General features: G+C 47.8%; 1 protein-coding gene across 1 annotated transcript; it reads right to left on the bottom strand.

Annotated features, from left to right (window-relative positions):
- Positions 1 to 52,229: 52,229 nt before the first annotated feature.
- LOC147112081 (uncharacterized) lies at positions 52,230 to 55,095 on the bottom strand. Its single transcript, XM_085998311.1, has one exon. It carries the CDS (start codon positions 54,006 to 54,008, stop codon positions 52,230 to 52,232), a length of 1,779 nt encoding a protein of 592 aa, XP_085854437.1. The 5' UTR covers positions 54,009 to 55,095.
- Between the last annotated feature and the right edge of the window lie 16,994 nt (positions 55,096 to 72,089).

Below are 72,089 nucleotides of genomic sequence, written 5' to 3'. Positions count from 1 at the left end.
GATGGATTTTCATGGTGACACAGTGGCGGATCCATTGTGACCACCAGAGTTTCTATGTTAAACTGGGTAGCAGGTCAACTCAATCTAATTTTGATGAGGAACTTTGAACACTTCGATGAGGCACACGCCGCCTCGGGCCTCGGCTCCACACCGGCTGCAGTATAACTCCAATTGGGTGTAGCACAGTTGTCCTTATAAACCTAACTTTTGAATCATTTTAATATTAGCAGAGAGCTGACTGTCCCGCTGGCTTCTTGCTAACATTAAAATGTAACCAGCATTTACGCGCTGGTGACTGTGGTGCAAGCATGTGTGAACAGGGCGAAGTTTTCCTAGTCGGAGAGCAATGCATTGCTGGTGATATAACTTGGGTCTGCAGACTCCACGTTCCTCTTAGCAGGGATCCAATCTCAAACTGATGCCCGTGGTATAATGGCTCCCTTGTACATTACAGCAAGTAATCGATACCCTGGAGTGACCTCAAGGCTGTGATCTCGTCTCTGAGTTCAGATGACATTTTTAAGCAGTGGCAATGAAGAATGCCCCTCCCCCGTGAAATTACTGTTGTAAAATCACTTCCAGTATCTATCATTCTCCACATATAACCAATGGTTTTTCAACCACTGTACCCAATTTGCATAGTCTAGGTGGATACAAGCACCACAATCGGTGCATCTCCGGCACCCACTTGCCCCATGCTGCTGGAAAATATGGTGCCCACCTGCCACTTGGAGGGGGTGAAGGTTGCCTTGCCATCTCCCCTTCAACACCCTAGTCTGGACCATTCTCCACGCACCCCCCCCCGCCCCCCTTCCACCCTCCCTCCCCAGCAGGTGGGGCTCACTTATGCCCGCTTGGAGGCCGGTATACCTCATCTTATGCAAAGTACCAGACTCCAGTCCTTTGCCGGATCCCGACCAAGCTCCAGAAGTGGGAATTCCCTGCATAGGGAGTTCCCGCCCCCGGGCCTTCCCCAGGGGAAGTGAGGTCAGCCTTTTAAGGGGTGAATGGAGCTTCTGCACCTTGCAAGGCTAATCAGGATCTCCCAGACTCGATCCGGATCCACCACAACCAGTTCCGTGCTGTTTTCCAATGGTTTCCACCAGATTCCCGCTGGAACTACGGTGGGAGTCTCAAGGTCCAAAGTCCGAGGAAATTCATAGCCAAAGTCTTTAAATATCCTTTTCATTAAAGTCAGAGTGTGTATCTGAATAGAGTGTTGGAAATGGTATGTTCTCTATCTATCAGTACAGATGTGGGCATCGCTGGCAAGACTGGCATTTATTGCCCATCCCTAGTTGTCCTCGAGAAGGTGGCGGTGGGCCTTACACATTGATTGAGAAATAAAGTATCTCATCCATCTGTTTTACGTGGTTTCATTGGGCTGTGATAATCACGTGACCATTCAAGTGAGCTTTGATTGGTTGCAGGATCTTTTTTTCTGATTGGTTGTTGTTAAGTATGTCATTGGATCCAAGACTCAGTGGGGTAGCTTTTCAACCCGGATGTAAAACTGGCGTTGGAGATCGGCTGCCCGTGACAGAAACCGCCTGGTTTTCTTTTCCATTGGCTGGCAAGTTGACTACCTGCCCCCAGTATCTGAAATAAAAACAGAAAATGCTGGAAATACTCAGCAGGTCAGGCAGCATCTGTGGAGAGAGAGAGAGAAACAGAGTGAACGTTTCAGGTCGATGACCCTTTGTCAGAACTGGAAAAAGCTGGAGATGGAACAGGTTTTTAAGCAAGTGCAGGGGCAGGGAGAGGGGGGGAGGGGAGGAAAGAACCAAAGGGAAGGTCTGTGATAGGATGGAAGGCAGGAGAGATTAAACGACAAAAGGGGTGATGGTGCGAGGCAAAAGGGGGCGGCACTGGGACAAGTAAAGAAACAAAAGATGGGTTTAAAGGAGGGGCAAATAGGAATGGAAGGATCAACAATGCAAATGAGTTCTTCCTTCTGAAATGTCATCCTGACCAACTTAACCAATCACATCACTGAATAATGTGGACCGCCCATTTAAACGCGGGAACCCAACTTACTGCTACAAATTTTCAGATTAAAAAAAAAGGAAATCTTAAATAAAAGCAATAAATTTGGCAAAAGGGGTGATGGTGTGAGGCAAAAGGGGGGGGGGGGAATGGGACAAGTTAAGAAACAAAAGATGGCTTTAGATGAAGTGCAAATGGCAATGGCAGAATGAAAGACAGCTGCCAGGTGAGAGAGAGAAAAAAATAAATGGAAAAAAAGATAGGGGCAGAGGTTATGGTCTGAAATTGTTGAATTCGATGTTGAGTCCAGAAGGTTGTAAAGTGTCTAATCGAAAGACGAGGTGCTGCTCCTCGAGCTTACGTTGCCCCCAATATCTGTTGGCGGCATCTTGCACCACTCTGCCCCCAGGTCGGCCCAACGTGCTTTACCATCGCTGAATCCCCCACTATCAACATCCTGGGGGTTACCATTGATCAGAAACTGAACTGGACCAGCCATATAAATACTGTAACTACAAGAGCAGCCCAGAGGCTGGGAATTCTGCGGCGAGTGTCTCACCTCCTGACTTCCCAAAGCCTTTCCACCATCTACAAGGCACAAGTCAGGAGTGTGATGGAATACTCTGCACTTGCCTGGATGAGTGCAGCTCCAACAACACTCAAGAAGCTCGACATCATTCAGGATAAAGCAGCCCACTTGATTGGCACCCCATGCACCACCTTCAACATTCACTCCCTCCACCACCGGCGCACTGTGGCTGCAGTGTGTACCATCTACAAGATGCACTGCAGCAACTCGCCAAAGCTCCTTCAACAGCACCTTCCAAACCCGCGACCTCTACCACTTAGAAGGACAAGGGCAGCAGACGCATGGGAACATCACCACCTACAAGTTCCCCTCCAAGCCACACACCATCCTGACTTGGACCTGTATCGCCGTTCCTTCACTGTCGCTGGGCCAAAATCCTGGAACTCCCTTCCTAACAGCATTGTGGGTGTACCTACACCATATGGACTGCAGCGGTTCAAGAAGGCGGCTCACCACCATCTTCTCAAGGGCAATTAGGGATGGGCACTAAATGCAGGCCTAGCCAGCCAGCGACGCCCACATCCCAGCGTCAAGGGAGATCAACTGGCATGTGGGGAAAACCCCCCAAATCCTTTGTTTGACGGTTCACAGCAGCAGGTGATGTACACAAATCACGCTCACAGCAAGTAAGTGACCATTTTGATAATGGGAAGAAAATCCTTGGGCAACCGGGCTGGCATTAGGTGTAGTTGTGTCTGCTGAACTCTGCCAACTACCCTTTACACGCCAGCTGAACTCTTTGTCGACATCTCGCCAATTTCCTCCTACTTTTTGTGACATCCACTGAGGGGATTATAACAATAGGAATCTCCTCATAACAGCTTATATGATTGAATCATGAATGTCATTCCCGAAATTGATACATAAAGGTTATGTTTCTCTCTTGTCACTCACCGTGTCTCCCTGACAGCATGCACCTTTTGCTTTAAACTTTAAACTGATGTGAAAGGACTGCTTCTGAGAGGGAGATACATACAGGATCACATACCATACTGAACCTTGCACTGTGGGTTTTGTTCTTTTCCCCGGACCTTTGATCTAATTGTATTTTGTGTTTGATGATGCGTGAAGCTGTCAGATTAAGAAGCGTTGAGAAAGAGGAGAGGGAGAAAAAAAAACCTGCTCCAGTCGACTGGAGTGACAGCCTCGTCGGATGGATTAGAGAGAAAACAAGGGTTATCTCACCTTAACCTGAAATATCTGCAGCCTTTACCCGCCCCCGCCCCCCCCCCCCAACCACTTCACATGACACTCAAATCAACATGTAATTACTCTGTCGAGGTTATTGGAGATCTGGCGCAAACACTGACATTGATAGCAGTGAAGTGCGAGATATGGTTGTATTAGCACGCGCGTAACGCTGTGAACTGTAGAAGGCTTTCACAACCTTACATGGAACAGCCATGGCACTGTTTCAAATGCTTTCAGAGAACAGGATTTAGTGGCGAGGGACTTGTCTGCCATGTTTTCTTTCATTTGACAAATGCACGCACAATTAGAACTGAATTTATTTTCCTAGAATCATAGAAATTTACAGCACAGAAGGAGGCCATTTTGCCCATCGTGTCTGTGCCGGCTGAAAAAGAGCTAATAATCATAATCATAATCAACTTTATTGTCATTGTTAGTGCACAAGTGCAGTACAACGAAATGTAGGCTTGCGGCTCCTGAGAGTGTACATTTAGATTAAGACATTTAAACATTCAACATTCATTTGGCTTGTAATACATTAACATAAACATAATAAAGTGCATTGGCAGATGTGCAGGCTTTAGAGTTTATTTGTGGAGTTCAGTAGGATGACAGCCCTGGGAAAGAAGCTGTTCCTAAATCTGGTCGTACGGGTGCGAATGCATCTGTAGCGTCTCCCAGATGGCAGGAGGGCGAACAGACTGTGGCTGGGGTGGGTAGGGTCTTTGATGATGGTCAGTGACCTCCGTAAACAGCGTTTCTGGTATATGTGCTCTATGGTCGGTAGCTGGGTGCCGGTAATGCGTTGGGCAGTTTTGACTACCCGCTGCAGGGCTTTCCGGTCATAGGAGCTACAGCTGCCATACCATGCTGTGATACAGTTCGTCAGGATGCTCTCTATTGTGCAGCGGTAAAAGTTAGAGAGGATCAGGGGTGACAGATTACATCCCTTCAGCCTCCTTAGGAGATATAGGCGCTGCTGGGCCTTCTTCGCCAAAGAGGAGGTATTGAGGGACCAGGAGAGGTCTTCCGTGATGTGGACTCCGAGGAACTTAAAGCTGTCCACCCTTTCCACCACAGCCCCATTAATGTGGATGGGGGTGTGACTTCCGCCTTTAGACTTCCTGAAGTCCACAATGATTTCCTTGGTTTTCTTGATGTTAAGGGCCAGGTTGTTATCGGCGCACCACTTCACGAGATGCTGGACCTCCTCCCTGTAGGCTGACTCATCGTTGTTGGTGATCTGGCCTACCACCGTGGTATCATCCGCAAACTTGATGATGGTGTTGGAACCATGAACAGCCACACAGTCGTGGGTGAAGAGGGAGTAGAGGAGGGGGCTCAGCACACATCCTTGTGGGGCCCCCGTGTTCAGGGTCGGGGGGGGGGAGGTGTGGTTACCTAATTTGACAGACTGGGGTCTGTTTGTTAGGAAGTCCAGGGTCCAGTTCCACGTTCCAGCTCTTGGTCCATAGCCCTGTAGGTTGCAGCACTTCAAGTGCATATCCAAGTACTTTTTAAATGCGATGAGGGTTTCTGCCTCTACCACCCTTTCAGGCAGTGAGTTCCAGACCCCCACCACAGCCTAGGTGAAAACATTTCTCCTCAATCCCCCTCTAATCCTTCTACCAATTTAGATCTATGCCCCCTGGTTATTGACCTAAAAAATAAAGCCATGGGATCTTTTACACCCACCTGAGAAGGCAGACAGGGTTTCAGTTTAACATCTCATCCAAAAGACATCACCTCCAACAGTGCAGCACTTCCTCAGTAATGTACTGGAGTGTCAGCCTAGATTATGGGCTCAAGTCTCTGGAGTGGGACTTGAACCCACAACCTTCTGACTTACTGAGCCACAGCCGACACCTGTGGCAAAATATTGGTGATTGCCGTGTTTTTATTTCCACAAATTCTTTTATTTGAAAAACATAATTATTTCTACTCTAATAATTACGAGGGGTTTTGATAGAGTAAACAGGGAGAAACTGTTTCCACTGGCAGGAGGGTCGGTAACCAGAGGACACAGATTTAAGATAATTGGCAAAAAATCTAGGGGGGAGATGAGGAGAATTTTTTTTACACAGAGAGTTGTTATGATCTGGAATACACTGCCTGAGAGGGCGGTGGTAGCCCTTCACTAGAATGGTTCCAGTGATGAGGGATTACTTTTATGTGGAAAGACTGGAGAAGCTGGGTTTGTTCTCCTTGGAGCAGAGAAGGTTAAGAGGGGATTTGATAGAGGTGTTTAAAATCATGAAGGGTTTAGATTGAGTAAATAAAGAGAAACAGTTTCCAATGGCTGAAGGGTCGATAACCAGAGGGCACAGATTTAAGGTGATTGGCAAAAGAACCAGAGGCAACTTGAGGAAAAACATTTTTACGCAGCAAGTGGTTAGGATTTGGAATGCACAGCCTGTTAAGCTGGTGGATATAGATTTAATAGGAGCCTTCGAAAGGGAATTGGATAAATACTTGAAGGAGAAAGAGTGGCACGAACTGCATTGCTCTTCGAAAGAGCTTGCTCAGACGTGATGGGCTGAATGGCCTCCTTCTGTGCTGTACTATTGTATGATCTATAATAGTAACTTTCAAATGGGAATTGGATATATACTTGAAAAGGAAACATTTGCAGGGCTATGGGGAAAGAGTGGGGGAGTGGGACTAGTTGGCTAGCTGTACCAAAGAGCCGGCACAGGCACGATGGGCCGAATGGCCTCCTTCTGTACTGTATGATTCTCTGATTCTAATTTTATCGCCTTTTCTGTTGAAGGCACTAACTGCTGTGCTGGATTACAGGCCCATGGATGACACAAGTCCTCTGGTACCTAGTCCAAGGCGGGCATCCATGGGCACACCACAGGTGAGTCGCTCCTGATGTCCACCTGCACACACGTTCCAGCAGGCAGTAATGGGTGGCAGAAGTGTGAACCTTCAGTGATTTTTTTTCCCCATCCCACTCCTTAGCCCAGGCTGCTATGGCCAATTTTAGCACCCCAACCTCTGCCCCAGCTGAATTCAGTTAGATCAGCTTAGACTTGGAATCTATCCAGTGGGGTATGGTGACGTAGTGGTTATGTTACTGGACTAGTAATCCAGAGGCCTGGACTAATGATCCATGAGTTCCCACCACAGCAGCTGGGGAACTTAAAATTCAATTTATCAAATAAATCTGGAATAAAAAGCTAGTGTCAGTAATGATGACCATGAAACTATTGGATTGTCGTTAAAAGCCCATCTGGTTCACTAATGCCCTTTAGGGAAGGAAATCTGCCGTCCTCACCCAGTCTGGCTTTTATGTGACTCCAGACCCACAGCAATGTGGTTGACTCTTAACTGCCCTCTGAAATGGCCTACCACACCCTTCAGTTGTATTAAAGAAGGTGGCTCACCACCACCTTCTCAAGGGCAATAAATGCCGGCCTTGCCAGCAACGCCCACATCGCGTGAATGAATACAAAATAAATAAATAACCGAGGGCTCACTGGTCTGTATGAATCAGTGCCACTTCCTGCACCCACAAAGCCTTTGCAGAAGGCTGTGGTTAGGATTTTGTCACATTTACTCTTTCTGACCAATTAACACTTTAAAATTTGAATTTACCATGTGCTAAAACATTACTGCTCAGCATCAGGTTTTTTTTTTAACACACCGACATGCTTTACTTAAAACTATTTATTAAGAAGAAAAGTAATTCCATAACTCCACATTCTACAGTGCTGAATAATTGGCAGATATATGCTGCCTACGGCCTCAGGTCACAGAGTGCTACTTACTCATGCTTTACAGATTCACATCGTCAAAACAAACTTAACAAATCTATTTTTCTTTTCTCAATGCTTTTGTCACTTCTGAAGGTGTTGACACCTCCTGGGGTGCAGTTTCACGGACAATAGGCATCCTGTCGGTACCTGGTCCAATGGGCCATTCTTCAATTACGGGCCTTGACAGTAGGATGCTCAGTCTAAACCCCAATGCTGTCTTCACTCGTCATCCCCACAAATGTACTTTCAGACTGGGCCACCGGTTTTCAAATCCCTCCATGTCTCGCCCCTCCCTATCTCTGTAATCTCCTCCAGCCCCACAATCCCCCGAGATATCTGCGCTCCTCTATTTCTGACCTCTTAGGCTTCCTCGATGTAAATCGCTCCACCACTGGTGGCCGTGCATTCAGCCGCCTAGGCCCTAGGCTCTGGAATTCCCTCCCCAAACCTCTCCGCCTCTCTACCTCTCTCTCCTCCTTTAAGATGATCTTTAAAACCTATCTCTTTGACCAAGCTTTTGGTCGTCTGCCCTCATATCTGCTCATGTGGCTCAGTGTCAAATGTTGTTTTATAACACACCTGTGAAGCGCCTTGGGATGTTTTACTACATTAAAGGCACTATATAAATACAAGTTGTTGTTGTTGGTTTAGCGATCAGGGAGAATTTTTTTTATTTGTTCCTAGGATGTGGGCGTCACTGGCAAGGCCAGCATTTATTGCCCATCCCTAATTGCCCTTGAGAAGGTGGTGGTTTGTCGCCTTCTTGAACCGCTGCAGTCCGTGTGGTGAAGGTACTCCCACAGTACTGTTAGGGAGGGATTTCCAGGATTTTGATCCAGCAACGATGAAGGAACGGCGATATATTTCCAAGTCAGGATGGTGTGTGACTTGGAGGGGAACTTGCAGGTGCTGGTGTTCCCATGCGCCTGCTGCCCTTGCCCTTCTAGCTGGTAGAGGTTGTGGGTTTGAGAGATGCTGCCGAAGAAGCCTTGGCGAGTTGCTGCAGTGCATCTTGTAGATGGTACACACTGCAGCCACGGTGCGCCGGTGGTGGAGGGAGTGAATGTTTAAGGTGGTGGATGGGGTGCCAATCAAGCGGGCTGCTTTGTCCTGGATGGTGTCGGCTTCTTGAGTGTTGTTGGAGCTGCACTCATCCAGGCAAGTGGAGAGTATTCCATCACACTCCTTACTTGTGCCTTGTAGATGGTGGAAAGGCTTTGGGGAGTCAGGAGGTGAGACACTCGCCACAGAATACCCAGCTTCTGACCTGCTCTTGTTGCCATAGTATTTATGTGGCTGGTCCAGTTAAGTTTCTGGTCAATGGTGACCTCCAGGATGTTGCTGGTGGGGAATTCGGCGATGGTAATGCTGTTAAATGTCAAGGGGCAGTGGTTAGACTCTCGCTTGTTGGAGATAGTCATTGCCTGGCACTTGTGGTCCCCCGGCTGAAATTTTTCTTTTCTCCTCCCATGCCAGGGAGTACAGAGGCCAGTTATAGACCTCCTACTACCAATCCAACCAAGACAGGGAATTCAGTACAGACCAAAGATTGAGGCTGGGACATTCTGATCTTTTGGTTGAGCCCCAAATTAAGAGACACCAATTTTTATTAGGAAACAGAACCATACAATATTAACTTTTGAAAATGAACAGGGTGTGGAATGAACATTCTATTTAACGGAGTTCATTTTCTCTCTTCTGCCAACGAAGACTAGTGTCTTTATTGACCCTCAGCTATTGTTAATAGCAAAAAGAGCGAAAGAGGAAACTGAGTGGGGCACAATGGTACCTGATGAGGAAAATGGAAGTGTCACACTGGTGTCCTTCTGAGGTTGAGGTGAAGACATATTGTTAGTCAGCTCCTCTGATGGCTCACTTCATGAAGGCAGCATGTAGCCAAGGAGGTCCTAGGTTAGATTCCTGATCTGTGTTGAGTTAGCTGAGAATCAGCCAGGCCAGCATTTGAGCCAATAGAACTGGCCTCAAACATCTCTGGATTAGAGTTGGGGGAAATGAACCAGGGTTCCCACCCACAGTTGAAATCCAGTGACCTTCTGTTGGAAAATGTGTGCGAGTATGGACATCAGGTGAGGGCAGAATCTGGCTTGGTTGTGATGCTCCCCCTGGTAGAGTGGCCTGGTGACACTCATTTTCTCAGCTCGCACATGAAGAATGGCCGCTTGGGCGAGTTACCAGAAGGTAATCGGCATACGCAGTGAGTGGTAATGACATGGAACTCGCTGCCGACGAGGGTGGTGGAAGCGGAGACACTCAATGATTTCAAAAGGAAATTGGATAGACACTTGAGGGAAATAAACTTGCAGGGCTACGGGGATAGAGCGGGGGAATGGGACTGACTGGATTGCTCTAGAGAGAGCTGGCATGGACTCGATGGGCCGAATGGCCTCCTTCTGTGCCCTAATGACTCTATGACCTGGACCCTTACCCAGCAGAAGTCATGGCCTTATGGAGAGAAGGAAAGGGGAAAATTTGCTAAAAAGCCTATAAGGCACCTACTTATGGGACAAGTAGAGACAGTTTTATTCTGTATCTGACCCACGTTACACACATTCCTGGGATGTTGCTGTCACTTGGATACTCATAGAATCATGGGGTAGATTTCCTGAAGCTGTCGGGAAGGAGGCGGGACTGCAACTTTTGGGTTTTAGTCCCGCCTACATCGACGCCCGGCCAATCTGCGCGATTTTCCCTTGATTGACCTTGTTGAGCCTGCCCAGCATGCTCAGCAGGCCAATTAAGGGCCACCCGGCAACAGGTGACGTCACAGACTGAAATTTCATCTGTCAAGAGTTCTTGACAGATGAAATATCAGTGTTTCACAGCTGTTTGAAGCTGTCAAACACTGACAGTCTGACTTCTAACCTGAGTCCTTCTACACAGACTCAGTTAGAACTGTCACCGGCAATGAAAGCTGAAGGCTGTCACTTTTGACAGATCGCAGCCATTTTGCTTTCAGTGCTGGCTGAGTGATGGACTCCCGAAACCTAGAGGAAGAAAGACCGTTAAGATAAGTACAGGTAATTTAAACTTCTTTAGACACACCAAACACATTTACCTTTGCACTCATGCACCCATCACTCACCTGAACACCGACATCGCGACCCCTCCAAGTCCTTCAACCCGACGGCCCGCCTGCTCTAACCTGGCGTGGTTTGGAGCCGTCGGGAATCCCACACGACACCCCACAAAATAGGGATTAGGCTAAAAACTGCCTGTTAACTAACTGTTAACAGGCAGTTAATTGGCACTAATCCCTTCCCGCCTCAGGTCGGCGTGTCCCAGTACAGGGCGGGTACCCGCCTCCCCTGAAACTTACGTGGAGGCGGGTTTTGGGCGGGATGGTGTCGGGACCCCCGAATTCGGGATTTCCCCCCCCCCACATGCCTGAAACCCCGCCTGACGGCTCCAGGAAAATCTACCCCATAGAATCTCACAGCAGAGAAGGAGGCCATTCGGCCCATCGTGCCTGTGCCGGGTCTTTGAAAGAGCCGTCGTGCTCAGTCCCACGCCCCCGCTTGTTGTCCATAAATTGTAAGTTCCTCATCCTCAAGCACCTGTCCAACTCCCTTTTAAAATTATTCCTGGAATCCACTTCCACCTTCTTCTTCTTCTTAGGCAGTCCCTCAGAACCGAGGATGACTTGCTTCCACATCAAAAATGAGTTCTCAGGTGACTGATGAGTCCAATGCGGGACCTACAGTCTCTGTCACAGGTGGGGCAGACGGTGGTTGAAGGGGCGGGTGGGTGGGCTGCTTGGGTTGACGTGCGCTCCTTGCGCTGCCTGCGCTTGGCTTCCGCCTGCTCCCGGCGAAGAGACTCGAGGTGTTCGACGCCTTCCCGGATGCTTCTCCTCCACTTTGTGCGGTCTTGGGCCAGGGATTCCCAGGTGTCGGTGGGGATGTTACACTTTTTCAAGGAGGTTTTGAGGGTGTCCTTGAAGCGTTTCCTCTGCCCACCTGGGGCTCTCTTGCCGTGCCGGAGCTCCGAGTAGAGCGTTTGTTTTGGGAGCTTCCGCTTCCACCACCTTTTCAGGCAGAGCGTTCCAGATCCCGACAACTCTCCGAGTGTAAACTCGGTGGAAATAACTAATTTCTTAACATTGGCAACCCTAAAAAAAATCACTAAAGCAGTCAAATCAATAAAGAAAACCAGTCAATTAATATAAGCATTGCGTCTCAAGATCAGTCAAGATGAGCATGGTAAGTCAGTGCTGACTCACTGAATACACTAAGCTCTCATTGACCAGACCTGAACTCCTAGATATCAAACCACAGAATCCAACTAGGATGTTGTACAGGATGGAATGGAATAAATAATGTAGATTAGAGCATTTATTTGAGCTTCCACAGTGATCGATGGGGGAATCCAGCAAACACATTGCTGTATTCGTTCAGTGCCTAAGCTGTAGTGTGTAGCAAGTCTATCATATTTAAAAAATAATGTTATGAGCAGACAATAAGCTGCTCCTTAAATAATAGTTTTCTGATTATTAGATACACAAAATAGGATTCATACTTTGCCTGCAGCAACGAGCCCCAAGGAATGCTCTTTGATCACAAAATAAGAAACATCTGAATAATCTATTGAATAAGGTGTAGACTCCCACCTTTTATGCGGTCCTTCTTGTCAGTCTGCTGTGTATGACATCCTAACAAGCAGTTTTATTCTGAATTGAGAAAAGGCCCAACTAATGAATTCCATTTACAGGATATCACTCTTGATATTTTACCCCAAGGATTGCATACTTCTTATGGGCTCTGTTGAGATGAAATGAAATTTGACCCATTTAGGGAGGGGAGAGATTTCCTCTGAGTACTGCGTGTAACACAGTCAAACACCGGTTAGAAAGTGCAGGGTAGATTGCCATCTTCACCGCCTGAATGTTGAGCCTGGGCAAAGCGAAGAGAGGAAACATCTGGCTCATATTGCCGTAAATGGTCTCCAATGGTCCCTGCCCAATTGTCCTTTCTGCTCTCCACCCAGGCAATGCTTAATGCCCAGACAGTAAAGGTGAAAATCAACCCCCATGTGTTCACACTTTTCCCACACATAGCGCACAGAGGAATTCTTCGCCCCTTGGCTGCTAAGAGACAACTTAGGATAGCCTTTGTTGCAGCAAGAGCATTAGGATCACATGGAGTGACTCCTGGGAGCAATGGGAAGTTGCCTGAAGGAACCTTTTGAACCTCGTTGGGTTTGATGTGAGCTTTCCCGACCGCGTTTGCTAAGGTTACAGTGGGTTGATGTGCAGATCAATGAGCAGTTTGTCCCACTGGATGTGTCTGGAAGTTCAGGCATCAATGTGAGCACACACTGCATCTGGGCAGAGTGGAATTTACTCGTTAAAACTTCAATACCTGGGGACTGACATTAACAGTCATAAAATATAATTCTATTCTTCGATTTTAGCAAAGAGTATTTACCAATGCTACCCGGCACCGTGGCAAATTTGAAGGGCCGTGTCGGCCAGGTCTAGGGATGGACTGGTGCCTCCAGATAGAAGTATTATCTTAAGAACATAAGAACATAAGAAATAGGAGTAGGAGTAGGAGTAGGCCATTTGGCCCTTCAAGCTTGCTCCACCATTCAATACGATCATGGCTGATCTTCTACTTCAACCCCACTTTCCTGCCCTATCCCCATATCCCTTGATTCCCTTAATATTCAAAAATCTATCGATTTCTGTCTTGAATAACGACTGAGCCTCCACAGCCCTCTGGGGTAGAGAATTCCAAAGATTCACCACCCTCCGAGTGAAGAAATTGCTCCACATCTCAGTCCTAAATGGCCGACCCCTTATTCTGAGGCTGTGACCCCCTGGTTCTAGACTCCCCAGCCAGGGGAAACATCCTCCCTGCATCTACTCTGTCAAGCCCTGTAAGAATCTTCTGCGCAGACAGTGCAAAAAGAGGGTGTTTAAAATTGTCTTCTCTGATGCAGCGCTGGTACATTTCTGGAAATTGCTTTGACGAGAAATCTCTATCTCTCAATAAGGCAGAAAACAAAATCGGGGCAATTTGCCCTGTGCACAAAGTGGCAATTCCTGTCAGCCCAACAATTCCTCCAACATATGCTGGGCTCCGGGGAAAGAGCAGGGGAGTGGGACTAATTGGAGAGCTCTTTCAAAGAGCTGGCACAGGCATGATGGGCCGAATGGCCTCCTTCTGTGCTGTATCAGTCTATGATTCTATGCGAACGGAAGAAAAGGCATCACTGAGTGGTGTATAACACAGGAGCCACTTGATTACTTTCCTATAACAGCGTGGGCATTAATTCATAACCGTGCTGTCCACTGGATTGTTTTATCCAAGATACATTCACGTAACACCATATCCATTACACACTTTATTTTAATGTAATTTACTGCTAGGTATAAAATAGAAGCTGTGTGACTGAGGGACTGAAGTATGCTTTTATTACCTTAAGTGAGACAGACCTCATAATTCACAAATGACAAAGTTACAAGAGAATAATGATCTGCCTTGTGAACGGAATGGGTATAAAAACCATGTTTCATCTCCCCCCTCCGTCTTTTTCTTTATTTATGCTGGTTGATTGTGTTTTATGTCAGCTTAGCTCAGTTGGTAACACTCCTGCCTTTTGAGTTAGAAAGTGTTTGACCCCCCCCCCCACCGCCCCCCCATCAAGGCTTAGGCTCCAACGCAGTAACGAGGGAGTGCTGCATTCCCAGATGTGCTGTTGTCCAAGTCAGATGTTTGGGAGGGCACTCAAGAATCCATGGCGCTATTCGGAGAAGAGAAGGGAGTTTTCCTGGAATCTTGGCCGAAATTCTTCTCTCAACCATCATGACCGAAAACAGATCAACTGCTTATTCACCTAATGGATGCCTGCGCAAAATGGCTGCCAATTTGCCCACATAACAACAGTTGCTGCATTTCAAAATATTTCGGTGTAGGTGCTTTGAGACACTTCTGAGAGTGATGGTAAAATGTTGTGTAAGTGCCAGTGTGTTTATTCTTGCTCATGAAGGTGAGAAGCAACAACAACTTGTATTTATAAAGCACCTTTAACGTAATAAAACATCCCAAGGTGCTTCACAGGAGTGTTATAAGACAAAAAATTTGACACCGAGCCACAAACGGAAAAATTAGGGCAGGTGAAAGGGGTAGGTTTTAAGGAGGGTCTTAAAGGAGGAAAGAAAGGTGGAGAGGTTTAGGCAGGGAGTTCCAAAGCTTAGGGTCCTAGGCAACAAAAGACACGGCCACCAATGGTTGAGCGATTATAATCGGGGATGCTCAAGTGAGCAGCATTAGAGGAGCGCAGATATCTCAGGGGGTTGTGGGGCTGGAGGAGCTTACAGGAGAAGGGGCGAGGCCATGGAGGGATTTGAAAACAAGAATGAGAATTTTGAAATCGAGGCGCTGCTTAACCGGGAGCCAATGTAGGTCAGCGAGCACAGGGGGTGATGGGTGAATGGGACTTGGTGCGAGCTAGGACACGGGCAGCCGAGTTTTGAATCACCTCAAGTTTACGTAGGGTGGAATGTGGGAGGCCAGCCAGGAGTGCGTTGGAATAGTCAAGTCTAGAGGTAACAAAGGCATGGATGAAGGTTTCAGCAGCGGATGAGCTGAGGCAAGGACGGAGATGGGCGATGTTACAGAGGTGTAAGTAGGCGATCTTAATTATGCTGCGGATATGTGGTCGGAAGCTCATTTCAGGGTCAAATATGACACCAAGGTTGCGAACAGAAATGGCAGTGTTTTTGTTTTTGACAGTGCCAGCATCAAGCGATGCGAGGTGAGGTAGGGGACAGGTTAAAGCTGAGTATAAAGCTCCGTCTTCACTGGCTACCTTAATCCTAACCCCAGCTCTCATCATCCTATTGTGGCCTTTCCCATTTCCCACACGTCTATACATATGGGGCTTTTATGAGCGAGACTGACAATTAATGCTGAACGGCCAGGAGTTTCGTGCCATGGCCTGTCGCCCATGAGGAACTGAGTTGAGATTGGCCCCAAAATGCCCCAAATTCATTTCACCTTTGACCTTTGCAACTGGCAGAAAAGAGACACTTTCAATCCCGTAAGTCTGGGCTTTATTCGAACCCAACTTGCGGAGGTCAGTGAATAATGTTTACTGTGCCCTTCAATCCTTCTCCGGGGCACAGTCTGTATATAACACCTGCACTTATCGGATTAAAAATATATTTTCTTCTTTTTTTTCCAGATTCTAGTCTGGCTGTCGGTCATGTGCAGGGCTGAACAAGAAGTGTTGTGATGCAACCTCAGCAATGTGGATGCCTGTGGTATGGTGCGAGTGGCTGTTTCAGTTTAAGAAAGAACTTGCATTTATATAGCGCCTTTCACAAGCCCAGGATGTCCCAAAGCGTTGTACAGCAAATGAAGTACTTTAGAAATGTAGTCACTGTTGAAATGTGGGAAATACGGCAGGCAATTTGCGCACAGCAAGCTCCCACAAACAGCAACGCGATAATGACCAGATAATCTGTTTTTTACTGATGTTTGTTGAGGGAGAAATATTGGCCAGGACACCGGGGATAGCTCCCCCTCTCCTCTTCGAAATAATGCCATGGGATCTTTTCCATCCACCTGAGAGAGCAGACAGGGCCTCGGTTTAACGTCTCATCCGAAAGACGGCACCTCCGACAGTGCAGCACTCCCTCAGTACTGCACTGGGAGTGTCAGCCTAGATTTTTGCGCCCAGGTCTCTGGAGTGGGACTTGAACCTTCAGACTCAAAGACGAGAGTGCTACCCACTGAGCCACAGCACAAATGAGCACATCTCTTGGCAGCAGAGCGTAGGGGATGAAGACGACAGAAAAAGGGACACAAAAGAGTAGTGAGATTCATAAGAGCAGCACGACTTGATTTTACATTCGGAACAATTTAGCAATCCGCATAAGTGCCACTGGGACTATTGCACCACGGCCAGAGGCGGTGCCAATGAAATTATGAGGTGGCCTCATCCGACGTTATGAAGCCATAGGAACATAGGAGCAGGCCATTCAGCCCCTCAAGCCTGCTCCGCCATTCAATGCGATCATGGCTGATCATCCAAATTCAGTACCCTGTCCCTGCTTTCTCCCCATATCCCTTGATTCCTTTAGCCTTAAGAAATATATCCAGCTCCTTCTTGAATATATTTAGTGAATTGGCCTCTACTGCCTTCTGTGGTAAAGAATTCCACAGGTTCATCACTCTCTGGGTGAAGAAATTCCTCCTCATCTCTGTCCTAAATGGCTTACCCCTTATCGTTAGACTGTGACCCCTAGTTCTGGACTCCCCGACCATCGGGAACATCCTTCCTGCATCTAGTCTGTCTAGTCCTGTTAGAATTTTATAAGTTTCAATGAGATCCCCTCTCATTCCTCTAAACTCCAGCGGGTATAAGCCCAATCGACCCAATCTCTCCTCATACGTCATTCCTGCCATCCCAGGTATCAGCCTGGTGAATCTTTGCTGCACTCCTTCCATGGCAAGAATATCCTTCCTCAGATAAGGCGACCAAAACTGCACACAATACTCAAGATCTGGTCTCACCAAGGCCCTGTACAACTGCAGCAAGACATCCTTGCTCCTGTACTGAAACCCTCTCGCTACGAAGGCCAACATACCATTTGCCTTCTTAACTGCCTGCTGCACCTGCATGCTTACCTTCAGCGACTGGTGCACAAGGACGCCCAGGTCTCATTGCACTTCCCCTTCTCCCAATCTATTGCCATTCAGATAATAATCTGTCTTCTTGTTTTTGACACCAAAGTGGATAACCTCGCATTTATCCACGTTATATTGCATCTGCCATGCTTCTGCCCATTCACCCAACCTGTCCAAATCATACTGGAGTTTCTCGGCATCCTCCTCACAGCACACACGCCCACCCAGCTTTGTGTCGTCTGTAAACTTGGAGATATTACATCTAGTTCCCTCGTCCAGATTGTAGTGTATGTGCATTTAAGAGCCCCATATGTGCTGTAATGCCGGTAATGGCCACTTGGGCTATATAAGCCTGTATATTGTGTTATATCCGTTAGAACCCCCCCCAGACTTTGCTTAGTAAACACCTATGAACCAACTCCTGTCTTCAGTGTCTTTATCAACACACGGACACGACAGTGGCGACGAAGTGGAAACGGACTTACCTGCAATTCGGCAGCACCTCAAGGACATCGATTCCTCGGGTGTCCAGAAGACTCAAGGAAGTGAGAGAAGCTGTGTTTCACCAGCTGGCCAAGCTGGTGGCAGGTACTGCGCTAATCCTTCCTGGGTGTCAGGCTGGGGCTCCAGCGGCTGGCTCTACAGCTGAGACAGGCAGCGAAATCGGAGGCAAGCAATAACGGACTGGGAGGGAGCACTCGGGAGACGGCCGGCGTGGCAAGCAGGTCAGCGTTCAGACCTGAAGAGAAACTCCGGCGGGAACGAGTCTCCAACAGTAAATAAAAAATAAAAAAAGAACGGAAACCGCGGTGACAGCGTTGTCATCGGCAGCAGCGGCGGGAAAGCGCGGGAAGCGCCATATCTTTGCTGCAGAAAAGAAAAAAAAAGCGCAGGAAGCGCCATATCTTTTCTGAAATGCCTAAGTCTGGCAATATTGATGCTTTTGATAGCGAAATAGAGGATTGGACCACATATGTGGAAAGAGTAGAGGTATATTGCACTGCAAATGGAATAGAAGATGAGAAAAAAGCTTCAGTACTTCTGGATCTAATGGGCGCAAAGACATACAAGCTGTTACGAAACTTAATCACTCCAGCCGAACCAATGGACAAGAATTTTTAGGAGATTGTTGATACCCTACACTGCCAATTCGAGGCAGATTCGTCTGCGGTCCCCTAAGTGTAGAAACACAAAAAAGGCTATTTTCTGAGAAAGATTTAACACTGGACAAGGCTTTCAGTGCAATAGGAGCTGCAGAAATACAGCAAAGGCCACAGGACTTCAGCACCCATGAAATGACACGGGGTTTCGAGGGATGTTATCGCTGCGGCAGATCCACCCATGACCAGAGGGACTGCTGGTTCAAGGACAAAGCATGCAGGCAATGTGGAAAGATGGCCCGACCAGTTCGGGGGAGGAGCAGCAGCGGAGGAGGTGAGGAGCCCGGTTTAAAAACCGGCGCCAAAGGCAGAGGCCCGACCAGTTCGGGGGAGGAGCAGCAGCGGAGGAGGTGAGGAGCCCGGTTTAAAAACCGGCGCCAAAGGCAGAGGCCCGACCAGTTCGGGGGAGGAGCAGCAGCGGAGGAGGTGAGGAGCCCGGTTTAAAAACCGGCGCCAAAGGCAGAGGCCCGACCAGTTCGGGGGAGGAGCAGCAGCCCAGGAGCGGAGCGGAGCGGAGAGGCAGCAGTCGGCGAGACTCGGGGCCATTTAAAAAACAGCTGAGGCGGAAGTCCAGCTCTTGAGCTTTTTTTCAGAAGCGGACCTGGTGGGAAGCACCCAGGTGAAAGGTATTTAAGGAGGGTGGTGGCTTAAACCCGAGTTCCTACAGAGTAGGAACCCCCACCGCCCCCCTCCTCTAACCTAGTAGTCTTTTAGCAGCTGTCTAAAAACAGAGGTCACAAATTTTTTGGTCTCAGTTTCTTTTCAGCAGGGCAGGAACCGGGAGGAGCGGGAAGTCGGCGTAGGACCAAGGGGACAAGACCGGGAAGTCAGTGAAAGACCAGGGAGGTAAGACTAACTGGTAAGTACTTTCCTCAAACCTTCCTAGAAAGTAAAACCAAAACTAGTGGGATTTGGTTAGTTTAAAAAGGAATAAGAGGAGTACAGTATACATTGGTCTAAGTAAGCTTCGGGAAAACAAAAGTCGATAAATAAACTAAAACTAGAAAATTAAAAAGTAATATAAGGGTTAAGTCATGGCAGTAGAGCTCGGACCTGTGTCATGCTCCTCCTGTAACATGTGGGAAATCAGGGACGCTTCCTGTGTCCCTGACGACTATGTGTGCGGGAAGTGTGTCCAGCTGCAGCTCATGTGGGACCGCATGACGGCCCTTGAGCTGCAGATGGACTCACTTTGGAGCATCCACGATTCTGAGAGGGGTGTGGATAGCACATTTAGTGAGTTGGTCACACCGCAGGTTAAGGCCAGCGTAGACAGTACATGGGTGACCAAAAGGCAGAGCAAGGGCAGGAAGGTAGTGCAGAAATCCCCTGGGGTTGTCTCCCTTAGCAACAGGTTCACCGTCTTAGGTACTGTTGTCGGGGGGGGTGACGCATCGGGGGAAGGCACCAGCAGCCAGGCTCATGGCACCATGACTGGCTCTGTTGCAAAGAAGGGAGGGAAAAAGAGTGGCAGGGCTATAGTAATAGGGGATTCGATTGTAAGGGGAATAGATAGGGGTTTCTGTGGTCGCGACCGAGACTCCAGGATGGTATGTTGCCTCCCTGGTGCAAGGGTCAAGGATGTCTCGGCGCGGGTGCAGAACATTCTGGAGGGGGAGGGGGAACAGCCAGTTGTCGTGATACATGTTGGTACCAACGACGTAGCTAAAAAAAGGGAAGAGGTCCTACAAGTAGAATTTAGGGAGTTAGGAGCCAAGCTAAAAAGTAGGACCTCGAAGGTAGTAATCTCTGGATTACTACCAGTGCCACGTGCTAGTAAGAGTACAGAGAACAGGATAGTTAGGCTAAATACGTGGCTTGAGCAGTGGTGTAAGAGGGAGGGTTTTAAATTTTTGAGGCATTGGAACCAGTTTTGTGGTAGGTGTGACCTATACAAAAGGGACGGTCTACACCTGTGCAGAGATGGAACTGATGTTCTCGGGGTAATTTTTGATAAAGCAGTTCGGGAGCATTTAAACTAGTATGGCAGGGGGCTAGAAACCTATGTAGTGAAATAGAGGAAAGTGAAAGGCAGACAGAAATAAATGGTAAAAGGGTGAGGAACAAAAAACAAAGGGCCAAACTAATTCATAAAAAATGTGAGCATAAAAAAAGCCTGAGGGTTTTATACCTTAATGCGAGAAGCATCAGGAACAAGGTAGATGAATTAGCTGTGGAAATAGAGGTTAATAATTATGATCTAATTGGGATTACGGAAACATGGTTGCAGGGTGAGCAGGGCTGGGAGCTTAACATACAGGGGTATTCAGTATTTAGGAAGGATCGACAAAAAAGAAAGGGAGGAGGGGTAGCATTGCTAGTAAAAGAGGGGATAAATGCAATTGAAAAGAAGGATATTAACTCAGTTAATACAGAATCTATATGGGTGGAGCTAAGAAATAGCGAGGGGCGAAAAACATTAATAGGAGTGGTATATAGGCCTCCAAATAGTAAAATAGAGGTTAGGGAGGGCATCACGAGGGAAATTAGAGAAGCGTGCAATAAGAGCACAGCTGTCATCATAGGTGACTTTAACTTACATATAGATTGGACTAGCCTAATCAGTAAAAATAATGAGGAGGAGGAATTCCTTGAGTGTTTAAGGGATGGTTATCTGGATCAATATGTCGAGGAACCAACTCGGGAACAGGCTATATTGGACTGGGTACTGTGCAATGAGAAGGGACTAATCAGTAATCTTGTTGTACGGGGACCCTTGGGTCAGAGCGATCATAACATGATCGATTTCTCACTCGAAATGGAGAGCGAAGAAATTGACTCAGAGACTAAGGTCCTGAATTTAAACAAGGGGAATTATGATGCCATGAGATGGGAACTGAGTAGGTCTGATTGGACAACGTTCCTGGGAGGACTGGAGGTAGATAAACAATGGCAAACATTTAAAGATAGAATGACAAAATTGCAAAAATTGTTTATACCAATCTGGCATAAAAGGAAATCTAAAAAGGTGACTCAACCGTGGATAACAGGGGAAATTAGAGACAGCATAAAATCCAAAGATAGGGCGTATAAAATAGCCAAAAAAAGCGCCAGAGCGGAAGATTGGGAACAGTTTAAGATAGAGCAAAGGAGGGCAAAGGGCATGATCAAGAGGGGCAAAATAGCTTACGAAAACAAGCTGGCGGAAAATATAAAAACTAACTCCAAAAGCTTTTATAAATATATCAAAAGGAAAAGACTGGTGAAAACCAAAGTTGGTCCATTGCAGTCAGATACGGGGGAATATATAATGGGAAATAAGGAAATGGCAGATCAACTAAATGCATACTTTGGGTCAGTCTTTACGAAGGAAGACACAAAAAACCTCCCTGGGATATCGGGAAAAATAGGGACATTGGCAAAGGAGGAACTGACGCAAATCAATATCTCTAAGGATATGGTGTTAAGGAAGCTAAAGGGATTGAAGGTGGACAAATCCCCAGGGCCTGATAACATGCATCCTAGGGTACTGAAGGAGGTGGCCCTAGAGATAGCGGATGCACTAAGGATGATTTTTCAGAATTCATTAGACTCGGGAACAGTGCCGATGGATTGGAGGGTAGCTAACGTTACCCCACTATTCAAAAAGGGGGGTAGGGAAAAAGCAGGTAATTACAGACCTGTAAGCCTTACATCAGTTGTGGGCAAAATGCTGGAGTCCATCATTAAGGATGAAATAGCGGAGCACTTAGCAAATGGGGACAGGATAGGACAGAGTCAACATGGATTTACAAAGGGTAAATCGTGCTTGACTAATCTATTGGAATTTTTTGAGGGAGTAACTGGTAGAATAGATGGGGGAGAGCCAGTAGATGTGGTGTACCTGGACTTCCAAAAGGCCTTCGATAAGGTCCCACATAAAAGATTAGCATGGAAAATTGAGGCTCATGGGATAAAGGGGAAAGTTTTGGCGTGGATAGGGAACTGGCTGTCAGATAGAAAACAGAGAGTTGGAATAAACGGCTCATTTTCTGAATGGCAGGCAGTAACAAGTGGGGTACCACAGGGATCTGTCCTGGGCCCCCAGCTGTTCACAATTTACATTAATGACCTGGATCAGGGAGTCGGATGCAGCATTTCCAAATTTGCAGACGACACTAAACTAGGAGGGGGGGTGGGCTCAGAGGAAGAGACCAGGAAGCTCCAGAGCGATTTGGACAGACTGGGCGATTGGGCGGATAAATGGCAGATGCACTATAATGTGGACAAGTGCGAAGTTATCCACCTTGGGTGCAGGAACGGGAGGGCAAATTATTATTTAAATGGCAATAGATTGGGAGAGGGGGAAGTACAGAGAGACCTGGGTGTTCTTGTACACCAGTCACTGAAGGCGAGCATGCAGGTGCAACAGGCGGTCAAGAAGGCAAACGGTATGCTGGCCTTCATAGCAAAAGGGTTAGAATACAGGAACAGGGATACCTTGCTGCAGCTGTACAGGGCACTGGTGAGACCACACCTCGAGTACTGTGTACAGTTTTGGTCGCCTCATCTGAGGAAGGATGTTCTTGCCATGGAGGGGGTGCAGCGGCGATTCACCAGGCTGATACCAGGAATGGCGGGAATGACCTATGAGGAGAGACTATGTAGTTTAGGGATGTACACACTGGAGTTTAGAAGATTGAGAGGGGACCTCATAGAAGTGTATAAAATTCTGACAGGTCTAGACAGACTGGATGCAGAAGGAATGTTTCCCTTGGCGGGTGAGAACAGAACTAGAGGACATAATTTAAGGATAAGGGCTAAACCATTTAGGACAGAGATGAGGGGGAATTTCTTCACTCAGAGAGTGGTGAACCTGTGGAACTCATTGCCACAGAGGGCAGTGTACGCCAGCTCATTAAATATATTTAAGAGGGAATTAGATATATTTCTACGGGCAAAAGGGGTTAAGGGTTACGGAGAGAAGGCGGGGACGGGATACTGAATTAAAGGATCAGCCATGATCTCATCGAATGGCGGAGCAGGCACGAAGGGCCGAATGGCCTACTCCTGCTCCTATCTTCTATGTATCTATGTATCTATGTATTACACGGGTGTGCCGATCTGGAAACAAAAAGTTCACTAACAGGAAAAGAATCAAAAAGGAAAAGCACAGAAAGGTACAAATGATGACGGACAGTAGCTCCGAAGACCAGAAGAGCGATAGCGACTCCGGGAACAAGAGACTAAGCTCTCTCAAATTACATAATGTAATTGCCAAAGAAGATTACCAGACCATTTGGGTTACCCGCACAATAGCAGGGTCCCCAGTTAAAATGGAGCTAGATACAGGATCAGCTCTGACCGTCATAAATCGACGGGATTGCGAGCGGCTATTTCCGCATATACCTTTAAAAGGCACATCCATTATCTTGAAAACGTATACGGGGCAGAAAGTATACCCCAAAGGAAAAATAAGGGTGCCTGTTGTATACAACGGCAAGGAAATACAGAAGTTGTATTTATACGTTCTACAAGATGGTGGTCCACCGCTGTTGGGACGTGAATGGATCAGAAAAATACGTTTAGACTGGCACTCCATTCAGGCACTGACGGTGACCAGTAAGGAAAAAAATGATGATGATGTCATACCTGAACGATTAAAAGACATCTTGGCCAACGCCAAGGAAGTGTTTCAAGAGAAACTAGGAACCTTGAAAGGCATCACCGCCTCAATAAAAGTGGAAGATGCAGCAATTCCCAAGTTTTTTAAGGCAAGACCGGTGCCATACGCAATTCGTCCAGCAGTCGAGGCAGAGCTGGAGAATTTGGAAAAGGCAGGCGTATTATCTAAAATAGATTGGAGCGAGTGGGCAACACCCATCGTCACAGTCATGAAGAAAGCATTGAAGAATGATAAATCTGAAGAACAGAGAAAAATTCGCATCTGTGGAGACTTCAAGGTGACTGTAAACCCGGTCCTTCACACGGTACAGTATCCTCTTCCGAGGATAGAAGATATTTTCGCCTCACTATCCGGAGGGAAACGTTTCACCAAAATTGACTTGGCACAGGCATCTACAGATGGAGGTTGAAGAGGCCTCTAAAAAATATCTCACGATAAATACACACAAAGGTCTGTACCAGTACAATCGACTGGTTTTCGGAGTAGCATCCGCTCCAGCTATCTGGCAAAGAGCTATGGAGCTAGTCCTCCAAGGGATTCCGGGGACTCAATGCTACCTAGACGACATCCTTGTAACAGGAGAAAACGACAACGAGCACCTTGCTAATTTAGAGCAGGTGCTCTCTAGGCTGAGAGAACGGGGCCTACGAGCAAATCGCCCCAAGTGCGAATTTTTCCAAGATCAAATATCATATTGTGGCCACATAATAAATAAGGAAGGGTTGCATAAGCCACCTGAAAAAATTGAAGCGGTCATACAAGCCCCAGCACCTGAAAATGTTTCACAATTAAGGTCATTCCTGGGATTAATAAATTACTATCATAAATTTTTACCGAACTTATCAACTCTTCTACACCCTCTTAATGAACTGCTACAAACAGGAGTAATTTGGAAATGGAACGAAGACTGCAAACGTGCCTTCCATAAATGCAAAGACTTAATCACATCCAAAGAAGTTTTGGCTCATTACAACCCATCACTGCCAATCAGACTGGCGTGCGATGCATCCCCTTACGGCATAGGAGCAGTATTATCGCATAAATTCCCTGATGGCTCGGAACGGCCGATAGCTTTTGCGTCACGCTCATTGAACTCAGCTGAGCGTAACTATACCCAAATTGACAGGGAAGCACTCAGCCTGGTATGGGGAGTAAAGAAATTCAACCATTACCTACACGGACAAAAATTTACCTTATTGACTAACCATCAACCCCTCATCTCCATATTCAACCCTAAAAAGGGTGTTCCCATTATGACAGCGCAAAGGCTACAGAGGTGGTCCCTTTTTCTAGGGGCACACCAATACAACATAGAATACAAAGGATCAAAACAGCATGGGAATGCTGACGGTTTATCGCGCCTACCGTTGCCAACGGTAGAAGAGGCACATACAGTAGACCTAATGGGGATGTTCCACTCTACCATAGTGGAATGTCTACCAGTAACAAATTCTGCCATTGAAAGGGAAACGAGAAATGACCCGACTCTTTCACGGGTCTACGATTTAACAGTGAAGGGATGGCCAGCACATGGCGAACCACTGTTGCCAGCATTCTCGCAAAGAAGAGAACAGCTGTCAGTGTGCCGAGGAACCTTGATGTGTGGATCCAGAGTGGTGATTCCACCCAAACTCCAGGATAAAGTGCTAAAGGAGCTTCACGAGGGGCATCTGGGTGGAGTGAAAATGAAGAACCTAGCCAGGGCGTTTGTATGGTGGCCAGGTATCGATGGAGACATCGAAGAAATGACCAAGAGCTGCCTAGGATGCCAGAAGGTCCAAAACGCTCCACCACAAGCCCCTCTACATCCATGGGAGTGGCCCTCATCTCCCTGGCAAAGGGTACACATCGACTTTGCTGGTCCATTTATGGACTCAATGTTCTTAATCGCGGTTGATGCACACTCCAAGTGACTGGAGGTAATAAAGATGTCCTCCACCACCACGGAAAAAACCATCACAGTATTAAGGACCATATTTGCCAGGAATGGGCTGCTGGAACAGATCTGTTCTGATAATGGACCGCAATTTGTGTCCGAAGAATTCAGGAAGTTCTTAAAAAACAATGGGGTTAAGCACTACACGTCCACCCCATACCATCCCGCCACCAATGGATTGGCTGAAAGGTTTGTCCAGACCTTCAAGAAGGCCATAAAGGCCATGGGTAATGAAGACATAAAACTTCAGCACAAGGTGGATAACTTCTTGTTCGCATACAGGAATGCAACACATACGGTTACCAACCAAACTCCCGCCATGATGTTCTTCAATAGAAACCTAAGATGCCGGCTGGATTTGGTCAAGTCCAACATCAGAAGGGACGTGGAGAACCGACAGTTTCAAGGCATGAATGAAAAGCCAACTAGAACCTTCCAGATAGGTCAACAAGTTTTGGCCCGGGACTACCGTACCAAGAAATGGCAGCCTGGAACTATCTGCACACGACTAGGACCACTGATGTATACCGTGGACATCGGAGAAAGCATAATAAGGCGCCATGCTGTCCAAATCATAGAGTCATCCAAAAAGGGACAACCTACACCACAACTCTATACGCCGAACGATGAAGTAGAGATACCCATATCTACCTCCGATCCGGTGATACTGGAACCCGATGAACCCGACACTGGCATTCAAGCCGAATCAGCCTTGCCAAAAGAACCTGCTACACCACCAGAAACTACTACACCACCGAGGCATTATCCGGACCGAGTCAGGAAGCCTCCAGAGAGACTGACTTATAATTAATTAACTACAGCAATGTGTATATTATTTTCTTATAACATGTAATTAATAATTACTTAAAATATGATGTACTGGTTAGCTAAAAGGGGAGGAATTGTAGTGTATGTGCCTTTAAGAGCCCCATATGTGCTGTAATGCCGGTAATGGCCACTTGGGCTATATAAGCCTGTATATTGTGTTATATCCGTTAGAACCCCCCCCCAGACTTTGCTTAGTAAACACCTATGAACCAACTCCTGTCTTCAGTGTCTTTATCAACACACGGACACGACACAGATCATTAATATATATTGTGAATAGCTGGGGTCCAAGGACCGATCCCTGCGGTACCCCACTAGTCACCGCCTGCCACTCAGAAAAAGAGCCATTTATTCCAACTCTTTGCTTTCTGTCTGCCAACCAGTTCTCTATCCAAGTCAATACCTTGCCCCCAATCCCATGTGCCTTAACTTTACACGCTAATCTCTTATGCGGGACCTTATCGAAAGCCTTTTTAAAGTCTCATTTAAATATCTTGCGGCTCAGATTTAAAGGGATCTGACCACTTAAAGGTAAAGGGGGTCTATATGGGGGCCTATATGGTGTCAATCAGCAAGATAGCTGATATTGCAGAGCTAGCCAGGAGTAAACTGGAGAATAAATGTTGAGGGCAGTGATAACCTTGCCAGCCACTGGTAGGGCCATCTTTACAACACTCATGCACTTATGCAGCGACTTTAGCCAAGAGAGATGTCACAAGGCACTTCACAGAGGTGTGAGGATAAAAAGCAGATGTTGCGTCAAAGAATGAGAAGTTAGGAGGGATGACTGACGTAATAAAGACTCACTACGCACTTGGTTGTACATAAAGCAAGGCTTTAATCGACTTGTAACAAAACATGGAGGTCTAGTTAGTAGTCACTAGCTTCCTGTTTCCAGACTGTCTCTGGCCAAGGTGGGCCCACGCCCGAGTATTTATACTCCTCGGGTGGCGCCCTCAGCTGGCCGTTCAATAGTACTTCCTGAGTTACTTCTTGCAGGAGTTGCGATTTATGACAATGACCAAAAGCTTGATCAAAGAAATGGGTTTTAAGGAGTGTCTTAAAGGAGCAGAGGGAGGTGGAGAGGCAGAGTGGCAAGAATTTCACACCATGGGGCTGAAGGCATGCACAAGAGCGCAATGGTAGAGCGAAGGAAGGGGGGATGCACAAGAGGGCAGAGTTAGAGGAATGGCAAAATCTGGGGGAGGAGGAGTTGTAGGGCTGGAGGAGGTTATAGAGATAAGGAGGCGAAGGCCACAGAGGGATTTAAACAGAAGGTTGAGAATTTTAAATTTGTGGCAATGGGGATGGGGAGCCAGTTTAATTCAGCCTGGACGGGTGTGATGGATGAGTGGGAATTAGTGTCGGAAAGCATACGGGTATCAAAGTTTTGAATGAGTTGAAGTTTACGGGGAATCAGAGGCTGGCCAGGAGAGAATTGGATTAATTAAGTGGGGAAATGGCAAAGGCATGGATGAGGGTTTATGCAGCAGATGGGATGAGATAAAGGCAGAGACGGGTGATATCACACAGGTGGAAATAGGCGGTCCTTGTGATGGAGAGGATGTCGGGTAAGTACCTCAGCTCAGGGTTGAACGGGATGCCAAGGGTTGGGAACAGTCTGGCCCAGCTTGAGGTAGTGGCCAGGGAGGGAGGACAGAGTCAATGGCCAGGGCACGGAATCTGTCATGGGAGATGAAGACGATAGCTGCGATCTTCCTAATGTTTAGCGTCACAGCTCATCCGAGTCTGGATGTCATACAAACAGTCCGACAGTCCAGAGGCAGTGAGCGGGTTGAGATAGGGCGAGGACTGCAGCTCCCTATTCTGTAGACAGTAAAGTTCTGTATCTGGCTCCCTGCTGACCCAGAGCCACCTGAGACAGCTGTTGACAGGTCGGTGAGCCAAGTGTTTGTAGATATGGTCTGATCCTGCTGGCATAAACTCTGTCATTTTGTACCACTTTAACCATGAAATACTGTACTTAGCTCCGATGGACGGGCCACATCGTCCGCATGCCCGATACGAGACTCCCAAAACAAGCGCTCTACTTGGAGTTCTGACACAGCAAGAGAGCTCCTGGTGGGCAGAGGAAACGCTTCAAGGACACCCTCTGAAATAAAGAGTAGATTGCCTTTCAAAAGCTAGGCTTTATTAACCTTAAAAAACCAGCAAGTACATGTTGAGCACCCAGTCTCAACCAAACTGTAGAAAACTGAATTTAAGATGGCCACCACAGGTCACATGGAATCAACTAACCAATAAGTTTACAGCATATATCTCAAGGCAGGAAAACAGGCAACCAATTACAATGCTTCTTATAAAACAAGAATAATCACCACATTCACCCCTCCTTTTAAAATATACTTCAACCTAGGTAGCCTTTACAGTTTACAATTAGTTATTTATGACTAGAGCAATACATGTATAATGCCTTCAACAATTTTAAAATTTTACTATTAAATTATTAATTATTTTAAAAGTCCATTTTTAATCGGTCGACCGGATATCTTGTTTGTGTCGACCTTCTTAGCCTTGGTGGAGTTCCTTGCCCTCCCACACCAGGAGACACAGAAATATCTTCTGCAGGGAGGCTATCAATATCCCGATTATCCACGGTTTCCGGATTGGAAGTCCCATTAGAAGGTAGACTGGGAGGGTCATGAACATCCATCGGGGGCAGACTAAGAGAATTGTAAGTGTCTGCAATAGGATTGGAAATGTTCGTAGTATCTGTGACGACATCAACATTATCTGAATTATGGCTATTGTTAATGTCCTCAGGAGAGGGCTGGCCACCACAAGGAGCATTGGGCTAGATTTTCAGTATAGACAGTTTTGGGGCGCTAACCTTAGCGCCCGCCCGAAGTTAGCGCCCGCCCCAAAGTAGCGCCCCGTTGCCGGAAATTCAGTGGCTTCGCCCTAAGAGGTTGGTGGAGCGCTAAAAGAGGCGTTCCACTACTATCTTTAGGCGCTAAGCCGGCGGTGCAGAGCGCAGCGCCCGACTTCGGGCGCAGCGCACGGCAGACACTCTGGTGCCAGTGAGCTCTTAAAGGGGAAGGGTGCATGTGTTTTTTTCGGAGGAGGAGGAGGAGGAGGAGGAGGAGGAGGAGGTGGTGGTGGTGGTGGCCGGAAACATAAATACACCGTTCACAACAACACACTGGATCCTTCCACACAACACATGCAGACTGCCGTTTATAGTGCAGGAGGAGTGCCCTTTAATTTGCGCTCCCCAGGGTGTGTTGCGTTCCATTTTACAAACGCTCTGGACGCCAGCCGCACAATGGGGCGGTCTGACTGAAGTTTGGAATCGGGGCGGCCAAAGGGCGTTGCACGAGGATGTGACGTCATTTTCTGCGCGCGCATCCGGGCAGCCGCTAAACTTTGCGCAGGCGCTAACGGCCAACTTAATTTGGGGCGGGGCGCAAACTGCGCTGCGCCCGGGCGCTACACGAATAGCGCCCGAAAATCACTTCTCTTAAGGCGCTAACTGCTGGCGCAAGCAACTGAAAATCTAGCCCTAAGTCTTTAACTGAAACTGTACTTTCTTTCCCATCTTGGAATCGAATGTGAGCATATTGGGAATTTGCCTCCAATAGCTCCACCTCCTCCACTAAAGGATCATACTTTGACAGTCTAACATGGCGTCGGAGCAGCACAGGTCCCTGCATAGTAAGCCATGAAGGTACCGAATATCCCGTAGTGGATCTCCGCGGATAGTTGAAGAGCCTTTCATGGGGGGTCACATTAGTAGCCGTTGAAAGCAATGATCTAATGGAATGCAGGGCATCAGGCAGTACCATTTCCCATTGTGTATTCTTAAGGTTCCGGGATGTCAAAGCCAACATAACTGCCTTCCAGATCACCCCATTGTATCGTTCGCACTGTCCATTACCCTGGGGATTATACGGGGTAGTTCTGCTAGTAGAAATTCCCCGACTCTGGAGGTATTCCTTCAACTGGGAAGACATAAAAGAACTTCCCTGATCTGAATGGATATACGCAGGCATCCCAAAGATGACAAAAAGTTGAGTCAGACATTTAATAACTGTAGCAGCTGATACATCTGCACAAGGAAAAGCAAAAGGGAACCTTGAAAACTCATCCACAACAGTAAATATATATCGATTCTGAGTCGTTGAAGGAAGAGGCCCCTTAAAATCAACGCTCAGGCGTTCAAAGGGAGAAGTAGCCTTTATAAGATGAGCTCGTTGAGGCTTAAAGAAATTCGGTTTACACCGAGCACAGACAGAGCATGACGAAGTCATCCGCTTGACGTCTTCAACTGAAAAGGGCAAATTCTTACTGCGTACGAAGTGTATCATCCTCGTAACACCAGGATGGCACAAAGCATTATGAAGATTAATAAGCGTATCTCCGTGAAGCACAGAACAATAAGCCCTCGACAGCGCATCAGCGGCAACATTATCCTTCCCCGGACGATAGACTATATCAAAATGGTAGCATGCCAACTCGATCCTCCACCTCATTATTTTATCATTCTTAATCTTTCTGAAATGTTTGACATCAAACATGAAGGACACAGATTTTTGGTCAGTTACTAACGTAAAATGTTGCCCAGATAAATAATGTCTCCATTTACGCAGTGCTTCTACTATTGCGTACGCCTCTTTCTCTATTGATGAATGTCTCTGCTCACTATTGCTCAGAGTACGTGAGAAAAAGGCCACAGGTCTTCCATTTTGGTTCAGGGTAGCCCCAATTGCAAAATCAGAAGCGTCCGTCTCAATCACAAAGGGAACCTGCTCATCAATAGAATGCACAACTGCTCCAAGGATATCCTTTTTAAGATTATCAAAACACGTCCTGGCCTCCCATGATAGAGGATATGTCGTAACCCGAATAAGGGGCCGAATCTTCTGCGAGAAGTTTGCAATCCAATTGGAATAATAAGAAAACAGTCCAACAATTCGTTGCAAGGCCTTAGAATTAGTAGGGCAAGGTATATCAATCAGTGGTCGCAGCCGTTCTGGATCTGGTTTAATCTTGTTTCCCGAGATAATATACCCCAGTAAATTTACCTCGGTGGTCGAAAAGATACACTTCTCTTTATTGAAAGTTAAGCCAACTTTTTCCGCAACTTGAAGGAATCTTTCTAGATTAAAATCGTGCTCCACCCTTGATTTGCCACACACCGTGATGTCATCTAAATATGAGAAGGTGTCAGAGAGAGAGTTATCACTTATAAAAGCATCCATTGCCCGTTGAAAACAGGCGACACCGTTAGTAACACCGAATGGTACTCGGCAAAACTGGTACAGCTTTCCACCAGCTTCAAAGGCCGTATATGGTTTGTCCCTCTTAGCAATAGGAATCTGATGATAAGCACTCTTTAGGTCAATAGTGCTAAAAACCTTATATTGAGATACTTTATTGATAAGCTCATCAATCTTAGGCAGGGGGTACGCATCTAATTGAGTATACCTGTTAATAGTTTGAGAGTAGTCTATCACCATTCGCTTCTTATGTCTCTCATTAGTGGTGACAACTACCTGTGCCCGCCAGGGCGAAAAACTAGGTTCAATGATTCCTTCCAATAAAAGACATTGAACTTCAGAATTAATAAATTCTTTATCCTGACTGCTATACCTTCTTGACTTGGTAGCAATTGGCTTACAGTCCGGCATCAAATTGGAAAAAAGTGATAATGGAGAAATGAATAAAGAAGTTAATCCACAAATAGACAAAGGTGGCTTGGTTCCTCCGAAACAAAGACTGAGGGACTCATGTAATTGAAGCACATCATGACCAATCAAAATGTCCGCACAGAGATTAGGCAGAACGGATAGGCGTATATCAGTATACGTATTACCTAGGAGAATTAATTTCACAAGGCAACAACCAGCTACTTGTGAGGTGAGAGTCGTCTGAGCCATACACACCTGATAGGAAACAGGCGAAATTTTCAAACGCTTCTCCCTCACAAACTGAAGACTTATAAAGCTCTCAGTACTGCCCGTATCTATAAGGGCCTTCACTTCTAACCCATTAACTTGGGCCATAACTAAAGCTTTGTTTAGGCCATGGGAAAAGGCGGCAGAAACTGATGCAATAAACGCCCTATCTAAAGGCTGAATGGTCGCAGAGGAGACAATCGATTTGCAAACACATGCGTAATGACCTCCCTTGCCGCATTTACTACACACAGCCTCCCAGGCAGGGCATTTCAGACGGGGGGTGCCGGGCGTTCCCACAAAAATAACACTTCTGAATCCTAGAGGCAACAGCTGCCAAAGTAGAAACTGTTTCGGAATCTGATAAACCACTCCTATTAAATCCACGTAACTCCCTTTCATCCGGAACTGCCGAAACCACGGTCGCAGGCCGATCAAAAAGAGCATAAGAATCCGAACTTCTCTGAGCCAAATCCAATGTAGAGGCTTGCTCAAAAGCACTCTTAAGATCCAAGATCTTATTTTCTAATAACCGCTGACGAATTGATCTAGACAGTAATCCATTAATAAATGCATCCCGTACCGACTCTTCCCTATGTTCTTCTGCAGACACGGCCTTATAATTACAGTTAGCACCAAGGCACTGGAGTGCTTGTAAATAAGCATCCAAGGATTCTCCCGCCTGCTGCCTACGGGCAGATAAATGGTGACGTGCAAATACCTCATTTTTGGGTTTAACAAAAAAAATTTCCAATGTAGCAATAGCCAATTCATAAGTTTCACAGTCCAAAATATACTTATACACATCCGGAGCAATGTAGTTGATTAGTATATCCAACTTATTTAGAGATTGCTGATCCAACACACCCAAAAAGTTTTTAAATGTACGATACCAATGTTTCCATTGATCATCCACTCCTGCAGAATTCGGGTCAGCATTAAATCGTTCCGGTCGAAGATATCGTTCCATTATAGCAAAAGGTTAATAAATTGAAATAAAGAGCAGATTGCCTTTCAAAAGCTAGGCTTTATTAACCTTAAAAAACCAGCAAGTACATGTTGAGCACCCAGTCTCAACCAAACTGTAGAAAACTGAATTTAAGATGGCCACCACAGGTCACATGGAATCAACTAACCAATAAGTTTACAGCATATATCTCAAGGCAGGAAAACAGGCAACCAATTACAATGCTTCTTATAAAACAAGAATAATCACCACACCCTCAAAACCTCCTTGAAAAAGTGTAACATCCCCACCGATGCTTGGGAATCCCTGGCCTAAGACCGCACAAAGTGGAGGGAAGGCGCCGAACACCTCGAGTCTCTTCGCCGGGAGCAAGCGGAAGCCAAGCACAAACAGCGGAAGGAGCGCACGTCAACCCAATCACCCTACCCACCCGCCCCTTCAACCACTGTCTGCCCCACCTGTGACAGAGACTATAGGTCCCGCATTGGACTCATCAGGCACCTGAGAACTCATTTTTACTGTGGAAGCAAGTCATCCTCAGTTCCGAGGGACTGCCTAAGAGAGACTGTAATTAAGGTGCATTTAAAAACAAATTTACTGTAAGAAGTAAGTAAAAATTGCCCCACCCCCCAAAAAATACAACTTACTAATAAAAGTAGCAGAAATATGGGAAGAAAATGTCCAGCGACTGCCTGGGTTGTTCCCTCCCTCCCCCACCCCACCCGCCCCCCCCCCCCCACCAACCCTCACCCCCAAGACCCTATCCAGCTCTCGCTCTGGAAAGGGGGCTACTCCAAACTGTTTTTAAGAAAAACTAGAGTGAATATTGACACCGCCGTCGGGTCGATGATGCGCGTGCCATAACTCAGCTGCTCAAGCCCATCCCGAGTGTTAGTGCTGTGCTGTGTCGAAATGCTATACTGGCCCGGATTTTGCAGTCAGCAGCGGAGGAACGGCGCTTGCTGTTCATTACGCTTACAGCTGGCCATAGACTTTCGTGGGCTTTTGTACGGCAACTTACGGTATCTAGAGATCCTTTTCAGCACTGCGCCCTCTACAGGCGATCTGTGGCGTGTGTGAGCAGCACAAGCAACAGCATGTCTCTTCAACCAATCAGACTGAAGAATCCTCACTGAGACACGCAGGCCGTGATTTTGCCAACCTCGGCGGGTCCGTGGCGGGCGACGTCGGTGGCAGGTCCCGACCCCGCTGCTGGCTCCATCCCGGCCTCTGAAATGAATTTCCCCTGATTGGGCTTGTTAAACCCGCCCAGCGCATTTGCCGGCCAATTAGAGGAAGCAGGTCTGGTGACATCATCAGATGACGCGTCATCAGCCGGTTTCCTTAAAGGGGCCATGGCCAACTTTCTTTTGACATTTGTGCTGTCAGTGTTCTACAGCATTGAGGTGCAGCAAACACTGACAATCACTGCACAGAGGTGCAGGGCTGCACACAGGCTCTCCCATGACTCCTTCCATATGCTTAATGGAGAGAGTCACAACACGCAGGGAGGTCCTCTTCCCTTTCCATGGGCGGAAGAGACCTCCCCAGGAGCCTGGTTGCACATTGCAGAGGAGGGTACAAGCAGGGATGTGGTCACCTGGGTGCAGAGCTGCAAACATTTCAATGATCTCAGTAGATCACGAAACGTTAGTACAAAGCTACACTCAACCTCATCCCCATCCCTCTGCTTTCCCTACCCTACTCCTGCACATCCTTACACCAACTTGCCTTGGACCTCCACCCATCCCTCTCTGTCTACATTATCACTTCCCCATCTCACTAGCTACCCCTCACACTCATCCTCATCCTAGTCTAATCATGTCAACTAACAACACACAAGGGTAGGCACTTGGGTGTTTTATGCAATGTCCATGTAAAGTTTCTGTTAATGTGGTGTCAAACATTGAAACCTTTTTTTGAACACTTTGCGTTCTTGGACAGATTTGTGTGCCCCTTTGGAAGAGGCTTAGTGAGCTGCAGTGACTGGTGAGACATAACGGTACCCACCGCAATGGTGATGAGTGTGAAAGGAATGCCTTGGGCATTGTAGAGATGCTTTATGGTGTTGTTGTGGGGTGGTGCCAACCTGGCACATCATGTGGCAGCCAGGATATACAGCATCAAGTGAAGTAAATCTGGCCATGGTGAGGCCATCCCTGGCCTGCTGGGCAGCAATGTGGTCGGGTGCTGATGCCTGTGTCCTGTCCAGCATCAGGTGATTGCAGAAAAGGTTGGTGGTGTTGTTGGTGCTGCTGGTGTGCCTGGTGCTGCTGGTGTTGGGGCTGATCGTGGTGGGATTCTGAGGACCAAGATGAGAGAGTATGAAGGGCACCCATGCTGATGGAGTAGATGGCAGGTGAAGTAGAGATGACAGACACGATCTGTCAATGGTGGGAGAGGTAATGAGGTCAGACTGGATGGAGACTTGTGTAAAGACTTGCAGCATGGTGAATCTGTTGTGGAAATGCAGTGAGGAAGAGTTTATGGCTGAGGGAAGATATCTCTGTAAGATGGGAGCTTTTACTGTACATTTGAAGCTGTCAACTCAACATCTGATTCCACTGAACTCCCACCTCAGCTTGACAGACGTGGTCCATGACCAGCGTGGACCCCATGGACGAGCTGTCAAATGCAGAAGGTGAGCTGAAATTAATTCTTAAGTGGCTCTAAACAAGCCACTAATTACCTGAATTGGGTCTCCCATGGTGAACCCACCGCTGCGTGATGGGTCTGCTCAGCGCTGACAGACCCGACATCGGGGAAAGGCATGTGGCAGCGGGTTCACAGTGGGTTCCCAACCTGCTTGGGAAGAAAAACACTTTCCCACCCGACTCGCCGCCGATCGCGCCCGCTGACCCACTGGAAAATCCAGCCCGCAGAGTCTAAACCAGGAAGTATAATTTAGAATATTTAATTCAAAGTAAAATCATGTACAAGAAGTGAAATAAAGAGAGGGGGGGTAAAAATGGGCTTAAGAGAGAGAGAGAGATAAAAGGGAGAGAAGGAAATATAAAAAAAAAAGTTTATCTTAATTTTTAATTTAAAAAAATCTCCAACAATAATTAAATTCTGTAGGAATGAGACTCCACACTTGTAAAATTAAAATTTCAAACCAGAGAGGTTGTTTGGCAGTAATTAAGACTACAGTGATGAACCTGTGGAATTCTCTACCACAGAAGGCAGTTGAGGCCAATTCATTAAATATATTCAAGAAGGAGTTAGATATATTTCTTAAGGCTAAAGGGATCAAGGGATATGGGGAGAAAGCAGGGACAGGGTACTGAGTTTGGATGATCAGCCATGATCGCATTGAATGGCGGAGCAGGCTTGAGGGGCCGAATGGCCTACTCCTGCTCCTATCTTCTATGTTTCTATGCCTTGAAGCTCGAATGGTGAAAACTCACTTTGGGAACGAATGACGGTTAAGACAAAAAAGAGGCACAGCATCCGAAGTGACTGTGAAGAGAGGTAAATGGCGGCCCGTAGCAACAACGTGTTGTTTTACTACTGGGCCAACTCGTTCTGACTCGATCCTCTTTGTTCCCCTGCTCTGTTTTAAAAAGAAAATACTAAGATGTTTAAATGGTGCACTTGTTGAAGGATAAAGGAGTCTATTAGTATGTGGGTAGTGTGTTGAGGCAGGAGTGGGAATTGAGTGGGAATTGGACTGGTCAGAGCATGTGCTGATGTGAAGCATATGATATTACTTAGGTAGGCATGAAAGCAATCTGGTTTAATATCGCACAGTTTAGTGAAAGGAATGTCAGGGTTACACAAGGTTAGGAGTAGATTGATGTGAAAAAACTGTACTTATTTTTTAGGGGGAGAACGGTAAACTGTTTAAACTTGCTCCTTCTTCATTTAAAAACAAAAGACGATAAATTGCACCGATTACGCTACGAGAGGATTTGTGAAACTAAAGTGTCCGTATAACGGTCTACGTTTGACTTGTAAAACAAGGCCTGCTTAAAGGAAGACAGATGGGTCTATCAGCCTCGTATTTAATGGCCCACCTGCCAATCTCTCCCAGATGGGAATACGTCTAGGATCTGAACACACACACAAAAAAAAATGAAGCACGAACGACATAAACTTTTTTTTGAAAAAAGAAAGATAGTAACTTACAAAGCTGAGATGAGAATTTTAACAAGCCTCTATAAATCAACATTTGGAAAAAAAAAAGCATGGGGCGGGGGGGTAGAGAATAAAAACAGTGAAAGCAAAGCAAACAAACAAAAAGAAATCACTCACTCCAGTCGGGCTCCGCACACTTTTGTATAAATTTAACAATGTAATAAAAATTCATGATGCATGCATCTTAACAACATTACTCCAAGCCTCAAGAGTTTCATGACAAGAATCAAAAAAATTCATGTTGATGCCTAATGATTTTGTTTTGACAGTCTGGAAGTCTAAAACATCCAGCCTATTACACAATGAAACAATTTCCTGTTTTCTGTGAAGCATTATAGCCCAGCATGAGGCTCTGAGCAGTGACTATAATTAGCCATAAAACATCTCTTTACAGGTTCAACACGTTTTACCACATCCAGCTACCTCTGACAAACTTCGCGTTTGGTTTCTGCAGTTGAGGATGGAGAGAGGAGGGGTGTGCGGAAATGCGTGTGTGTGTGTGTGTCCGAGTTTTCAGAATCCTAGGGAGCAAAATTTCACACTCAGGACAATTTTCCAGAACTAGGGGGTCACAGTCTCAGGATTAGGGGTCGGCCATTGGATCCAAAATTGGCTTAGTGGCAGGAGGCAGAGGGTGATGGTCCAAGGTTGTTTTTTGTGACTGGAAGCCTGTGTCCAGTGGTGTGCCGCAGGGATCGGTGCTGGGTCCTTTGCTGTTTGTAGTGTACATTAATGATTTAGATATGAATGTAGGAGGAATGATCAGTAAGTTTGCAGATGACACGAAAATTGGTGGAGTGGTAAATAGCGAGGAGGGAAGCCTCAGGCTACAGGACGCTATAGACGGGTTGGTCAGATGGGCAGAACAGTGGCAAATGGAACTTAACCCTGATAAGCCTGAGGTTATGCATTTTGGGAGGACTAACAAGGCAAGGGAATACACAATGAATGGTAGGACCCTAGGAAGGACAGAGGATCAGAGGGACCTTGGTGTGCATGTACATAGATCCCTGAAGGCAGCAGGACAGGTAGATAAGGTGGTTAAAAAGGCATATGGGATACTTGCCTTCATTAGTCGAGGCAATTTATATAAGAGCAGGGAGGTTATGATGGAGCTGTACAAAACGCTAGTTAGGCCACAGCTGGAATACTGTGTGCAGTTCTAGTCGCCACACTATAGGAAGGATGTGATTGCATTGGAGAGGGTGCAGAGGAGATTCACCAGGATGTTACCTGGGCTGGAGCGCTTCAGCTATGAAGACAGACTGGACAGGCTGGGGTTGTTTTCCTTGGAGCAGAGAAGGCTGAGGGGGGACCTGATTGAGGTGTACAAAATTATCAGGGGCATAGATAGGGTAGATAGAAAGGAACGTTTCCCCTCGGTAGAGGGGTCAATAACCAGGGGGCATAGTTTCAAGGTAAGGGGCAGGAGGTTTAGAGGGAATTTGAGGAAAAACTTTTTCACCCAGAGGGTGGTTGGAATCTGGAACTCACTGCCTGAAAGGGTGGTAGAGGCAGGAACCCTCACAACATTCAGGAAGCATTTGGATGAGCACTTAAAACGCCATAGCATACAAGGCTACGGACCAAGTGCTGGAAAATGGGATTAGAATAGATAGGGCTTGATGGCCAGCGCGGACACGATGGGCCGAAGGGCCTCTTTCTGTGCTGTATAACACTATGGGCTAGATTTTCAGTATAGGCAGTTTTGGGGCGCTAACCTTAGCGCCCGCCCGAAGTTAGCGCCCGCCCCAAAGTAGCGCCCTGTTGCTGGGAATTCAGTGGCTTTGCCCTAAGAGGTTGGTGGAGCGCTAAAAGAGGCGTTCCACTACTATCTTTAGGCGCTAAGCCGGCGCTCCAGAGGGATAGCGCCCAGGCGGGGCGCAGCGCGGGTGCGGTCATTTTTGGACTGACAGCAGACCCAGTGGCGCCGACCAGCTCTTAAAGGGGGAAGGGACGAATTGGTCTGCTGCCACGCCCTGCACACTGCAGCCTTGCAAAGAGGCCTCAACACTGCTGCTCAGCCCCAGGGAGTCATGGCAACGCCAGAGAAGGCCCGTCAGCATGCCCTGCGCTTCTCAGAGGGTGATCTGGACATAATGGTCACAGCTCTGGAGGTGAGGCGCAAGATCTTGTTCCCAGAGAGTGGGAGGAATCCAACCCACCACGACTACACCAAAGCCTGGAAGCAGATCGCCCAGAGGGTGACGTTCACTGGCGATGCCCCCAGGACCCACAAACAATGTCGTAAAAAATACAACGACCTGACCAGGATTGTCAAGGTGAGTAGCCTTTCCAGTCTCCTCCTCATTCTTGCATGTACACCTGACATGATGGGCAAAGGGAGCTGAAAGTCCTATTGGCCAGCCCTCAGCCAGCAGCATTGGGACAGTCATGAGCATCAAATGGCCATTCGGCACTCTACACTTTGGCCAAGCTATTCCACCATGGGAGGCTGTGCACACTACATCAGGGCTTCACTCTGGCCAAGCTATTCCACCATGGGAGGCTGTGCACACTACATCAGGGCTTCACTCTGGCCAAGCTATTCCACCATGGGAGGCAGTGCACACTACATCAGGGCTTCACTCTGGCCAAGCTATTCCACCATGGGAGGCAGTGCACACTACATCAGGGCTTCACTCTGGCCAAGCTATTCCACCATGGGAGGCAGTGCACACTACATCAGGGCTACACTGCGCACTTACAGCCCGTCCTTTCTCTTGCAGGCTAAAGTAGCCTTTAATCGCCAGGCCCGTGCCAGGGGTGGCCGCGCCAAGCTGCAGAAGCTCACTCGGCTGGAGGAGTGCGTGTGTGTGCTCATGGGCGCCTGTGTGATTGTCCCCACAGCGTGCGGAGTATCCGACCCTCCACTGCCCGGCAATGGTAAGGACCTCGCCTTTTGGCCCTCTCGCGTCGCACTGGCCCATCCGAGCTAGCTCCTTTGCCACTGTCCCACCAATGCGCTGAATGCCACCAGTCCTAACTCCCTCGCTGACGCCGTCTCCTCACTCTGAAGCTACTCTTGTGCATTCCTGCTTTCAGCTGGTGACGACCAGGACCCTGAAGCTGCCAGTGACAGCACCTCCGAGCAGGAGGAGGAGGAGGAGCAAGCCGGACCATCGGGGGAACAGTCACGTCCCGCAGGAGAGGAGGAAATGCTTGACACCTCCTCACTGGACGAGTGCCTGGAGGAACTGTCGCAGGGCAATGCAGCTTCTGGGACCAGTGGCGTCCAGCCACCCAGGAGCCGTGCGCGTGGCCCGCGGCCTTCCCCCCAAAGGGGGGAAGGATCAGAGGGGAGTGCTGCTGATCGGCACACTCGCCGCCACCAACGTGGCAAGGGTCCCTTAGTTCGGCCCCCTCCTCCCCAGCAGGAGAGTCGCGACTCCAGTCCGGACACCTTCACCTCGGAGGAGGTGCGGAAGCTGGATAAGATGGCCGAGGATTCGGACCGGCGCCACACGGAGCTCATGAGCGTGGTGGGGCGCATGCCTGAGGCCATCGAGTCGCTGGCGACCAGTGTGCGTGAGTTCGGGGCAGCAACTGCCGCGAGTGGCCGCATGCTGACTGATGCCGTCAAGACCCTGGCGGATGTGATGCGCGCGCACACCAGGACAACAGGGGCACTCACTTCTGCCACACACGCTGTCTCAGGCAGGCATCGCCAGGGCAGCCGCCGCGCTGGACCATCCCAGCAAGCCGCCCCTCGGCTGATTGTTGCGGATCCTGCAGTGCGGGCCCGGCCGAGTGCCACCGCGCCACAGCACCAGCCAGCGCATCCCAGGCACCAGCTGGCCCACATTGCGCCATCCGTCGCTGCCATTCCCCCACTGGGGCGTCAAGGGCAAGCGGCTGCAGCTGATGGTGGCCAGGCTCAGGTGCGCCACTCAGCAGACGGCCCCTCGAGGCCCAAACGCCGTGTAGGCCGCCCCCCAGCGGCATCTGGCAGAAGGGCATCTGAGCCTCAGGCACCTTCCCCCAGCCTCGCAGCAGCCACTGGGCAGAGCTTGCGAAGGAGCAGCAGGCCGGGCAGGGGAGGCAAAAGGCTGGGCAAGGTCTCGCCCTCGCGGGCCACTCAGTAGAGGGTGTGGCCAGCTTTCCTTTTATATGGCGGTGGCCATCTTTATTTTGCCCATGGTTGTGTTGTTGGAGGGCTTATTTTTTGCGTTAGGCCGACGTTGAGGCCCGGCTTGAAGAAAGGTGGAGTGACTCCTCCCCAGTTTGTGGGAGTGAGTCGTTTGTTGGGCTTTTTGTGGGGCCCGTTTATTGTTTTTGGGGATTCATGTGGGAAGGGCTTTTCATTTTTGTGCAATAAAAAATTATCTTTATTCATGCAGTCTCCATGGTTGTTCTTCTTAGTGTTTGTTGGCTTCGCCGGCTGAGGGCTTGCGGAGCGGCTGCATTCATCTTCCCTCATGGCCCCTGGCCATTCCCTGACAGGGGGCTTAGAAGTAGCGTGTAATAAGGTGGCGTCGTGCGGCCCTTGGCCCTGGTCGCTCCCTCCTGGGAACGTACTCCTGCTCCTCCTCCTCCTCCTCCTCATGCTCCTCCTGCTCCTCCTCCTGAGGTGCTGGTCCAACGTCAGGTGGCAGTGCCTGAGTCCTGCGGATAGCCAGGTTGTGTAGCATGCAGCAAACCACCACAAATTGGGAGACCCGGTCCGGCGAATACTGGAGAGCTCCTCCGGAGCGATCAAGGCAGCGGAACCGCTGCTTGAGGACCCCAATAGTTAGCTCGATGATGTTGTGGGTGGTTTGATGGCTCTCGTTGTAGGCCTCTTCAGCAGCGGTCCTGGGCGCGCAGAGCGGGGTCATGAGCCAGGTGCACAAAGGATAGCCTTTGTCCCCGAGTAGCCATCCTCTTGGGGGAGGCTGTGCCTGGAACATGTCATGCACAGTACTCTGCCGCAGGATAAAGGCACCGTGGCTGCTGCCTGGGAAGCTGGCATTGACTGCCATGATGCGCTGCTTGTGGTCACACACCAGCTGCACATTCAGAGAATGGTAGCCCTTCCTGTTGCGATACTGCTCGCCATGCTCCAGAGGGGCCCGCAAAGCCACATGCGTACAGTCAATGGCGCCCTGCACCAAGGGGAATTCCCCGAGTCTGGAAAATCCCAATGCGCGCTGATGCTGGCTCTCCAGGGCCATGGGGAAGGAGATGAATTGGCTTCTCCTTCTGAACAGTGCTTCGGTCACCTGGCGGATGCAGCGATGCGCGCCGTACTGGGAGATGTTTGCTATGTCCCCAGCAGCGTATTGGAAGGAGCCAGTGGCATAGAAGTTCAATGCCACCGTCACCTTCACTTCCACCGACAGAGACGTCCTGCACCTGAGCTTTGGCCGCAGATCTCGGCGAAGCAGGTGGCAGATCCCTGCAATCACCTCCTTTCGGAATCGGAGCCTTTTAACACATCGCGCGGCACTCATGTTTAGGTAGGAGCGCTGCTGGCGGTATAGCCTGACTGGGTAAGGCCTACGTGGCCGACGCCTGTAGCCCCCTCTGCCTCTAGCCAGGGCTGCCCCTCTCACAATGCGTCTGCGAGCCCTACGGACATGAAGCTGCAGCTCCGCGTTGGCACCCCATGCAACCCCCATCAAATCCTGGCAAACACTCAAATTTCCAAAAGGCCACTTGCAGCGCTCTGGCCTGAGTCCAAAAAACCTGAGCTCTTGCTGCTTGAAACCAGTTAGCTATCCTCCTTGTTGTGTCTCCAGAAATGCGTTGCACAAGAGTGTTTTCTGAAAAAAGGCTGGCCTTTATACTGGAGAGCACGTCCCCTTTAATTTGCGCCCCCCGGGGCCCGCGCTGGTTGTGTTGCGTTCCTTTTTCCAAACGCTCCGGCCGCCAGCCGCACAATGGGGCGGTCTGACTGAAGTTTGGAATCGGGGCGCACAAAGGGCGTTGCACGAGGATGTGACGTCATTTTCTGCGCGCGCATCCGGGCGGGCGCTAAACTTTGCGCCGGCGCTAACGGGCAACTTAATTTGGGGCGGGGCGCAAACTGTGCTGCGCACGGGCGCTACACGCATAGCGCCCGAAAATCACTTCTCTTAAGGCGCTAACTGCTGGCGCTATCAACTGAAAATCTAGCCCTATGACTCTATGACTCTATAATTTCGGACTGAGAGGAAGAGGAATTTCTTCACTCTGAGGGTTGTGAATCTTTAGAATTCTCTGCCCCACAGGGCTGTGAATGTTGAGTCGTTGAGCATATTCAAGGCTGAGATCGATAGATTTTTGGACTCTAGAGAAATTAAGGGATATGGGGATAGTGCGGGAAAGTGGAGTTGAGGTAGAAGATCAGCCATGATCTTATTGAATGGCGGAGCAGGCTCGAGGGGCCGTATGGCCTACTCCTGCTCCTATTTATTATGTTTCTTAGGCCACGTTGCAGATGAGGTAAATTGGAAAGGTGTAGATTCTCCTCGAGTCCCCATGGCTGAAGGCGATTTCCCTGCCCCCCTTCCCCCCCACCCCCGCCCGACCAATGCTGTTCACAGACCCTGCTGCAGTATTAAACAACCTCAGCAGATTCATCAACTTCCCAGTGAATTCGTCCATTCCAGCAGAGTTGACAGAATTATCGGATGGAAACATCCTCGGAAACAAACTTAACCTCAGAAACACATGCGGCTGGATCTTTGGAAAATGACCGTCCACATTAAAATCATTAGGCGGTTAATCTATTAACCTAGGGATTGAATCGGGGCCCTTTCTCCAGGGCTGAATGGTTCGGTAAAATATCGGGTGGCACATCGAGCAACCCAACCACTGGGCGAGCTTGAAGAGCAGTTTTTAAAGCTGCCAGTAAGTGTCACTAAAAGATATTCCCAATCATTTGCGTGTGTGACAATTGGCACAATAGAATGTGTGGCAAGGTAGCGGCCAATGTGCAAGGCTGAGGTCAATAGTGCTGGGCACCATTAAATGTAGAATAGAAGTACAAGGTCAATCAAGAAGTATTGATTATGTGACAGCACCGCCCCCCCCACCACCCCACCCCCCCAGCATAAGTTATAAAACTCTGAAGATTGCAAGAGGAAGGAAAGTCTTCGGCCGCGATTTTGCCGGCGTTCAGAGGGCAGGTTTGGAGGCGGGTCCAGAGTTAAAATCAGAATGATTGACGGCGGGTTGCGAACCCGCCGCCATCCTGCCTCCGCGCAACTTTCCAAGTCTGCGACTCCCAATCAGACCTTTTACTTTTGCCACATTTTGCCACATTTTCAGCGTGTTCCCTATCATTCGACAAACATGCCAGCTGATTGCCTCGGGTATTGCAACAAGCTGAATAGTTGACAGTTGCAACTGCAGCATAAAAGCTAACCTGCCACATCAGTTGAATTTCAGATGCCCGAACTTTCTGGTTTCAGGATTTGGAAGACATTTTTCAGGTGTCTTGAGGTTGTAAGTGTTTGTTCTGAGATCCATATGCACTGTGACCTCCTTGGAATAACCTCTCCCCACATTGATTGAATGATTATAACATCTCTTACTCAACTGACATATATACCAGCAGAATGGGAAACATTTATACTCTCTCATCCTGGTCCTCAGATTCGGAGGAAGAGCAGCCACAGCAGCAGCAGAACCAGGCACACCAGCAACAACAGGAGTGCCAACCTTCTCCTCAGCCACCTGATGCTGCACAGGGCGGAGGGCGTCAACGCAGGGCTACACCTTGCCGCACAAGATACCCCCAACACAGGGTTTACGGGCAGAGGATGGGCTTCCTGAACATGAGTGAGCAGCAGTGCCAAAGGAGGCTGAGACTTTCGCAAGAGGTAGTCGCTGACATCTGCACAATGCTGGACCAAGACTTGCAGCCCAGAGGAGCGGGTGGACACCCCTTACCAGTTGTGGTGTATGTAACCGTTCCACCTTTAAGAGAACTATTTTAAGAGTTGCACTACTTTATCTTGGCTGCTGTATACTGTAATACCGGTGGTGACCACACCGGTATATAAGTGCTGTGTAATGATTTATTGGGCAGTTCCGCCCTGACCTTCGACTAGTAAAGACCTGTTAAAGTTTACTCTTGTGGTCTGTGTAGTAATTCTCAATATAACACACAGACTTAACAGTGGCGACGAGTACGATCTTACCCCGCGGCAGAGATACATCCAAGGCAGTTTAACGGGCGTCGAGAGGAGGCATCCGCCCTCATCATTCTGCTGAGATAAGACTCGGGTCTGCAGAGCAAAGGAAGAATTCTGACACGAAGCCTTCCATCAGCAACAGGCAGTGATCATCCCTTCTATCACGGTGGTGGGTAAGCCGATCAGCGACGAGCAGCCAGTCGGCAACGTTGACTGTGAAGTAGGGGAGGGAAAAACCGAGAATTTAAGGGCGGAGAACTCGACCATGGCCGGGGAAAAGAGCCGGACAGAAGTCGGGGCCAGAGGCGCTGAGACTGGGGCAGCGTAAGGCACAGGAGCCGCGGTGAATGTAAGCATAGCCGGTGCGAAAGACCGGGCTGCAAGCGGGCTGGGAGACGCAACAGCGTCGAGAGAGAGCTCGACCGCGACCGGTGAAAAAGGCCGGGCAGCTACCAAGGCCGCGAGGCGCAGCGACCAGGTCAGCGTAAGGCGTGGGAGAAAATTAAAAAAACGCGGAGAACTCAGCCGCAGCCGGGGGGAAAGGACCGGACTGCAAGAGGGGCTGGGAGGCACGATTCGAAAACCGCTGGGGAGGGCGAATGCAGCAATACGGCAATCGCCATTACAGCCAGCGGGGGGAGAAAGGCAAATGCGGGAAGCCGCCATTTTCGTAGGCGGGGGAAGAAGACAAGCGTGGGAAACCGCCATTTTGAAAAAAAAAAGAAAAAATTTCTTTTTGTTCTCAAGAAGACTGTGAGGATGCCTAAGCGTGGTAACATCAACGATTTCGATCCCGATGTTGAAGATTGGGCCACGTATGTAGAACGCATAGAGATATATTGTAAGGCAAATAAAATATCGGATAAAGATAAAGCACTAACCTTACTAAACTAAATGGGTGCAAAGACATACGGGCTACTGAAGCATCTTCTATCACCAGCTAAACCGGCGGATCAGACTTTCACTAAAATTGTTGCTGTTCTGAAAAATCATTTGAACCCCACACCGCTGATGTTAGCGGAACGATTTAAATTTTATGCGAGAACGCAACTGAAAGAGGAAAACAACGCGGAGTATTTAATTGAACTGCGTAAGCTAGCGAAATACTGTCAGTTTGGGGAAAGTCTGACAGAAGCACTGAGAGACAAATTCGTGTGTGGATTGTCGAAAGAAGGAACACAAAAGCGGCTGCTTGAAGAGAATGATCTTACACTTGATAAGGCTGTCACTATTGCAGCATCGCACGAAGCCACAGCGAGAGGCACTGCGGAAATGCAGCTGAAGGCAACGGTACTCAGCGTAGATCAAATGGCTTTGGGTACAATGAAATGTTATCGTTGTGGGATGACAACACACGATCAGAACCAATGCTGATTTAAAAACCAGGAATGTAGAAAATGTGGCAAGCTTGGTCACATAGCTAAAGTATGCCGGTCAGGAAAGAAGACCAGCAACAAAAAGTCACCGCAAGGAAAGTGCAGAAAGGTACATAAGGTGGCTGAGAAGAGTTCGGATGAACAGAATTCGGATTCAGACCCCAACAGCAAGGAACTGGGTAGCCTGAGAATTCATAATGTGAGTAAGGAAGCTGACCGACAAACTATCTGGGTCACATTTCAGATAGCAGGAGTCCAGGTGAAAATGGAATTGGACACCGGATCGGCGTTGACGGTCATGAATAAGCAAGATTACAAAAAGTTATTCACACATATTCCCCTACGGGAGACGGAGATAGTATTGCAGACATACACGGAGCAAAAAGTATACCCCATCGGAAAGATAAAAGTCAAGGTGGTACACAAGGGCAAAGAACACCAAGGAATGGACATATATATACTACCTGAGGGAGGTCCACCACTTCTGGGACGGGAGTGGATCAGGAAAATAAATATGGACTGGCACTCCCTAAATGCAATAACGGTAGATTCCGCAAAGAAAAAAGATGTCAAACCTGAACGATTGTCCAGGATATTGGATGAAGCTAAAGAGGTGTTCCAGCAGGGACTGGGAACACTGAGAGGAATTAAGGCAAAAATCCAGATTGCAGAACATGCAAACCCAAAATTTTTCAAAGCCAGACCGGTACCTTATGCGATACGACCTGCTGTGGAAGCTGAGCTGGAAGGGCTCGAACGTTCAGGAGTGCTGTCTAAGGTGGACTGGAGTGAGTGGGCCACGCCCATTGTTCCCGTCATGAAGCGTTCATCGAGTAACAAGCCAGGGGAACCGGGGAAGGTCCGTATCTGTGGAGGCTTCAAGATCACAGTTAATCCGGTGCTTCACACGGTGCAATATCCGCTTCCGCGGATTGAGGATATCTTTGCTTCATTGTCTGGCGGGAAACACTTCACCAAGATAGACCTGGCGCAAGCGTACTTATAGATGGAAGTTGAGGAAGAGTCACGCCAGTATCTCACAATCAACACGCACAGAGGCTTGTACCGATATAATAGACTGGTTTTTGGAGTGGCTTCGGCTCCAGCAATTTGGCAGAGGGCCATGGAGCAGGTATTACAGGGAATTCCAAGCACTCAATGTTACTTGGACGATATCCTGATTACAGGAGATGACGATGAGGAACACCTTGCAAATTTGAAACTGGTGCTCACCAGGTTGAAGGACTATGGCCTTCGAGTTAATCGCCAGAAATGTGAGTTCTTTCAGAAACGGATCTCATACTGTGGTCATGTCATTGACCAGGAGGGGCTGCACAAGTCACCTGACAAGATCGAAGCTGTTGTGAAGGCTCCCGCTCCAGAAAATGTATCCCAGTTGAGGTCGTTCCTAGGGTTGATTAACTATTACCATAAGTTTCTGCCAAATCTATCCACGGTGCTGCACCCGCTGAATGCTCTTTTGCAGAAAGAAGTACCATGGAAGTGGAGCAAGGACTGTAAGAAGGCCTTTCGCAAAAGCAAGGCATTGATCACCTCAGAGGAAGTGTTGGCTCACTTCAACCCAACGCTACCTATTCGTTTAGCTTGTGATGCTTCTCCTTATGGTATTGGAGCAGTACTCTCACACAAGTTGCCAAATGGCTCGGAAAGGCCAGTCGCATTTGCATCCAGATCATTGACCTCCGCTGAGCGCAACTATGCTCAGATAGATAGGGAGGCTCTCAGCCTGGTGTGGGGAGTAAAGAAGTTTCATCATTACCTGCAGGGCCAGAAGTTTACACTGCTGACAGACCACCAGCCGTTGGTATCCATATTCAACCCTAAAAAGGGCGTTTCCATTATGACAGCGCAAAGGCTACAGAGGTGGTCCCTTTTCCTAGGGGCCCACCAATATGACATAGAATACAAAGGGTCAAAACAGCATGGGAATGCTGACGGTTTATCGCGCCTACCGTTGCCAACGGTAGAAGAGGCGCCTACAGTGGACCCAGTGGAGATGTTCCACTCAACCATAGTGGAATGTCTACCAGTAACAAATTCTACGATCGAAAAGGAAACAAGAAATGACCCGACTCTCTCACGAGTCTACGATTTAACGGTGAAGGGATGGCCAGCACATGGTGAACCACTGTTGCCAGCATTTTCGCAAAGAAGAGAACAGCTGTCAGTGTGCCGAGGAACTTTGATGTGTGGATCCAGAGTGGTGATTCCACCCAAACTCCAGCATAAAGTGCTAAAGGAGCTTCACGAGGGGCATCTGGGTGGAGTGAAAATGAAGAACCTAGCCAGAGCGTTTGTGTGGTGGCCAGGTATCGATGGAGACATCGAAGAAATGACCAAAAGCTGTCCAGGATGCCAGAAGGTCCAAAACGCCCCACCACAAGCTCCTCTACATCCATGGGAGTGGCCCTCATCTCCATGGCAAAGGGTACATATCGACTTTGCTGGTCCATTTATGGACTCAATGTTCTTAATCGCGGTGGATGCACACTCCAAGTGGCCGGAGGTAATAAAGATGTCCTCCACCACCACGGAAAAAACCATCACAGTATTAAGGACCATATTTGCCAGGAATGGGCTGCCGGACCAGATCTGTTCTGATAATGGACCGCAATTTGTGTCCGAAGAATTCAGGAAATTCTTGAAAAACAATGGGGTTAAGCACTACACGTCCGCCCCATACCATCCCGCCACCAATGGATTAGCTGAAAGGTTTGTCCAGACCTTCAAGAAGGCCATAAAGGCCATGGGTAAGGAAGACATAAATCTACAACACAAGGTAGATAACTTCTTGTTGGCGTACAGGAATGCAACACATGCGGTTACAAACCAAACTCCCGCCATGATGTTTTTCAATAGAAGACTAAGATGCCGGCTGGATTTGATCAAGCCAAACATCAGAAGGGACGTAGAGAACCGGCAATTTCAAGGCATGAATGAAAGGCCAACTAGAACCTTCCAGATAGGTCAACAAGTTTTGGCCCGGGACTACCGTACCGAGAAATGGCAGCCTGGAACTATTTGCACACGACTAGGACCGCTGATGTATACCATGGACATTGGTGAAAGCATAATAAAGCGCCATGTTGACCAGATCATAGAGTCATCCGAAAAGGGACAACCTACTCCACAACTCTATACGCCTAATGATGAAGCAGAGATACCCATATCCGGTGGGTCCTCTGATCCGGTGATACTGGAATCAGATGAACCTGACACTGGCATGCAAGCCGAATCGACCTTGCCAAAAGAACCTACTACACCACCGAAAACTACTACGCCACCGAGGCGTTATCCGGACCGAGTCAGGAAGCCTCCAGAGAGACTGAATCTGTGAACTGTTTTTACATGAAGTTGTGTATATATGTTATTATGTTATGTTAATGGGGAATATATACTGTTAAGCTAAAAAGGGAGGATTGTGGTGTATGTAACCGTTCCACCTTTAAGAGAACTATTTTAAGAGTTGCACTACTTTATCTTGGCTGCTGTATACTGTAATACCGGTGGTGACCACACCGGTATATAAGTGCTGTGTAATGATTTATTGGGCAGTTCCGCCCTGACCTTCAACTAGTAAATACCTGTTAAAGTTTACTCTTGTGGTCTGTGTAGTAATTCTCAATATAACACACAGACTTAACACCAGTGGCTGTCAAAGTCACCAGCGCCCTCAACTTCTTTGGGTCAGGCTCCTTCCAGGGATCAGCAGCAGACATTAGCGGCATCTCCCAGTCGGCCACCCACAGATGCATCACGCAGGTCACCGATGCCCTGTTTGCCAAGTCGCACAATTACATCCACTTCTCAACGGATAAACAAGTGTTACCACGTAGGCGGTTGGGTTTGCCAATCTGGCAGGCTTCCCAAGGGTGCAGGGCATCATCAACTGCACACATGTGGCCATTAGGGCACCCCATCATAACCCAGTTGTATTTGTGAACCGCAAGGGCTTCCATTCCCTTAACGTCCAGCTGGTGTGTAACAACAGGAAGAATATTTCGCACGTTTGTGCCAAGTTCCCTGGCAGCTGCCATGACTCGTTCATCCTGCGGCAGTCCACTGTGCCTCAGCTGTTCAATCCGCCAACCCAACTTTCCAGATGGCTCCTTGGAGACAAGGGTTACCCCCTGAAGATGTGACTAATGACACCGATGAGGAAGCCATCCAACGAAGCTGAGGAGCGCTACTATACGAGCCACATTTCTACCAGAAGCATCAAAGAGCAAACCATCAGCTTGCTCAAAATGCACTTTAGATTCCTGGACAGAGCTGGTGGAGCCCTACAGTACTGTGGAGGAAATTAATTATCAGACAGAGACTTCGAGGTTCGCTTTAGGAATTTATTACGTGATATCACGGAGAGTCTGCAGCAGTCCCTACTGCCCACCAGCACTCTAAATTACTAATGTACAGCACTCATAGTTATACAGCAAGGTAAACAACTTCATGTGATTAGCTTACATTACATTTTAACATATGGTTTCATAGGTTCCATTGTTCTCAAGAAACAGATTAACATGTTCACATTTTATCACCAGATGTCCTAAGCCAAAAGGTCAGCTTGACTTCATTATGGCAGTCAGCAGTTCTTTTAGTTTTAACTAGTTTAGTGTCCTTTGTTCAATTAGTAAAGTGGTCAAGTATCCCAGCATGCCTTAATGTTTAATACGTTTTCTCCCACAATTCCCTCCTTGTTGATCTTTACTGCATTGTATTCAGTTCATTTTCATAGGGAGGATAATATCCCTTTGGGAAAGGACGCATTTTTAGACAATCTTCTTCATCAGTCATCCTGGTTTGCTCTTTTTCTTTCCTTTCTCTCTAGTACTTTCGTAGCTCTTTTTACAGATGCTACTGATTCTACTGTTTGCGCTAGCAGATATCTCACTCTTATCCACATTATACAAATTAATATAAATAAAACTCCTGTCACTACACAAATTATAACCATCGGGTGAACAAACAATTCCAGCACTGCGGATGCTTTAGGTGATCATCCTTTAAACACATCCCACCAGTGGTGTACCGTCAAATCTGTTATTTGCGTAGCTATTTGAATCAAACCTTGCTCATCATAATCCATCACTGCTTTTAAATGGTGCAGATCTCTTCCTCTTTTCGCTAAGGCTTCTGCTATCTTTTCATTGTTTTTCAAAAATTTCGTCAGATTAGCCAAATTAACTGTAGGGGGGGCATTTTCTATCCCCAATACAGTTCTTCTTTGCATTACCGTAGCCCATTTTCCCAATTGATATGTCTTGTTGGTATGTGGGTCAAACACAGTATAAACATCTTTTATGCAAGTGTTTAAAGGGGGCCTTTTCAAAATCCCTTCTACATATATAGGCCAGGCACTGCTAATACAAAGATAGTTCTGGCCTATCTCATGCAAGGTAGTATCATTACAAGGTTTCAAATTCCAAATGCATGTACCTCTACTATGTTGTAATGAGCAAGGTTCATATATAGGGGTATGCAATGGGCATACTTTTCCAAACGGCCAATCTTGGCAATCCGAGGCATCGTGGGTCTTATTCCCCTGATCTATCCATTTACCATGAAATTCGGGATACCAAAAGTTTTCTCCAAACAGTTGGGGCAATACCAAGAACTGACACCAGGTTTTGGCTTTTGTCACATTTACCACTTTCATTGTAAAATTACATCCCTTAAGGTCACATTTAGTATATCTTCGATCAGGTTTTACTTCTAGATTATTTCCTTCAAATCCGAAAATTCTCATCCAACTAGGAGCAGTTCCTGACATAGCGACTCGCTTTAGCTCAGCCCTCAGTGACTGCTTGGTAATTTCTTTAAACATACATTGAGTATGATTATTGACTTTCTCTTGTCCCTTTGCAACATTCTCTTGTTCCTTTTCTACCTTATTTACTTGCTTCCAACTCATTGTATCTGATATCCACTGTGTTAACATCGCTGCTGTCAGTCCATTGTCCCAAGCATTTCTTAATTTTATAGCATCTCCTGTCAGCCCTCCTACTTGCTGTATTTTATTCTGCAATGTTTCAATATCTATTGCATTAAGGGCTCCCATACCAGTTCCTACTCCTCCCAAGACCGTTGCTAAGTCCCTTCTCCTTCTCCCGATCCTAACTCTCTTATTCAATTTGGCTTGTATAGTAGTAATATTACATCCAGTATCTTTTTTATCCTCATATTGTACCTGTATTGTCAAATTTAGAGTATATGGGGAGATCAAGACCGGGGTACAGGCAGAATGCAATCTTTGCAAATGGTCCATAGGACTTTCTATCTGTTTCGTTTTCTTTGCAAAGAATGTTTCCCCATACCAGTGAGGTCTTCCTTCTATAAGAGTTGCATTCACGCATCCGTACGCCTGACCGTCTTTCAAATATATCGGTTGTTCCATGTCTCCGGTTCTTGTGTCATTTTTATACCATTTCCATAATTTAGTATAATTGTTTAGTATGTCAGTGTCATTCTCTATCCTACAACTTATGTTCACTCCTTTTTCCCATTTTATACTTAGAGTTATATTAGATCCTTGGCTAAATACTATTTTATCCATCCCAGATTTCATTTCGAACATCCCACAGGCTTCGCAATTAATCGTCCAATTAGCAATTACACAAATGGTGCCATTGTTACAAGTGTAAGTTCCCTGCGATTGGTTACTGTCTCTCGCCTTCCATCCTAACTGGCCTGCCCATTCTGTTTTTTCAGTAGGCAGGATGGTCCAGGCGGCTGTCCTTATTACACATAGGCCGATTATTATTATCTGGTTTAACATATTTCCTGATTTATCCTAGAAATCTTTAAATTATCCTAATTATTGTTATACAGCATTAAATATAAACATATATAGCAATCCGAAAGTAATCAGTCCTTCAATGGAGTGCCAAATTATGGTGGGCATGGATCTTTTCCCGTTTCTGAAGTGGTGTCTGGTGCAGTATGTTTATACTCCACCTCCGGTGTTTCCTCCGGATGATGCAACTTGCACCTTGTAGCGTGTACCCAATCAGGTTTTTCTTTCAATTTGAGAGCTGTTCGAGTTGTAAGCAGCACCAAATATGGTCCTTTCCACCTAGGAGAAAAAGATTCTTTATTTAGCGCTTTCACATAAACTTGATCTCCGGGTTTAAAGGGGTGCATGTTTCCTTCTGTGGGGCGCATCTGGGCCTGTCTCACTTTCTCATGTATTCTTCCTGCTGTTTCACACATGGCCTGAGCATATTTTAATGATTTTTCATCATTCCAAATTAATGCCACCTTCTCTGGAGTCATGGGTGGGCGTGTGCCTGTTGTCATAGGCCGGCCCATCAAAATCTCATGTGGTGTCAGACCTGTGTTTCTATTTTTCTGATTTCTCAGGGCATACATTACTACTGGCATGGCATCCGACCATTGCAACCCATTTTGCTGGCATACTTTGGTTAGGGCGGCCTTGATTTCCCCATTCACTCTTTCCACTATTCCTGAGGATTGTGGCTGGTAAGGTATGTGCAATTTCCATTGAAATCCAAGGGCTTCAGTTAAGTTTTTTATCAGTTTGCTGGTGAAATGAGTTCCTCTGTCACTGTTTATTCCCATAGGTATTCCAAATCTAGGTATTATTTCTTTTAGCAGAATGCTTACTACTGTTCTGGCATCATCCCTCCTAGTGGGGTATGCCTCTACCCATCTGGAGAACATATCTACTATTACCAGTATGTACTTAAATCCTTTTACTGCGGGCATATGTACAACATCTATCTGTAGATTCTCAAAGGGCAGCTCTGGTTGGGGTAGGTGATCAAAATTTGCGGGCGATTTCCCTCTATTGTTCTGCTGACATACTAAACACGTTCTGGCAACTTTTTCAATTGTTACCGTTATTCCTGATGCATACCATTGTTGGGACAATGCATGTGCCATCCCTCCTTTGCCCATGTGAGCCTGTCCATGTGCCAGGCGAGACAGGGGCAAAAACAAGCTTCGTGGGCAAACCACTCGGCCATCAGGATGCATCCATATATCATGATCTTGATAGCAACCTGCCTTACTCCAAGTACATTTCTTCTTGGACTGTTGCCTGACTTTGGGCCTGTCGTAGTAGATCAGCATCAATGCTACTAGGAAGTTCTGGAGGAAAGTTACTAACGGTATTTTTGGCGGCTTGAAGCTGTGGGGCCTGCCTCAGTGCGACCTCTTTAGCTGCACTATCAGCAAACCTATTTCCACACGAGACTTCATCACCTGCCATGGTGTGGGCCTCACATTTTAGTACTGCAATTTTACTTGGCAACTGAATAGCCTCCAACAAATTTAACACCATTTGCGCATGCTTAATAGATTTTCCTGAGGATGTAATAAAACCTCTGTTTTTCCATAATTGTCCAAAATCATGCACTACCCCAACTGCATAACTGGAGTCAGTATAGATATTGACGCTTTGATCTTTAGCCAAAATACAGGCTCTGGTTAATGCATATAGTTCAGCTGCTTGTGCAGATGTGCCAGGTGGCAACGCATAAGCTTCCAATAATTCATGAGGAGTCACCACCGCATAACCTGCTAATAGTTGATCATCACTAGGTCGATGCGAAGAACCATCCGTGAAGAGGATCAAGTCAGGATTATCAATAGGATCACTTAGCAAATCTGGCCTGGGTGTAGTGGTGGCTTCAACAGTTAACAAGCAGTCGTGTTCTGGTTCACCTGGATGTTCTGTTGGTATTGGCACAAAGGTCGCCGGGTTGACAGCTGGTGATCGCTGGTAGGTATAATTAGAGTGTGACAAGAGGATTATCTCATACCCAGTCCTTCTTGCCGCCGTAAAGTGCTGAGTAGCTGCCGAATTTAATAATAGCAGCACTGCGTGGGGAACAATTACCACACAAGGGTGATCAAGCACAATAGGGATGGATTTTTCCACTATTGTGGCGGTTGCAGCAACGGCTCGTAAGCAGGCTGGCATGCCTCTCACTACGGCTGGTAAGGCTACAGAGTAATATGCTACAGGCCTTTTTCCTCCCCCATGTTCTTGTGCCAATACTCCTGTTGCAAAGCCTTCTCTTTCATTGACGTATAACTGAAAAGGCTTATTATATTTAGGTAGTCCTAACGCGGGAGCACTGACCATAGCTTTTTTAAGATCACTGAATGCCTTATCTCGTTCTGGGGTCCATTCGACTATGGGGGGCTCTGTCTGCAGCGTAGCTGATCGTAAGACCGCCTCCATTTCTCTGTAGTCATATATCCATTGTCTACAATAACCCACCGTTCCCAGATACGACAAAATGTCCTTCTTTGTTCGCGGGATCAGCACTTTATCCACTGCCCTTATTCTTTCCAGTCCCAATCTTCGCTGTCCATACTCCAACTGAAAACCCAAATACTGGACGGATGTTTGGCAAAACTGCAACTTCTCGGAGGACACCCTGTGTCCCCTGCTAGCCAGATGCTGGAGCAATTTTATAGTATCTTCTTGGCAGTCTGGCCCCGTTCGGGAGGCAACCAAAAGGTCATCTGCGTACTGGATTAAGGTGGACTGATCCGATAACTGACATTCCTCCAAGTCATTTTTAACCGCTGCTGCATACACCGCAGGACTTTCAGTATACCCCTGGGGCAACCTGGTCCAGGTATATTGCTGATTTTTATGGTGAACCAACATTCCCAGGCCTTTATCTCCAAAGAATAAATAAGGTGAAATCTGCAGCAATTCTGGCTGGTTTAGGTATGAGCAAACCAATTCTTGATAATTGGGTGTTTCTTTATGTGTGTACCATGCCGTACAATGGGTCCGTTTCTTTTCCCTACTGGTTTCAATTAGATATTGTAAATACTGCCCCTGAGGATCTTCCAATTCCTGCAAGGCTTGGTATACATTTTTTACCAATTGGCCATAAGGATTGCTATTCAGCTGCCAGCAGTACAAAATGGGGGCTCCTTCTACTTGCTTTTCCTCTATCATTAAATTCATTAGCTGATGAGTTTGTATTTGAGGCAGTTCCATGAACATGCCATCTCGAGTGCAGTATATAACTGCTCCCAATTTACATAAAGCCTGTCTTCCCAACATAGGGAGAGGGGCGGTCTGAGAAATTATGAGGGTGTCTGTGACGGATTGCCCGTGCACTTGAATTTCGGTAGGTTTGGAGAGGGGTTCTAACATAGGGATACCGGCTACTCCCATGCTTACAACGTTAAATTGACTGGCGGGTATACCCACGGAGGGGGGTACAGAGGACATTGTTGCACCGGTATCGACCAGAAGGTCCAAATGGCTATTTCCTATCCATATTTACCAGAGCAGTAACTACGTCCGCCCAGGGCTGAGTCTGCCAATTTAGATTAATCATTTTAAAGGCTTGAGCTTGAAAGGGTAACATGCAGTTTAGCAGTGTTTGTACTGCCAAAGGTCCATTGTCTGCTAACGGAACTCCCGCATGTTCCTCCCACTTGCTTTTAAATCGAGCTACAAAATCAGGAATTGTCTCCTCCTTTCTTTGCAGACATCGAGTAACTTCTCCTATGCCACTATGCTTCTTGGCTCCTCTCATTATAGCCTCTTTACCTCTATGTTCTAACCAGTGAGCAAAAGACTCATTTCCCTGGTCCAGTTGTACATCATCTTGCCGCCAATCTCCATTTTCTCCCGGGGGAACAGCAAATCCGTCCCTTAGGGTCGACCATGAGGACCCATACGCACATTTTAGCAGCATTAGCACATCCCCAGGAAGAGGGCTGTAAATGGTACACATTTGTTCTAGCCAATTATGAAAGGCAGTGGGCTTCTTTAAGGGGTCTGGTGCCTCGGCTATCATAGCTCTAGCTTCCGCTGGGGACCATGGTTTTAACACTGCCACCTCTCCTATCATGACTCGAGGAAGTTGATGGGTAGTAGTATCAGGTTTGAGCGCGCCTCTGTCTCTAGGGCTGCTTCTTTTGTTTGTGACCTAGTTGTAGGTCCGTTACGTGAGGGTAGGTCCTGTACATTACTACCAGGCAGCGCAGCAGCTCCTGCTCCGAGTGCCTCTGCTGGAGGAGGAGGTTCAATTACGGGTTCATCTGCGGGTGGGGGTGGAGCTCCAGGCTGTGCCCCTGGTAGGGGTACAACTGGCTGTGGTGCCGCTAGACCTGCTGGATTGTATGGAGGCGGCGCCGGAAATCATGCCGGTTGCTGTCTTAGAGCAGCCCTATCATTAGTCCCACTCAGGATCCCCTCCTTCACTTCTAGTAATTTCTTCCCATTCTTTTATTAAAGGTATTTTAAAACTTCCCCCATAAGGCCAATCTCCACCCGACCATCCATACAGATCACTACTAAAAGTTACCGCATACCGATCGTCTCCTGCTTCTTTTATTACAGTATCGGCTGGCGATCCCGGTGGAACGATGGGATCTCCTACCTTTTTTCGATATTGCACGAGCTTTTTTATTCTGTCATTCGTTCTTTTACATATCTTGATTTTACCATTTGCAGCCTCCTGTTCTACCTTGCCTCGGGCTCCTTTCGTGGCAGGCTCGGACGAATCCGCTCGACTGCCGTTATTTCCCATCTTCTCCTTACTCCTGTAACTTAGTTTTAAACATACTGGTTATACAACCGCGGGTTATTTTATATACACAAAATACAATGAGCGCTCACTGGTTTTTCCGTCCGCGAGTCTCGAAGTCAACCCTTTATTTTCTTTGTAGCTACTTAATTCGGTGCCATAGTCTTTTCTCTCTTCTCAGCAGTCTTGCCTCAGCCTGACGGGCTTCTTGGCTCAGCATGAGTCACCGGCCGGATAACTAGGCAACCGTGCGCCATCCCCCTTTCAGCTGGGACGCGCTAGGTGCTCTCCCCCTTTCAGCTGGGAGGCACCGGGCACTTTCCTTTTATTTTTAGGAGAGTCCCTTTTTAAATTTCCTTTGTCTAATTGGAGCCTAAGCGGGCCAAGTGATATACAAGGTCGACGCTATACCCAACTTAGACCTTCTTAGTTCTTTTAGATCCCATTGTTAGGGATCCTGCACGACTACGCCAAATTCTGTGGAGGAAATTAATTATCAGACGGAGACTTCGAGGTTCGCTTTAGGAATTTATTACGTGATATCACGGAGAGTCTGCAGCAGTCCCTACTGCTCACCAGTACTCTAAATTACTAATGTACAGCGCTCATAGTTATACAGCAAGGTAAACAACTTCATGTGATTAGCTTACATTACATTTTAACATATGGTTTCATAGGTTCCATTGTTCTCAAGAAACAGATTAACATGTTCACATTTTATCACCAGATGTCCTAAGCCAAAAGGTCAGCTTGACTTCATTATGGCAGTCAGCAGTTCTTTTAGTTTTAACTAGTTTAGTGTCCTTTGTTCAATTAGTAAAGTGGTCAAGTATCCCAGCATGCCTTAATGTTTAATACATTTTCTCCCACAAGTACACACCAGCCAGGGTATCCAGAATCATCGTGGTCTGCTGTGCCCTGCACAACATCGCACAGCAGCATGGCTTACCGCTGCCTGAGGAACAAGTGGCAGAGCGCACAGCCTCCTCCTCAGAGGAGGAAGAAGAAGAGCCGAATAAGGCTGCAGATGAGGAAGACCTGGCGGAGGCGGCTGTACCAGTGTCACCAGCATGCAAGCACATTGCTGGCCATGAGACAAGGGGTGCACTAATCCATGCCAGATTCGTGTACCTTTACGCAGCAAACACATGTGGCTGGCACATGGATATGAGGGTCAGCAGGACCTTCATTACACAACATACAGCACCTGAACAATGAACTGTGTATTCCTATCACTATCCCCACCATCACTGCAGATGAAAGGTGCCCTCACCCCTCACAGTGTCACTTCCAATTCTGAGCACACATAGGCCAACTCTTTGATTCTTTGATATCGCATTTGTTTAATACAATAGAAATAAAGATAACAAACGTAATATTATATCAAAACACCCTTGTGACTATTTTTGTGTTGACTTTCTCTTACACGTGCTTCTACGTGGTGCTTCCCCTGTGGCTTCAGCAGATGTAGAGGCACCTTGCTCACTTCTATGCTGCACCTGCTTAGACGGCTTTGGCGGGCGTCCTCTGGGTTTGGGAGTCTTGGAGGGTGCCACAAAAGTCTGCTTCTCCTGCGGCTGTGCAGGGGCAGAGATGGCCATCTCAGTTGGGTGAGGAATCTGGGGCTCTGACCGAGTGCTCCACAGTGGCATGGGAGTGTGAGCGCTTGGAGAGGAGCCCACACTTCCTTGTTGTCTGTCATCAACATCACTCTCATGGGTCACCCGCACTTCACTGCTAGCAAGTAGCTGGAGAGCACCTTACTGCACATCAGTGGGGCCATGAGGGCCCATTTCTGTGCTGACATTCCTCATCAAAAGGACGTCCATGAACCTCTGGTTTCTCTCCTCAATAGATGCCCATCTATCATCCATAGATGACCATCTATTTAGAAGTGTTACCATCTTCTCCTGACTCTTGCGATTTATGTCCTCCATGGAGGTGGCCATCCTTTCCATGGTGGCACCTACATTCACCATTGCGTGCACCACAGCGTTGCTCATGTTTGAGATGGACTCCTCCATTCTCTGCACACTCGCAGTTACCATGGTTGCAAACCTTGTCAGAGCCTCCTCTACTTGTTCCTGAAGCTCCAGCACCGCTCTCTTTCTGGATAGCCCCAGAGGCACAGCGTCTACATGCAGCTGAGCAGAGCTAGGAGCACCCTGCGGCCTCCGACGAGGACTCTCCACTGCTGTCCCTGTCTCCACCATCTGCTGATGCTCACTTGCGAGCTGTGATACACCAGGTGACAACACTACTCTATCTCGCAAAGGAACCACCGAGGTGTGCGTCTCTGCGCTGGTGCTGGGTGCGCTCATTTCTGCTGACACTGCTCCCTCAGAGGCTGGAGGATCCTCTGAGGAGTCGTCTGGCTCTTCCTCCTGGACAGTGGGGAGAGGGGTCTCAATGGTCCTGTGGCATGAGTTAGACATGTGATACTTAGGTACCAGACACATCCCATTGTGCAGATGATCAGAACTCAATCTCTATGACCATCAGATGCCATATCAGTCACTCATGAAATCTAACTGAGAGGGTTGCAAAACTATTGTGTCACCAGCTTGCTCTACTGTGCCCGTCTGACCGTCACCCACTTCCAGTTCCTCAGCAACTCCGGCAATCTCGATAGCAGCCTCCTCAGCATTAGTTAAATGCGCCATGGAAGCTGGGCCACCTCCTGTCCTCCTCCTCTCCCTCTTATTGTGGGCTCTCTTTTCCTGCAATGAGGGACACAAGTGGAGTTTCAGCGAGATTGTTAGAGTAAGTGTAAAGAATCCATAGCATAGATGCTTAGAGGATGACTATGATGGAGTCTGGTGCCAATACCAAGGGCCCTCCCTGTGTGTTGTTAGTTGTTGTCATTGCATAACAGTGAGAGCGAGTGTGAGGGGTGCATAGTAGAATGGTGGAGTGATTCTGTACATAGAGAGAGAGGGATGGTTAAGGGTGCATGGGATGTAAGGGTAAGTTGGGATGTGAAGGAGTAGGTTGACAATGCAGAGTGCTGGTGATGAGAAGAGATGAGGAGCAGATTGAAGGTTGGTGTGATGTTATACTCACTTTTGCTGAGCGTAGCAGATCATTGAACGTTTTCCTGCACTGAACCCAGGTGTGTGCACACAACGACCGAACACTCACCTCCTCAGCAATTTGCAGCCAGGCTGCCTTTGTGTGCTGAGGAGGCTTCCTCTGGCCATTGGAAGGGAACAGAACCTCCCTGCGCCCTCTTACTCCCTCCACAAGAGCTTGGAGGGAGTCATCATCAAAGCAGGGAGCAGCCTTTGTTCTCGGAGCAGTCATCTTGCAAAGACCAGCACTCAGGAGCATCAGAAAGTAAATGAAACCCAAAGGCTAATGGGCCCCTTAAATGCAACTGAGTCGAAGACGTCAGCAGAGGCGAGCAGCAGACCCGCACCCACGGATTGGGCCAGGTAACGTGCACGGCGGGCTTAATAAGCCCAATCTAATGAAATACGTTATCTCAGTGCTGTTGGAACCGGCAGCGGGACCGGAACCCGCCAATCACTGAACCCAACACATACCCACCTCCGCTGGGATAATCCAGCCCTTAGAGAGGGGAAAAAGTCTCTCAATTTTGAGGTCGTGGCAGAGATTGAGTGGGAGGCTGTGAGGACTCTTGATTTCAACACACCGGGGATGACTTTGACCTTTTGAGCGACCGATTAGCGGAGCGCGCTGGTCGGTCGCCCATTCCGGCGGCCAAGAACCCGCAGGGGGAGGTGGGGGGCGCGCGTGATTTTGACGCCCCGGCCTCACTTAGTTTCGCCAGCCAAGCTGCAGGGTGCCAAACGGGCACCCGGACACAGCTTGCTGGATTGGATGCTGGAAATCAGCCGAGAGCTGCCGCCAGCAAGGCGAGTTGCCGGGGGGGGGGGGGTGTGGGGGGGGGTGTGGGGGGAGGGGGTCGCAGAGGGTGGGGTACGCGATTGCGGAGGTTGGGGGTGGCAGCGGCCCAGATTATTATTGTGGGCCCCGGAGGTCCACTCCTCCTCCTCCTGCACTGTGCACGCTCTGACCAGTTCCCACTTAATATGGCAATTCGGGATCCTATTTACATCTTTAAAATGGGCCTATCACTGGGCCCTCATTCTGAATACACATCCCTAAACTAGTCAGCCTAAGCCGAACTGGACTCTAGTTGCAGGAAGTCAGCATTAAGTCAGACTGGGCAGTCATTATTTCTCCAGTTAATAAGAAATCCAGCTGGGCTCTAGGCCTAAGCACATATAAACTCACTGTTGTAAATTAAACCACAGTGACTACTAAACCCAAATGGGACCTGAATTTTTTTTAATGGGCCTAGTTTAGGGATGTGTGTTCAGAATGAGGGCCCAGTGATAGGCCTATCACAGGCAGGTGTTTCGGACACCCGGCGCGAGGCCCCTTTTAAAATGGAGCCGGCCGTATCGCCGGGAGTGAGGGAGTTTAAAGCGACCGACCCCATTTTGAGGCCGTTACCGCCTTGCTAACGCCAGGCGAGGGCACTCAAAGTCGACCCCATTGTTGGGTGGCACATTTAGAGTTTAAGTGGGTAGAATTATTCACAGGAGCAGCGATTGTAGCAGTATCAATACAGTAGAGAAAGCTGGTCAGTGATGCTGGAATATCCACAACGTCTGTGATGAATTATTCAAATGATCGTAGGATTTCTGCACCAGGATCCAAGCTGAACATGTAGCCAATTGTTTGTACGATACAGAAGAGTAAGACTCAATCCATAATATTACATAGAATTACTTAGGATATACAGCACAGAAACAGACCATGGGGCCCAACCAGTCCAAGCCGCCACTCATGCTCCATTCGAGCCTCCTCCCGTCTTTCCTCATCTAACTTGAGCAGCATAACCCTCTATTCCCTTCTCCATCATATGCTTATCTAACCACTCCTTAAATGCATCTACGCTATTTGCCTCAACTACTCCCTGTGGTAGCGAGTTCCACATTCTCACCACGCTCTGGATAAAGGAGCTTCTTCTGAATTCCCTATTTGATTTCTTGATGACTCTCTTATAGTGATGGCCTCTAGTTTTGCTCTTCCCTACAAGTGGAAACCCTCTCTCTGTGTCTACTCTATCAACACTTTTCATAATTTTGAAGCCCTCTACTAGGTCACCCCTCAGCCTTCACTTTGCAAGAGAAGAGACCTGAACTGTTCATCCTTTCAGCATTAGGAGCTGGTAGAAAACCCATGTTTTCCAACACCGCAGCTGGAAAGATGCACGCGCTTTGAAAACTGTAGAAAGCATTTAGCACTGTCAGAGTTAACGTCATCAATCATGTCACAATAACATAATTTGTATCTAAACAAATTTTCATTCAATTTTTCCTTCCCTAAATATTGTATTATATTATCATTTTTTTGGTGGCCAAGTCCTAATTTGTCCCACATGGTAATGAATAATTAAAGGTCAGTAATGCAGTTAACCAAGTTGGGGGGGGAGCTATCAATCTAACCATTTATTTAGTTACTTTTCACAAAGTGTAACCAGATTCTATCAAAGCTTTTTTTTTAAAATACACAAGGCGATAAAGATGCATGAGTTCAAAGAGTGATGGTTATTATCAATTGTGCATAATGCAGGTTAAAGAGGAAGAGAAGGAATTGCATTTATATAGCGCCTTTCACAACCTCAGGACGTCCCAAAGTGCTTTACAGCCAATTAAGCATTTTTGGAGTGTAGTCACTGTTGTAATGTAAGAAACGCAGCAGCCAATTTACACCCGGCAAGGTCCCACAAACAGTAATGATCATATAATCTGTTTTAGTGATGCTGATTGAGGGATAAACATTGGCCAGGACACCCGGGGATAACTCCGCTGCTCTTCTTCGAAATAGTGCCATGGGATCTTTTACCTCCGACGGTGCAGCACTCCCTCAGCACCGCAATGGAGTGTCAGCCTAGATTTTTGTGTTCAAGTCTCTAGAGTGGGATTTGAACCCACGACCTTCTGGCTCAGAGGCAAGAGCGCTACCCATGAGCCACCACTTATTATAAAATATTTTCAATTTTGCAAAAGGTCCATCAGCAACAAAGAATTTAAGAGTGAATAAAATATGGAAAAAATTAGAAAAGACACCAACAAAACTAACAATTTCCAAAATAATGCTATTAGACTATTAGAAAGAGCCATACAACACTGTTGGAGTAAATATGGAAATGCAGCTTCAATAAAGTAAGACCAATTGGTAATAGCAATAAAACATTGGAGGTAATTTTCACCCCCACTGTCTGGGCAGTAATCTCGTGGAGCAGATCTCCTGCTCGATGTAGAACCAGCCCAATTTTCATTCCATTGATTCAATTTTCCATTGGGTTCCACAATGGGCCGTTGACAATGACCATGCAATTGAAGGTACTAGTGTAGGTGTGTGCAAACTATGGATGATGAGCCATGTGTCAAGATTGGTTTAAGGGAGAGAGAAAAAAGAGACAGAAAGGAATTTTTTTTTTAATTTGACATTTTTAAAATCTCTTTAAACAATTCACAACCTGAAGGAATGAGACTCTGCACTTTTAAATGTTCACTTTCTGGGCAACAGAGGTCAATTGGGAGGCATTAACAATCATCAAATCGTTAAAACGGTACTTACGCTGCTACTAACATGACTTAGCTTTCTGTGGCGATTAATGTGCAAATGCAGCAAATTCATGAAAGTTATGTTGAGGTTAAGGGAGAGATGCCATTTTCGCGAAGCTAATGGCAGAACGGAGCGGCGCAAATCGGCCAGCAAAACTTGTGGTGATTCGCAATTCACGGGGCATCTCTGCCTCGCTACAAGATGCTGGATAATTTGCACATTAATAGGGTCGTTCCGATGGCGTTATTTCATCACCAAAATCTAGCCCGTGTTTTTCCAAAAGCTCATCTCAAGATTTTGGGATGCTAGAGATTAATGGTATTGTACAATCCTTCACTAATACTGGGCCTCGATTTATAAATTGGTATAGATTTGCTCCAGAAGAAATCTTTCATCTCTCCATGTTTACATATTTACTTCATCCTCTGAGATTCAGCTTTTTTCCAGGCACTGTTCATTCCCTCAGTAAAACACAGATTTCATCCATATATCATTTATATATTTTTTGATTTACTTTGTTCATCTGCCATTTTTTTAATTTTTATTTCTCAACTTTTCCAACCCATAATCTTCCATTTTTATTTTATCCAGTCAGTGGGACAGTACAGATGAGTTTTCATGTGAAAAGAGAATTGCCACCACACTGGGGAGTTTGCTGATTGACTAAGTTCCTGGGGCAGCTTTTATTGAACTGTATTACCAATATATTGGCTACTGGGGTGAATTAGTGCCGCGGACTCAATGGGGAGTCATTTTGACTTTGGGCGATAGTGTAAAACGGGTTATATCGGATCTTCCGCCCCCTCATACATCGCTCTCATTTTTTATTGCCAATGGATATCAGGAGAGATGAATTTCTTCACCCAGAGAGTGGTGAACCTGTGGAATTCTCTACCACAGAAGGCAGTAGAGGCCAATACATTAAATATATTCAAGAAGGAGTTGGATATATTTCTTAAGGCTAAAGGGATCAAGGGGTATGGGGAGAAAGCAGGGACCGGGTACTGAATTTGGATGATCAGCTATGATCGCATTGAATGGCGGAGCAGGCTCGAGGGGCCGAATGGCCTACTCCTGCTCCTATCTTCTATGTTTCTATGTCTATGTTTCTAACGGGCCCCCAACCTTTAACAGGAACAAAATCTTGTGTGGCTTTTGCCTTCCTAGTTTTTCGCAGTCATTTTTGTTCTAAAACTAGTGGGCGTATGTTCTTCCGGATTCTAAGTGAATTCAAAGTCGTCGCGAGTATGATTTTCACCCATGCTGGGGATTGGAGGAAATTATCTCCCTGGTGTCAAAGAGGTCGTGATGATGTCATCATGCTTCGCTTCATAAAGTCGACGAAGTCTTTTCCATAACACAACAATGCCATGCAATGTACTTATTGGGCAGTTCAAATCCCTCAACACTATCAGCATCATCCCGTTTGGCACAGTTGGGTCTAATCTGAGTCAGAATTCCCAGTTTAAGGGCCCCTGCGCCCAGCCCTCTATCCTTACATCAATGGATCTTCTCAGGGTGGAGGGAGGTTCACCTCAGAATACTATCCCGGAAAATTTGCCCCAAAGCCAGGACCTGATTATGGTGAAAGTGCGCAGGAGTGGGAGTGGAATCTCAGTGTCACCCCTGTCCAATTTGGATACCTTAGATCTGTTCTTTGGTGTTTAGTTGGAATATCAAAATATCTATTGGACAACATCAACAACAACAACTTGTATTTATATAGTACCTTTAATGTAGTAAAACGTCCCAAGCCGCTGCACAGGAGTATTTTAAGACAAAAAATTTGACACTGATCCACATAAGGATAAATTAGGGCAGGTGACCAAAAGAGGTAGGTTTTAAGGAGCGTCTTAAAGGAGGAAAGAGAGGTAGCGAGGCAGACAGGTTTAGGCAGGGAATTCCAGAGCTCAGAGCCTAGGCAACAGAAGGCACGGCCACCAAAGGTTGAGCGATTATAATCAGGGATCCTCAAGAGGGCAGAATTAGAGGAGCGTAGATATCTCGGGGGGTTGTGGGGCTGAACGAGATTACAGAGATAGGAAGGGGCGAGGCCATGGAGGGATTTGAAAACAAGGATGAGAATTTTGAAATCAAGGCGCTGTTTAACTGGGAGCCAATGTAGGTCAGCGAGCACAGGGGTGATGGGCGAACGGGACTTGGTGCGAGTTAGGACACGGGCAGCCGAGTTTTGGATGACCTCAAGTTTACGCAGGGTGCAATGTGGGAGGCTGGCCAGGAGTGCATTGGAATAATCAAGTCTAGAGGTAACAAAGGCATGGATGAGGGTTTCAGCAGCGGATGAGCTGAGGCAAGGGTGGAGACGGGCAATGTTACGGAGGTGGAAATAGGCGGTCTTTGTTATGCTGCGGATGTGTGGTCGGAAGCTCATTTCAGGGTCAAATATGACACCAAGGTTGCGAACAGTGTGGTTCAGCCTCAGACAGATGTTAGGGAGAGGGATGGAGTCAGTGGCTAGGGAACAGATTTTGTGGTGGGGACCGAAAACAATGGCTTCGGTCTTCCCAATATTTAATTGGAGAAAATTTTTGCTCATCCAGAACTGTATGTCGGACAAGCGGTCTGACAATTTAGACACCATGGAGGGGTCAAGAGAAGAGGTAGTGAAGTAGAGCTGGGTGTCGTCAGCGTACATGTGGAAACTGACGCTGTGTTTTCAGATGATGTCGCCAAGGGGCAACATGTAGATAAGAAATAGGAGCGGCCAAGGATCGATCCTTGGGGGACACCAGAGGTAACAATATGGGAGCAGGAAGAGAAGCAATTGCAGGTGATTCTCTGGTTACGATTAGATAGATAAGAAGGGAACCAGGCGAGTGCAGTCCCACCCAGCTGGACGACGGTGGAGAGGCGTTGGAGAAGGATGGAGTGGTCAACCGTGTCAAAGGCTGCAGACAAGTCAAGATAAACGATGAGGGTTAATTTACCTTTTTCACAGTCACAAAGGATGTCATTTGTGACTTTGATGAGAGCCATTTCGGTACTGTGGCAAGGGCGGAAACCTGATTGGAGGGATTCAAACATGGAATTGCAGGAAAGATGGGCACGGATTTGGGAGGCAACAACACGTTCAAGGACTTTGGAGAGGAAAGGGAGTTTGGAGATGGGGCGGTAGTTTGCAAGGACGGAGAGATCAAGGTTTGTTTTTTGAGGAGATGGGTGATGACGGCAGATTTGAGGGAGCGGGGGACAGTACCTGAGGCGAGAGAACCGTTAACAATATCAGCTAACATGGAAGCCAGAAAAGGAAGTTGGGTGGTCAGCAGTTTGGTGAGAATAGGGTCGAGGGAGCAGGAGGTGGGTCTCATGGACAAGATGAGCGTAGAGAGGTCATGAGGGGAGATCAGAGAGAAACTGAAGAAAGATGTGAGTTCAGAGCTAGGACAAGGGGGAACCTTAGAGGAAGTTTGGCCCAGCGGGCTAGGGGAAGGAAGGGAAGTGGCAGAGGCAGCTGAACGGTTGGTCTCAATCTTAGAGAAGTCCATGAGCTACTTGATGTGCCTCAATAATTCCGAGACTCGAAGGTAGCAGAACAAAACAAGGCTTTTATTAACTTAGAACGAAACACGTAAGCGAGAGAGATGTCGTCCTTCTGGAGATTGGGGCTAGACTGAAGCTAGCTTACAAACGGGGCCAGGTATGGGCAGAGCCCTACACACAGCACATTCCAGCACATTCCAGTATACAATACAGCACATTCCAGTACACAATACAATGAGGTCTGGGGGAAGGGAAATGACACTGAAACCGATCTCAGTCACAGGCAGTGATGAATGGAAATATTTCATCACATTCACCCCTTCTATAGATTTAGTCTGTTCGGGGGTTTGATAGTCCTCTGCGACCGACGTGGCTGTTGCGGTGCCGCGGGTGTCGGCTGGGTGTCCCCGGTAGCCTCCTGGGTCTCTGCCGGGGGTGCCGCCAGGGTTGTTGAAGGGGTAGTTGGTGGGGGTGCCGTTGGTCGGTGTTCTTCCGGGGGTGATGAAAGAGTAGTGGGTGGGTAAGAGTTGCTGTGATCGTCGTTGCCGCTATTGCCGTGGTTGTTGTTGATGCCGGCTGGGGCGACGTCTTTTATGGACACGGTGTCCTCCCTTCCGTCGGCGTGCCGGACATATGTGTATTGGGGGTTGGCGTGGAGTAGGTGTACTGGCTCCACGAGAGGGTCCGTCTTGTGGCCCCTCACATGCCTTCGCACGAGTACGGGGCCTGGGGTGGAGAGCCATGACGGCATGGATACGCCTGAGGTGGATTTCCGGGGAAAGACAAACATTCGTTCATGAGGCGTGGTATTAGTGGCCGTACACAATAGCAACCGTATCGAATGGAGCACATCCGAGAGGACTTCCTGCCAGCGGGAGATAGGGAGGCCCTTGGTCCTTAGAGCTAGAGTGACTGCTTTCCATACTGTCCCGTTCTCTCGCTCCACTTGGCCGTTACCCCGGGGGTTGTAGCTGGTGGTACGGCTCGTGGCGATACCCCTGGACAGCATGTACTGGCGTAGCTCTTCACTCATGAAGGACGCCCCCCTATCCGTATGGATGTAGCTCGGCATACCGAACAGGCAGAACAGGCTGTTGAGGCATTTAATGACCGTGGCGCTGGTCATGTCTGGGCAGGGGAAGGCGAATGGGAACCGGGAGTATTCGTCCACAATGTTCAGGAAGTAAACATTGCGGTCGACGGACGGGAGGGGGCCCTTGAAATCTAAGCTGAGCCGCTCAAAGGGCCGTGTAGCTTTGATTAAGTGGGCTCTATCTGGGCGGTAGAACCGAGGCTTGCACTCAGCGCAAGTGCGGCAGTTCCTGGTCAGGGACCGAACTTCCTCAGTCGAGTAGGGTAAGTTACGGGACTTTATGAAGTGGAACAGCCGCGTGACCCCTGGGTGGCAGAGGTCGTTGTGGAGGGTCTGTAGCCGATCCCCGGTGGCGCTGGCACACATCCCTCGTGAGAGGGCGTCAGGGGATTCGTTAAGGGCCCCTGGCCGGTAAATGATGTCGTACTCGAAGGTGGAGAGCTCGATCCGCCACCTAAGAATCTTATCATTTTTAATCTTCCCCCTCTGTTTATTATTGAACATAAACGCTACCGACCGCTGGTCGGTAAGTAGGGTGAAGCGTTTGCCGGCTAGGTAGTGGCGCCAGTGGCGCACTGCCTCCATGATGGCTTGGGCCTCCTTTTCCACGGAGGAGTGTCTGATCTCGGGCCCTTGGAGGGTCCTCGAGAACAAAGCTACGGGCCGCCCCGCCTGGTTGAGGGTGGCCGCCAAGGCGAAGTCAGACGCATCACTTTCCACTTGAAATGGAGTGTTCTCGTCCACTGCCTGTAGCGTGGCCCGCTCAATATCCTGCTTAATGCTTTTGAAGGCGGCGTGGGCCTCAGCAGAGAGCGGGAAAGAGGATGCTTTCAAGAGGGGGTGGGCTTTGTCGGAGTAGTTGGGGACCCATTGGGAATAATAAGAAAATAACCCCAGGCATCTTTTCAGGGCTTTGGGAGTGTTGGGCAGGGGCAGCTCCCGTAGGGGGCGCAATCGGTCGGGGTCTGGTCCGATTTCCCCATTCTCCACCACGCTGCCTAGTATGCAGAGGCGCGTGGTGTTGTAAACGCACTTGTCCTCGTTGTAGGTGAGGTTGAGTTTTTGTGCGGTTTTCAGGAACCTCTCGAGGTTCGAGTCGTGATCCTGCTGGTTGTGACCGCAGATGGTGACGTTGTCGAGGTAGGGGAAGGTTGCCTGCAAGTGGTGGTCATCGACCATGCGGTCCATCTCCCTCTGGAAGACCGAGACCCCATTCGTCACCCCAAAGGGGACTCTGAGGAATTGGTAGAGGCGTCCGTTCACCTCGAAGGCGGTGTACGGGCGGTCCTCTGGTCTGATAGGGAGCTGGTGGTACGCTGACTTGAGGTCGATGGTGGAGAACACCCGGTATTGGGCGATTTGGTTCACCATTTCTGATATGCGGGGTAGCGGGTAGGCGTCTAGTAGGGTGTACCTGTTGATCGTTTGACTATAGTCGATCACCATCCGTTTCTTCTCGCTACCCCTTACCACTACCACTTGGGCGCGCCACGGGCTGTTGCTGCGTTCAATAATGCGCTCTTTCAGGAGCCTGTCTACCTCGGTCGCGATAAACCGCCTGTCCTCCCAGCTGTACCTCCTGCTTTTGGTCGCTATTGGCCAGCAGTTAGGGGTAAGGTTCGCGAATAGCGAAGGCGGCTTTACCTTCAGGGTAGCCAGACCGCACACTGTGAGGGGCGGCTGGGACCCACCGTACTTGAGCGTGATGCTTTGGTGGTTGCACTGGAAATCCAGGCCCAAGATCACGCTCGCACATAGGTTCTTCATGACTAATACTTTAAAATTATCATATACAGTTCCGTTAACGCACAATTGTACCGTGCAGTAACCCAGAATGGTCGATGTCTGGGTTTTGTCAGCCATAGAGATGGTACCCTGAGTAGGGACCACCTTTAGGGAGAGTTGTTGTGCCAGTTCTGGGTGGATAAAGCTCTCCGTGCTTCCACTGTCAATTAAGCATTTAACCCGGCCCCCGTTTACCTCGATGTCCACCATTGATCTGGATAGCGGGTGCGGCCTGGTCTGGTCCACTGTGACCGATGCTACTGTAGGGCCCTGATCGATACAAGATGGCGTCCACGCTGTCTGCTCACAAGATGGCGGACCCCACGAGGTCGGGCAAGATGGC

This window comes from Somniosus microcephalus, chromosome 10 (genome assembly GCF_052327205.1).
Source record: "Somniosus microcephalus isolate GS21.2 chromosome 10, FLI_Smic_1.0, whole genome shotgun sequence".
NCBI classification, from domain to species: Eukaryota; Metazoa; Chordata; class Chondrichthyes; order Squaliformes; family Somniosidae; genus Somniosus; species Somniosus microcephalus.
Note: the sequence above shows the minus strand (reverse complement) of the source record. Positions and strands in the feature narration are given on the sequence as shown.

Excerpts from the sequence above, each read along its gene's own strand:
- LOC147112081 (XM_085998311.1), bottom strand. The coding sequence starts at position 54,008 with ATGTTAAACCAGATAATAATAATCGGCCTATGTGTAATAAGGACAGCC.